The sequence below is a fragment of the Phyllobates terribilis genome, unplaced genomic scaffold (genome assembly GCF_046119375.1).
Source record: "Phyllobates terribilis strain yellow unplaced genomic scaffold, ASM4611937v1 Scaffold_2286__1_contigs__length_146259, whole genome shotgun sequence".
Classification (NCBI taxonomy): domain Eukaryota; kingdom Metazoa; phylum Chordata; class Amphibia; order Anura; family Dendrobatidae; genus Phyllobates; species Phyllobates terribilis.
The window spans coordinates 32,557-97,500 of NW_027365044.1; the positions used below are offsets into that span (position 1 = coordinate 32,557).

The 64,944-nt window shown below is 49.0% G+C and overlaps 1 protein-coding gene across 1 annotated transcript; it reads right to left on the reverse strand.

Moving 5' to 3' along the window:
• Positions 1 to 22,274: 22,274 nt before the first annotated feature.
• LOC141245902 (sideroflexin-4-like) lies at positions 22,275 to 56,677 on the reverse strand (the record flags this gene model as incomplete). Its single annotated transcript, XM_073669096.1, has 8 exons — positions 22,275 to 22,790; positions 26,727 to 26,817; positions 26,898 to 26,957; positions 28,329 to 28,388; positions 28,463 to 28,516; positions 28,592 to 28,617; positions 56,422 to 56,476; positions 56,651 to 56,677. Coding segments are annotated over 8 exons (696 nt in total), but the record flags the coding sequence as incomplete, so codon positions are not given.
• Between the last annotated feature and the right edge of the window lie 8,267 nt (positions 56,678 to 64,944).

Here is a 64,944-nt window from a genome sequence, read left to right on the forward strand (position 1 = left end):
TGTGCCCCCCACATCCACCTCCGGGGGCTTCTCTGGCCTCATCTACATCCATAGACATTAATATGGAGGAAAGTATGTGCCCCCCACATCCACCTCCAGGGGCTTCTCTGTCCTCATCTACATCCATAGACATTAATATGGAGGAAAGTATGTGCCCCCCACATCCACCTCCAGGGGCTTCTCTGTCCTCATCTACATCCATAGACATTAATATGGAGGAAAGTATGTGCTCCCCACATCCACCTCCAGGGGCTTCTCTGTCCTCATCTACATCCATAGACATTAATATGGAGAAAGTATGTGCCCCCCACATCCACCTCCGGGGGCTTCTCTGGCCTCATCTACATCCATAGACATTAATATAGAGAAAAGTATGTGCCCCCCACATCCACCTCCGGGGGCTTCTCTGTCCTCATCTACATCCATAGATATTAATATGGAGGAAAGTATGTGCCCCCCACATCCACCTCCAGGGGCTTCTCTGTCCTCATCTACATCCATAGACATTAATATGGAGGAAAGTATGTGCCCCCCACATCCACCTCCAGGGGCTTCTCTGTCCTCATCTACATCCATAGACATTAATATGGAGGAAAGTATGTGCCCCCCACATCCACCTCCGGGGGCTTCTCTGTCCTCATCTACATCCATAGACATTAATATGGAGAAAAGTATGTGCCCCCCCACATCCACCTCCAGGGGCTTCTCTGTCCTCATCTACATCCATAGACATTAATATGGAGGAAAGTATGTGCCCCCCACATCCACCTCCAGGGGCTTCTCTGTCCTCATCTACATCCATAGACATTAATATGGAGGAAAGTATGTGCCCCCCACATCCACCTCCGGGGGCTTCTCTGTCCTCATCTACATCCATAGACATTAATATGGAGGAAAGTATGTGCCCCCCACATCCACCTCCAGGGGCTTCTCTGGCCTCATCTACATCCATAGACATTAATATGGAGGAAAGTATGTGCCCCCCACATCCACCTCCGGGGGCTTCTCTGTCCTCATCTACATCCATAGACATTAATATGGAGAAAAGTATGTGCCCCCCACATCCACCTCCAGGGGCTTCTCTGGCCTCATCTACATCCATAGACATTAATATGGAGGAAAGTATGTGCCCCCCACATCCACCTCCAGGGGCTTCTCTGTCCTCATCTACATCCATAGACATTAATATGGAGGAAAGTATGTGCCCCCCACATCCACCTCCAGGGGCTTCTCTGTCCTCATCTACATCCATAGACATTAATATGGAGAAAAGTATGTGCCCCCCACATCTACCTCCAGGGGCTTCTCTGTCCTCATCTACATCCATAGACATTAATATGGAGGAAAGTATGTGCCCCCCACATCCACCTCCGGGGGCTTCTCAGTCCTCATCTACATCCATAGACATTAATATGGAGAAAGTATGTGCCCCCCCCCCCCCCCTATCCACCTCCAGGGGCTTCTCTGTCCTCATCTACATCCATAGACATTAATATGGAGAAAAGTATGTGCCCCCCACATCCACCTCCAGGGGCTTCTCTGTCCTCATCTACATCCATAGACATTAATATGGAGAAAGTATGTGTCCCCCACATCCACCTCCGGGGGCTTCTCTGTCCTCATCTACATCCATAGACATTAATATGGAGAAAGTATGTGCCCCCCACATCCACCTCCGGGGGCTTCTCTGTCCTCATCTACATCCATAGACATTAATATGGAGAAAAGTATGTGCCCCCCACATCCACCTCCGGGGGCTTCTCTGTCCTCATCTACATCCATAGATATTAATATGGAGAAAGTATGTGCCCCCCACATCCACTTCCGGGGGCTTCTCTGTCCTCATCTACATCCATAGACATTAATATGGAGAAAAGTATGTGCCCCCCACATCCACCTCCGGGGGCTTCTCTGTCCTCATCTACATCCATAGACATTAATATGGAGAAAAGTATGTGACCCCCACATCCACCTCCAGGGGCTTCTCTGTCCTCATCTACATCCATAGACATTAATATGGAGAAAAGTATGTGCCCCCCACATCCAACTCCAGGGGCTTCTTTGTCCTCATCTACATCCATAGACATTAATATGGAGAAAGTATGTGCCCCCCACATCCACCTCCGGGGGCTTCTCTGTCCTCATCTACATCCATAGACATTAATATGGAGGAAAGAATGTGCCCCCCACATCCACCTCCGGGGGCTTCTCTGTCCTCATCTACATCCAAAGACATTAATATGGAGGAAAGAATGTGCCCCCACATCCACCTCCGGGGGCTTCTCTGTCCTCATCTACATCCATAGACATTAATATGGAGAAAAGTATGTGCCCCCCACATCCACCTCCGGGGGCTTCTCTGTCCTCATCTACATCCATAGACATTAATATGGAGAAAAGTATGTGCCCCCCACATCTACCTCCAGGGGCTTCTCTGTCCTCATCTACATCCATAGACATTAATATGGAGGAAAGTATGTGCCCCCCACATCCACCTCCGGGGGCTTCTCAGTCCTCATCTACATCCATAGACATTAATATGGAGAAAGTATGTGCCCCCCCCCCCCCTATCCACCTCCAGGGGCTTCTCTGTCCTCATCTACATCCATAGACATTAATATGGAGAAAAGTATGTGCCCCCCACATCCACCTCCAGGGGCTTCTCTGTCCTCATCTACATCCATAGACATTAATATGGAGAAAGTATGTGTCCCCCACATCCACCTCCGGGGGCTTCTCTGTCCTCATCTACATCCATAGACATTAATATGGAGAAAGTATGTGCCCCCCACATCCACCTCCGGGGGCTTCTCTGTCCTCATCTACATCCATAGACATTAATATGGAGAAAGTATGTGCCCCCCACATCCACCTCCGGGGGCTTCTCTGTCCTCATCTACATCCATAGACATTAATATGGAGAAAAGTATGTGCCCCCCACATCCACCTCCAGGGGCTTCTCTGTCCTCATCTACATCCATAGACATTAATATGGAGAAAGTATGTGCCCCCCACATCCACCTCCGGGGGCTTCTCTGTCCTCATCTACATCCATAGACATTAATATGGAGAAAAGTATGTGCCCCCCACATCCACCTCCGGGGGCTTCTCTGTCCTCATCTACATCCATAGATATTAATATGGAGAAAGTATGTGCCCCCCACATCCACTTCCGGGGGCTTCTCTGTCCTCATCTACATCCATAGACATTAATATGGAGAAAAGTATGTGCCCCCCACATCCACCTCCGGGGGCTTCTCTGTCCTCATCTACATCCATAGACATTAATATGGAGAAAAGTATGTGACCCCCACATCCACCTCCAGGGGCTTCTCTGTCCTCATCTACATCCATAGACATTAATATGGAGAAAAGTATGTGCCCCCCACATCCAACTCCAGGGGCTTCTTTGTCCTCATCTACATCCATAGACATTAATATGGAGAAAGTATGTGCCCCCCACATCCACCTCCGGGGGCTTCTCTGTCCTCATCTACATCCATAGACATTAATATGGAGGAAAGAATGTGCCCCCCACATCCACCTCCGGGGGCTTCTCTGTCCTCATCTACATCCAAAGACATTAATATGGAGGAAAGAATGTGCCCCCACATCCACCTCCGGGGGCTTCTCTGTCCTCATCTACATCCATAGACATTAATATGGAGAAAAGTATGTGCCCCCCACATCCACCTCCGGGGGCTTCTCTGTCCTCATCTACATCCATAGACATTAATATGGAGAAAAGTATGTGCCCCCTACATCCACCTCCAGGGGCTTCTCTGTTCTCATCTACATCCATAGACATTAATATGGAGAAAAGTATGTGCCCCCACATCCACCTCCGGGGGCTTCTCTGTCCTCATCTACATCCATAGACATTAATATGGGGAAAGTATGTGCCCCCCACATCCACCTCCGGGGGCTTCTCTGTCCTCATCTACATCCATAGACATTAATATGGGGAAAGTATGTGCCCCCCAAATCCACCTCCGGGGGCTTCTCTGTCCTCATCTACATCCATAGACATTAATATGGAGAAAAGTATGTGCCCCCCCACATCCACCTCCGGGGGCTTCTCTGTCCTCATCTACATCCATAGACATTAATATGGGGAAAGTATGTGCCCACCACATCCACCACCAGGGGCTTCTCTGCCCTCATCTACATCCATAGACATTAATATGGAGGAAAGAATGTGCCCCCACAACCACCTCCGGGGGCTTGTCTGTCCTCATCTACATCCATAGACATTAATATGAAGAAAAGTATGTGCCCACCACATCCACCTCCAGGGGCTTCTTTGTCCTCATCTACATCCATAGACATTAATATGGAGGAAAGTATGTGCCCCCCACATCCACCTCCGGGGGCTTCTCTGGCCTCATCTACATCCATAGACATTAATATGGAGAAAAGTATGTGCCCCCCACATCCACCTCCAGGGGCTTCTCTGTTCTCATCTACATCCATAGACATTAATATGGAGTAAAGTATGTGCCCCCACATCCACCTCCGGGGGCTTCTCTGTCCTCATCTACATCCATAGACATTAATATGGAGAAAAGTATGTGCCCCCCACATCCACCTCCAGGGGCTTCTTTGTCCTCATCTACATCCATAGACATTAATATGGAGGAAAGTATGTGCCCCCCACATCCACCTCCGGGGGCTTCTCTGTCCCCATCTACATCCGTAGACATTAATATGGAGAAAAGTATGTGCCCCCCACATCCATCTCCAGGGGCTTCTTTGTCCTCATCTACATCCATAGACATTAATATGGAAAAAAGTATGTGCCCCCCACATCCACCTCCGGGGGCTTCTCTGGCCTCATCTACATCCATAGACATTAATATGGAGAAAAGTATGTGCCCCCCACATCCACCTCCGGGGGCTTCTCTGTCCTCATCTACATCCATAGACATTAATATGGAGAAAAGTATGTGTCCCCCACATCCACCTCCGGAGGCTTCTTTGTCCTCATCTACATCCATAGACATTAATATGGGGAAAGTAAGTGCCCCCCACATCCACCTCCGGGGGCTTCTTTGTCCTCATCTACATCCATAGACATTAATATGGAGAAAGTATGTGCCCCCTACATCCACCTCCGGGGGCTTCTCTGGCCTCATCTACATCCATAGACATTAATATGGAGAAAAGTATGTGCCCCCCACATCCACCTCCGGGGGCTTCTCTGTCCTCATCTACATCCATAGACATTAATATGGAGGAAAGTATGAGCCCCCCACATCCACCTCCGGGGGCTTCTCTGTCCTCATCTACATCCATAGACATTAATATGGAGAAAAGTATGTGCCCCCCACATCCACCTCCAGGGGCTTCTCTGTTCTCATCTACATCCATAGACATTAATATGGAGGAAAGTATGAGCCCCCCACATCCACCTCCGGGGGCTTCTCTGTCCTCATCTACATCCATAGACATTAATATGGAGAAAAGTATGTGCCCCCCACATCCACCTCCGGGGGCTTCTCTGTCCTCATCTACATCCATAGACATTAATATGGAGGAAAGTATGTGCCCCCCACATCCACCTCAGGGGGCTTCTCTGGCCTCATCTACATCCATAGACATTAATATGGAGGAAAGTATGTGCCCCCCACATCCACCTCCAGGGGCTTCTCTGTTCTCATCTACATCCATAGACATTAATATGGGGAAAGTATGTGCCCCCCACATCCACCTCCGGGGGCTTCTCTGTCCTCATCTACATCCATAGACATTAATATGGGGAAAGTATGTGCCCCCCACATCCACCTCCGGGGGCTTCTCTGTCCTCATCTACATCCATAGACATTAATATGGAGAAAAGTATGTGCCCCCCACATCCACCTCCAGGGGCTTCTCTGTTCTCATCTACATCCATAGACATTAATATGGAGAAAAGTATGTGCCCCCCACATCCACCTCAGGGGGCTTCTCTGGCCTCATCTACATCCATAGACATTAATATGGAGAAAAGTATGTGCCCCCCACATCCACCTCCGGGGGCTTCTCTGTCCTCATCTACATCCATAGACATTAATATGGGGAAAGTATGTGCCCCCCACATCCACCTCCAGGGGCTTCTCTGTCCTCATCTACATCCATAGACATTAATATGGAGAAAAGTATGTGCCCCCCACATCCACCTCCGGGGGCTTCTCTGTCCTCATCTACATCCATAGACATTAATATGGAGAAAAGTATGTGCCCCCCACATCCACCTCCGGGGGCTTCTCTGTCCTCATCTACATCCATAGACATTAATATGGGGAAAGTATGTGCCCCCCACATCCACCGCCAGGGGCTTCTCTGCCCTCATCTACATCCATACACATTAATATGGAGGAAAGTATGTGCCCCCCACATCCACCTCCGGGGGCTTCTTTGTCCTCATCTACATCCATAGACATTAATATAGAGAAAGTATGTGCCCCCCACATCCACCTCCAGGGGCTTCTCGGTCCTCATCTACATCCATAGACATTAATATGGAGAAAAGTATGTGCCCCCCACATCCACCTCCGGGGGCTTCTCTGTCCTCATCTACATCCATAGACATTAATATGGAGAAAAGTATGTGCCCCCCACATCCACCTCCGGGGGCTTCTCTGTCCTCATCTACATCCATAGACATTAATATGGATAAAGTATGTGCCCCCCACATCCACCTCCGGGGGCTTCTCTGTCCTCATCTACATCCATAGACATTAATATGGAGAAAAGTATGTGCCCCCCACATCCAACTCCAGGGGCTTCTTTGTCCTCATCTACATTCATAGACATTAATATGGATAAAGTATGTGCCCCCCACATCCACCTCCGGGGGCTTCTCTGTCCTCATCTACATCCATAGACATTAATATGGAGGAAAGAATGTGCCCCCACAACCACCTCCGGGGGCTTCTCTGTCCTCATCTACATCCATAGACATTAATATGGAGAAAAGTATGTGCCCCCCACATCCACCTCCAGGGGCTTCTTTGTCCTCATCTACATCCATAGACATTAATATGGAGGAAAGTATGTGCCCCCCACATCCACCTCCGGGGGCTTCTCTGTCCTCATCTACATCCATAGACATTAATATGAAGGAAAGTATGTGCCCCCCACATCCACCTCCAGGGGCTTCTTTGTCCTCATCTACATCCATAGACATTAATATGGAGGAAAGTATGTGCCCCCCACATCCACCTCCAGGGGCTTCTTTGTCCTCATCTACATCCATAGACATTAATATGGAGGAAAGTATGTGCCCCCCACATCCACCTCCAGGGGCTTCTTTGTCTTCATCTACATCCATAGACATTAATATGGAGAAAGTATGTGCCCCCCACATCCACCTCCGGGGGCTTCTTTGTCCTCATCTACATCCATAGACATTAATATGGAGAAAGTATGTGCCCCCCACATCCACCTCCGGGGGCTTCTTTGTCCTCATCTACATCCATAGACATTAATATGGAGAAAGTATGTGCCCCCCACATCCACCTCCGGGGGCTTCTCTGGCCTCATCTACATCCATAGACATTAATATGGAGGAAAGAATGTTCCCCCACATCCACCTCCGGGGGCTTCTCTGGCCTCATCTACATCCATAGACATTAATATGGAGAAAAGTATGTGCCCCCCACATCCACCTCCGGGGGCTTCTCTGGCCTCATCTACATCCATAGACATTAATATGGAGAAAAGTATGTGCCCCCCACATCCACCTCCGGGGGCTTCTCTGTCCTCATCTACATCCATAGACATTAATATGGAGGAAAGAATGTGCCCCCACATCCACCTCCGGGGGCTTCTTTGTCCTCATCTACATCCATAGACATTAATATGGAGGAAAGTATGTGCCCCCCACATCCACCTCCGGGGGCTTCTTTGTCCTCATCTACATCCATAGACATTAATATGGGGAAAGTATGTGCCCCCCATATCCACCTCCGGGGGCTTCTTTGTTCTCATCTACATCCATAGACATTAATATGGAGAAAAGTATGTGCCCCCCACATCCACCTCCAGGGGCTTCTTTGTCCTCATCTACATCCATAGACATTAATATGGGGAAAGTATGTGCCCCCCATATCCACCTCCGGGGGCTTCTTTGTTCTCATCTACATCCATAGACATTAATATGGAGAAAAGTATGTGCCCCCCACATCCACCTCCGGGGGCTTCTCTGTCCTCATCTACATCCATAGACATTAATATGGAGAAAAGTATGTGCCCCCCACATCCACCTCCGGGGGCTTCTCTGGCCTCATCTACATCCATAGACATTAATATGGAGAAAAGTATGTGCCCCCCACATCCACCTCCGGGGGCTTCTCTGTCCTCATCTACATCCATAGACATTAATATGGAGGAAAGTATGTGCCCCCCACATCCACCTCCGGGGGCTTCTCTGGCCTCATCTACATCCATAGACATTAATATGGAGAAAGTATGTGCCCCCCACATCCACCTCCGGGGGCTTCTTTGTCCTCATCTACATCCATAGACATTAATATGGAGGAAAGTATGTGCCCCCCACATCCACCTCCGGGGGCTTCTTTGTCCTCATCTACATCCATAGACATTAATATGGAGAAAGTATGTGCCCCCCACATCCACCTCCGGGGGCTTCTCTGGCCTCATCTACATCCATAGACATTAATATGGAGAAAAGTATGTGCCCCCCACATCCACCTCCAGGGGCTTCTTTGTCCTCATCTACATCCATAGACATTAATATGGGGAAAGTATGTGCCCCCCACATCCACCTCCAGGGGCTTCTCTGTTCTCATCTACATCCATAGACATTAATATGGAGAAAAGTATGTGCCCCCCACATCCACCTCCGGGGGCTTCTTTGTTCTCATCTACATCCATACACATTAATATAGAGAAAAGTATGTGCCCCCCACATCCACCTCCAGGGGCTTCTCTGTCCTCATCTACATCCATAGACATTAATATGGAGAAAAGTATGTGCCCCCCACATCCACCTCCGGGGGCTTCTCTGGCCTCATCTACATCCACAGACATTAATATAGAGAAAAGTATGTGCCCCCCACATCCACCTCCGGGGGCTTCTCTGGCCTCATCTACATCCATAGACATTAATATGGAGGAAAGTATGTGCCCCCCACATCCACCTCCAGGGGCTTCTCTATCCTCATCTACATCCATAGACATTAATATGGAGAAAGTATGTGCCCCCCACATCCACCTCCGGGGGCTTCTTTGGCCTCATCTACATCCATAGACATTAATATGGAGAAAGTATGTGCCCCCCACATCCACCTCCGGGGGCTTCTCTGGCCTCATCTACATCCACAGACATTAATATAGAGAAAAGTATGTGCCCCCCACATCCACCTCCGGGGGCTTCTCTGTCCTCATCTACATCCATAGACATTAATATGGAGAAAGTATGTGCCCCCCACATCCACCTCCGGGGGCTTCTCTGGCCTTATCTACATCCATAGACATTAATATGGAGAAAGTATGTGCCCCCCACATCCACCTCCGGGGGCTTCTCTGGCCTCATCTACATCCACAGACATTAATATAGAGAAAAGTATGTGCCCCCCACATCCACCTCCGGGGGCTTCTCTGGCCTCATCTACATCCATAGACATTAATATGGAGGAAAGTATGTGCCCCCCACATCCACCTCCAGGGGCTTCTCTATCCTCATCTACATCCATAGACATTAATATGGAGAAAGTATGTGCCCCCCACATCCACCTCCGGGGGCTTCTTTGGCCTCATCTACATCCATAGACATTAATATGGAGAAAGTATGTGCCCCCCACATCCACCTCCGGGGGCTTCTCTGGCCTCATCTACATCCATAGACATTAATATGGAGAAAAGTATGTGCCCCCCACATCCACCTCCGGGGGCTTCTCTGTCCTCATCTACATCCATAGACATTAATATGGAGAAAGTATGTGCCCCCCACATCCACCTCCGGGGGCTTCTCTGGCCTCATCTACATCCATAGACATTAATATGGAGAAAAGTATGTGCCCCCCACATCCACCTCCGGGGGCTTCTCTGTCCTCATCTACATCCATAGACATTAATATGGAGGAAAGTATGTGCCCCCCACATCCACCTCCGGGGGCTTCTTTGTCCTCATCTACATCCATAGACATTAATATGGAGAAAGTATGTGCCCCCCACATCCACCTCCAGGGGCTTCTTTGTCCTCATCTACATCCATAGACATTAATATGGAGAAAGTATGTGCCCCCCACATCCACCTCCGGGGGCTTCTCTGGCCTCATCTACATCCATAGACATTAATATGGAGAAAAGTATGTGCCCCCCACATCCACCTCCAGGGGCTTCTCTGTCCTCATCTACATCGATAGACATTAATATGGAGAAAGTATGTGCCCCCCACATCCACCTCCGGGGGCTTCTCTGTCCTCATCTACATCCATAGACATTAATATGGAGGAAAGTATGTGCCCCCCACATCCACCTCCAGGGGCTTCTCTGTCCTCATCTACATCCTTAGACATTAATATGGAGGAAAGTATGTGCCCCCCACATCCACCTCCAGGGGCTTCTCTGTCCTCATCTACATCCTTAGACATTAATATGGAGTAAAGTATGTGCCCCCCACATCAACCTTCGGGGGCTTCTCTGTCCTCATCTACATCCATAGACATTAATATGGAGGAAAGTATGTGCCCCCCACATCCACCTCCGGGGGCTTCTCTGTCCATCTACATCCATAGACATTAATATGGAGAAAAGTATGTGCCCCCCACATCCACCTCCGGGGGCTTCTCTGTCCTCATCTACATCCATAGACATTAATATGGAGAAAAGTATGTGCCCCCCACATCCACCTCCGGGGGCTTCTCTGTCCTCATCTACATCCATAGACATTAATATGGATAAAGTATGTGCCCCCCACATCCACCTCCGGGGGCTTCTCTGTCCTCATCTACATCCATAGACATTAATATGGAGAAAAGTATGTGCCCCCCACATCCACCTCCGGGGGCTTCTCTGTCCTCATCTACATCCATAGACATTAATATGGATAAAGTATGTGCCCCCCACATCCACCTCCGGGGGCTTCTCTGTCCTCATCTACATCCATAGACATTAATATGGAGGAAAGAATGTGCCCCCACAACCACCTCCGGGGGCTTCTCTGTCCTCATCTACATCCATAGACATTAATATGGAGAAAAGTATGTGCCCCCCACATCCACCTCCAGGGGCTTCTTTGTCCTCATCTACATCCATAGACATTAATATGGAGTAAAGTATGTGCCCCCCACATCCACCTCCGGGGGCTTCTCTGGCCTCATCTACATCCATAGACATTAATATGGAGAAAAGTATGTGCCCCCCACATCCACCTCCAGGGGCTTCTTTGTCCTCATCTACATCCATAGACATTAATATGGAGGAAAGTATGTGCCCCCTACATCCACCTCCGGGGGCTTCTCTGGCCTCATCTACATCCATAGACATTAATATGGAGAAAAGTATGTGCCCCCCACATCCACCTCCAGGGGCTTCTTTGTCCTCATCTACATCCATAGACATTAATATGGAGAAAGTATGTGCCCCCCACATCCACCTCCGGGGGCTTCTTTGTCCTCATCTACATCCATAGACATTAATATGGAGAAAGTATGTGCCCCCCACATCCACCTCCGGGGGCTTCTCTGGCCTCATCTACATCCATAGACATTAATATGGAGAAAAGTATGTGCCCCCCACATCCACCTCCGGGGGCTTCTCTGGCCTCATCTACATCCATAGACATTAATATGGAGAAAAGTATGTGCCCCCCACATCCACCTCCGGGGGCTTCTCTGTCCTCATCTACATCCATAGACATTAATATGGAGAAAGTATGTGCCCCCCACATCCACCTCCAGGGGCTTCTCTGTCCTCATCTACATCCATAGACATTAATATGGAGAAAAGTATGTGCCCCCCACATCCACCTCCAGGGGCTTCTTTGTCCTCATCTACATCCATAGACATTAATATGGAGAAAGTATGTGCCCCCACATCCACCTCCGGGGGCTTCTTTGTCCTCATCTACATCCATAGACATTAATATGGAGGAAAGTATGTGCCCCCCACATCCACCTCCGGGGGCTTCTCTGGCCTCATCTACATCCATAGACATTAATATGGAGAAAAGTATGTGCCCCCCACATCCACCTCCGGGGGCTTCTCTGGCCTCATCTACATCCATAGACATTAATATGGAGAAAGTATGTGCCCCCCACATCCACCTCCGGGGGCTTCTCTGGCCTCATCTACATCCATAGACATTAATATGGAGAAAAGTATGTGCCCCCCACATCCACCTCCGGGGGCTTCTCTGTCCTCATCTACATCCATAGACATTAATATGGAGAAAGTATGTGCCCCCCACATCCACCTCCAGGGGCTTCTCTGTCCTCATCTACATCCATAGACATTAATATGGAGAAAAGTATGTGCCCCCCACATCCACCTCCAGGGGCTTCTTTGTCCTCATCTACATCCATAGACATTAATATGGAGAAAGTATCTGCCCCCCACATCCACCTCCGGGGGCTTCTTTGTCCTCATCTACATCCATAGACATTAATATGGAGGAAAGTATGTGCCCCCCACATCCACCTCCGGGGGCTTCTCTGGCCTCATCTACATCCATAGACATTAATATGGAGAAAAGTATGTGCCCCCCACATCCACCTCCAGGGGCTTCTTTGTCCTCATCTACATCCATAGACATTAATATGGGGAAAGTATGTGCCCCCCATATCCACCTCCGGGGGCTTCTTTGTTCTCATCTACATCCATAGACATTAATATGGAGGAAAGTATGTGCCCCCCACATCCACCTCCAGGGGCTTCTCTGTCCTCATCTACATCCATAGACATTAATATGGAGAAAGTATGTGCCCCCCACATCCACCTCCGGGGGCTTCTCTGGCCTCATCTACATCCATAGACATTAATATGGAGAAAAGTATGTGCCCCCCACATCCACCTCCGGGGGCTTCTCTGTCCTCATCTACATCCATAGACATTAATATGGAGAAAGTATGTGCCCCCCACATCCACCTCCGGGGGCTTCTCTGGCCTCATCTACATCCATAGACATTAATATGGAGAAAAGTATGTGCCCCTCACATCCACCTCCGGGGGCTTCTCTGTCCTCATCTACATCCATAGACATTAATATGGAGGAAAGTATGTGCCCCCACATCCACCTCCAGGGGCTTCTCTGTCCTCATCTACATCGATAGACATTAATATGGAGAAAGTATGTGCCCCCCACATCTACCTCCGGGGGCTTCTCTGTCCTCATCTACATCCATAGACATTAATATGGAGAAAAGTATGTGCCCCCCACATCCACCTCCAGGGGCTTCTCTGTCCTCATCTACATCCATAGACATTTATATGGAAGAAAGTATGTGCCCCCCACATCCACCTCCGGGGGCTTCTCTGTCCTCATCTACATCCATAGACATTAATATGGGGAAAAGTATGTGCCCCCCACATCCACCTCCGGGGGCTTCACTGTCCTCATCTACATCCATAGACATTAATATGGAGGAAAGTATGTGCCCCCCACATCCACCTCCAGGGGCTTCTCTGTCCTCATCTACATCCATAGACATTAATATGGGGAAAAGTATGTGCCCCCCACATCCACCTCCGGGGGCTTCACTGTCCTCATCTACATCCATAGACATTAATATGGAGGAAAGTATGTGCCCCCCACATCCACCTCCGGGGGCTTCTCTGTCCTCATCTACATCGATAGACATTAATATGGAGAAAGTATGTGCCCCCCACATCCACCTCCGGGGGCTTCTCTGTCCTCATCTACATCTATAGACATTAATATGGAGGAAAGTATGTGCCCCCCACATCCACCTCCAGGGGCTTCTCTGTCCTCATCTACATCCATAGACATTAATATGGAGAAAGTATGTGCCCCCCACATCCATCTCCAGGGGCTTCTCTGTCCTCATCTACATCCTTAGACATTAATATGGAGGAAAGTATGTGCCCCCCACATCCACCTCCAGGGGCTTCTCTGTCCTCATCTACATCCTTAGACATTAATATGGAGTAAAGTATGTGCCCCCCACATCAACCTTCGGGGGCTTCTCTGTCCTCATCTACATCCATAGACATTAATATGGAGAAAGTATGTGCCCCCCACATCCACCTCCGGGGGCTTCTTTGTCCTCATCTACATTCATAGACATTAATATGGAGAAAGTATGTGCCCCCCACATCCACCTCCGGGGGCTTCTCTGTCCTCATCTACATCCATAGACATTAATATGGAGAAAAGTATGTGCCCCCCACATCCACCTCCGGGGGCTTCTCTGTCCTCATCTACATCCATAGACATTAATATGGATAAAGTATGTGCCCCCCACATCCACCTCCGGGGGCTTCTTTGTCCTCATCTACATCCATAGACATTAATATGGATAAAGTATGTGCCCCCCACATCCAACTCCAGGGGCTTCTTTGTCCTCATCTACATCCATAGACATTAATATGGATAAAGTATGTGCCCCCCACATCCAACTCCGGGGGCTTCTTTGTCCTCATCTACATCCATAGACATTAATATAGAGAAAGTATGTGCCCCCCACATCCACCTCCAGGGGCTTCTCTGTCCTCATCTACATCCATAGACATTAATATGGGGAAAGTATGTGCCCCCCACATCCACCGCCAGGGGCTTCTCTGCCCTCATCTACATCCATAGACATTAATATGGAGAAAAGTATGTGCCCCCCACATCCACCTCCGGGGGCTTCTCTGTCCTCATCTACATCCATAGACATTAATATGGAGAAAAGTATGTGCCCCCCACATCCACCTCCGGGGGCTTCTCTGTCCTCATCTACATCCATAGACATTAATATGGATAAAGTATGTGCCCCCCACATCCACCTCCGGGGGCTTCTTTGTCCTCATCTACATCCATAGACATTAATATGGATAAAGTATGTGCCCCCCACATCCAACTCCAGGGGCTTCTTTGTCCTCATCTACATCCATAGACATTAATATGGATAAAGTATGTGCCCCCCACATCCACCTCCGGGGGCTTCTCTGTCCTCATCTACATCCATAGACATTAATATGGAGGAAAGTATGTGCCCCCGACATCCACCTCCGGGGGCTTCTCTGTCCTCATCTACATCCATAGACATTAATATGGAGGAAAGAATGTGCCCCCACAACCACCTCCGGGGGCTTCTCTGTCCTCATCTACATCCATAGACATTAATATGGAGAAAAGTATGTGCCCCCCACATCCACCTCCAGGGGCTTCTTTGTCCTCATCTACATCCATAGACATTAATATGGAGGAAAGTATGTGCCCCCCACATCCACCTCCGGGGGCTTCTTTGTCCTCATCTACATCCATAGACATTAATATGGAGAAAGTATGTGCCCCCTACATCCACCTCCGGGGGCTTCTCTGGCCTCCTCTACATCCATAGACATTAATATGGAGAAAAGTATGTGCCCCCCACATCCACCTCCGGGGGCTTCTCTGTCCTCATCTACATCCATAGACATTAATATGGAGAAAAGTATGTGCCCCCCACATCCACCTCCAGGGGCTTCTTTGTCCTCATCTACATCCATAGACATTAATATGGAGAAAGTATGTGCCCCCCACATCCACCTCCGGGGGCTTCTTTGTCCTCATCTACATCCATAGACATTAATATGGAGAAAGTATGTGCCCCCCACATCCACCTCCAGGGGCTTCTCTGTCCTCATCTACATCCATAGACATTAATATGGGGAAAAGTATGTGCCCCCCACATCCACCTCCGGGGGCTTCACTGTCCTCATCTACATCCATAGACATTAATATGGAGGAAAGTATGTGCCCCCCACATCCACCTCCGGGGGCTTCACTGTCCTCATCTACATCCATAGACATTAATATGGAGGAAAGTATGTGCCCCCCACATCCACCTCCGGGGGCTTCTCTGTCCTCATCTACATCGATAGACATTAATATGGAGAAAGTATGTGCCCCCCACATCCACCTCCGGGGGCTTCTCTGTCCTCATCTACATCTATAGACATTAATATGGAGGAAAGTATGTGCCCCCCACATCCACCTCCAGGGGCTTCTCTGTCCTCATCTACATCCATAGACATTAATATGGAGAAAGTATGTGCCCCCCACATCCATCTCCAGGGGCTTCTCTGTCCTCATCTACATCCTTAGACATTAATATGGAGGAAAGTATGTGCCCCCCACATCCACCTCCAGGGGCTTCTCTGTCCTCATCTACATCCTTAGACATTAATATGGAGTAAAGTATGTGCCCCCCACATCAACCTTCGGGGGCTTCTCTGTCCTCATCTACATCCATAGACATTAATATGGAGGAAAGTATGTGCCCCCCACATCCACCTCCAGGGGCTTCTCTGTCCTCATCTACATCCATAGACATTAATATGGAGAAAGTATGTGCCCCCCACATCCACCTCCGGGGGCTTCTTTGTCCTCATCTACATTCATAGACATTAATATGGAGAAAGTATGTGCCCCCCACATCCACCTCCGGGGGCTTCTCTGTCCTCATCTACATCCATAGACATTAATATGGAGAAAAGTATGTGCCCCCCACATCCACCTCCGGGGGCTTCTCTGTCCTCATCTACATCCATAGACATTAATATGGATAAAGTATGTGCCCCCCACATCCACCTCCGGGGGCTTCTTTGTCCTCATCTACATCCATAGACATTAATATGGATAAAGTATGTGCCCCCCACATCCAACTCCAGGGGCTTCTTTGTCCTCATCTACATCCATAGACATTAATATGGATAAAGTATGTGCCCCCCACATCCAACTCCGGGGGCTTCTTTGTCCTCATCTACATCCATAGACATTAATATAGAGAAAGTATGTGCCCCCCACATCCACCTCCAGGGGCTTCTCTGTCCTCATCTACATCCATAGACATTAATATGGGGAAAGTATGTGCCCCCCACATCCACCGCCAGGGGCTTCTCTGCCCTCATCTACATCCATAGACATTAATATGGAGAAAAGTATGTGCCCCCCACATCCACCTCCGGGGGCTTCTCTGTCCTCATCTACATCCATAGACATTAATATGGAGAAAAGTATGTGCCCCCCACATCCACCTCCGGGGGCTTCTCTGTCCTCATCTACATCCATAGACATTAATATGGATAAAGTATGTGCCCCCCACATCCACCTCCGGGGGCTTCTTTGTCCTCATCTACATCCATAGACATTAATATGGATAAAGTATGTGCCCCCCACATCCAACTCCAGGGGCTTCTTTGTCCTCATCTACATCCATAGACATTAATATGGATAAAGTATGTGCCCCCCACATCCACCTCCGGGGGCTTCTCTGTCCTCATCTACATCCATAGACATTAATATGGAGGAAAGTATGTGCCCCCGACATCCACCTCCGGGGGCTTCTCTGTCCTCATCTACATCCATAGACATTAATATGGAGGAAAGAATGTGCCCCCACAACCACCTCCGGGGGCTTCTCTGTCCTCATCTACATCCATAGACATTAATATGGAGAAAAGTATGTGCCCCCCACATCCACCTCCAGGGGCTTCTTTGTCCTCATCTACATCCATAGACATTAATATGGAGGAAAGTATGTGCCCCCCACATCCACCTCCGGGGGCTTCTTTGTCCTCATCTACATCCATAGACATTAATATGGAGAAAGTATGTGCCCCCTACATCCACCTCCGGGGGCTTCTCTGGCCTCCTCTACATCCATAGACATTAATATGGAGAAAAGTATGTGCCCCCCACATCCACCTCCGGGGGCTTCTCTGTCCTCATCTACATCCATAGACATTAATATGGAGAAAAGTATGTGCCCCCCACATCCACCTCCAGGGGCTTCTTTGTCCTCATCTACATCCATAGACATTAATATGGAGAAAGTATGTGCCCCCCACATCCACCTCCGGGGGCTTCTTTGTCCTCATCTACATCCATAGACATTAATATGGAGAAAGTATGTGCCCCCCACATCCACCTCCGGGGGCTTCTCTGGCCTCATCTACATCCATAGACATTAATATGGAGAAAAGTATGTGCCCCCGACATCCACCTCCGGGGGCTTCTCTGTCCTCATCTACATCCATAGACATTAATATGGAGGAAAGAATGTGCCCCCACATCCACCTCCGGGGGCTTCTTTGTCCTCATCTACATCCATAGACATTAATATGGAGAAAGTATGTGCCCCCCACATCCACCTCCGGGGGCTTCTTTGTCCTCATCTACATCCATAGACATTAATATGGAGGAAAGTATGTGCCCCCCACATCCACCTCCGGGGGCTTCTTTGTCCTCCTCTACATCCATAGACATTAATATAGAGAAAGTATGTGCCCCCCACATCCACCTCCGGGGGCTTCTCTGGCCTCATCTACATCCATAGACATTAATATGGAGAAAAGTATGTGCCCCCCACATCCACCTCCGGGGGCTTCTCTGGCCTCATCTACATCCATAGACATTAATATGGAGAAAAGTATGTGCCCCCCACATCCACCTCCAGGGGCTTCTTTGTCCTCATCTACATCCATAGACATTAATATGGAGGAAAGTATGTGCCCCCCACATCCACCTCCAGGGGCTTCTCTGTCCTCATCTACATCCATAGACATTAATATGGAGAAAGTATGTGCCCCCCACATCCACCTCCGGGGGCTTCTCTGGCCTCATCTACATCCACAGACATTAATATAGAGAAAAGTATGTGCCCCCCACATCCACCTCCGGGGGCTTCTCTATCCTCATCTACATCCATAGACATTAATATGGAGAAAGTATGTGCCCCCCACATCCACCTCCGGGGACTTCTCTGGCCTCATCTACATCCATAGACATTAATATGGAGGAAAGTATGTGCCCCCCACATCCACCTCCGGGGCTTCTCTGTCCTCATCTACATCCATAGACATTAATATGGAGGAAAGTATGTGCCCCCCACATCCACCTCCAGGGGCTTCTCTGTCCTCATCTACATCCATAGACATTAATATGGAGAAAGTATGTGCCCCCCACATCCACCTCCGGGGGCTTCTCTGTCCTCATCTACATCTATAGACATTAATATGGAGGAAAGTATGTGCCCCCCACATCCACCTCCAGGGGCTTCTCTGTCCTCATCTACATCCTTAGACATTAATATGGAGTAAAGTATGTGCCCCCCACATCAACCTTCGGGGGCTTCTCTGTCCTCATCTACATCCATAGACATTAATATGGAGGAAAGTATGTGCCCCCCACATCCACCTCCGGGGGCTTCTCTGTCCATCTACATCCATAGACATTAATATGGAGGAAAGTATGTGCCCCCCACATCCACCTCCAGGGGCTTCTTTGTCCTCATCTACATCCATAGACATTAATATGGAGAAAGTATGTGCCCCCCACATCCACCTCCGGGGGCTTCTTTGTCCTCATCTACATCCATAGACATTAATATGGAGAAAGTATGTGCCCCCCACATCCACCTCCGGGGGCTTCTTTGTCCTCATCTACATCCATAGACATTAATATGGAGAAAGTATGTGCCCCCCACATCCACCTCCAGGGGCTTCTCTGTCCTCATCTACATCCATAGACATTAATATGGAGAAAAGTATGTGCCCCCCACATCCACCTCCAGGGGCTTCTCTGTCCTCATCTACATCCATAGACATTAATATGGAGGAAAGAATGTGCCCCCCACATCCACCTCCAGGGGGCTTCTTTGTCCTCATCTACATCCATAGACATTAATATGGAGAAAAGTATGTGCTCCCCACATCCACCTCCAGGGGGCTTCTTTGTCCTCATCTACATCCATAGACATTAATATGGAGGAAAGAATGTGCCCCCCACATCCACCTCCAGGGGCTTCTCTGTCCTCATCTACATCCATAGACATTAATATGGAGAAAGTATGTGCCCCCCACATCCACCTTCGGGGGATTCTCAGTCCTCATCTACATCCATAGACATTAATATGGAGAAAAGTATGTGCCCCCCACATCCACCTCCAGGGGGCTTCTTTGTCCTCATCTACATCCATAGACATTAATATGGAGAAAAGTATGTGCCCCCCACATCCACCTCCAGGGGGCTTCTTTGTCCTCATCTACATCCATAGACATTAATATGGGGAAAGTATGTGCCCCCCATATCCACCTCCGGGGGCTTCTTTGTCCTCATCTACATCCATAGACATTAATATGGAGAAAGTATGTGCCCCCCACATCCACCTCCGGGGCTTCTCTGTCCTCATCTACATCCATAGACATTAATATGGAGGAAAGTATGTGCCCCCCACATCCACCTCCAGGGGCTTCTCTGGCCTCATCTACATCCATAGACATTAATATGGAGAAAGTATGTGCCCCCCACATCCACCTCCGGGGGCTTCTCTGTCCTCATCTACATCTATAGACATTAATATGGAGGAAAGTATGTGCCCCCCACATCCACCTCCAGGGGCTTCTCTGTCCTCATCTACATCCTTAGACATTAATATGGAGGAAAGTATGTGCCCCCCACATCCACCTCCAGGGGCTTCTCTGTCCTCATCTACATCCTTAGACATTAATATGGAGTAAAGTATGTGCCCCCCACATCAACCTTCGGGGGCTTCTCTGTCCTCATCTACATCCATAGACATTAATATGGAGGAAAGTATGTGCCCCCCACATCCACCTCCGGGGGCTTCTCTGTCCATCTACATCCATAGACATTAATATGGAGGAAAGTATGTGCCCCCCACATCCACCTCCAGGGGCTTCTTTGTCCTCATCTACATCCATAGACATTAATATGGAGAAAGTATGTGCCCCCCACATCCACCTCCGGGGGCTTCTTTGTCCTCATCTACATCCATAGACATTAATATGGAGAAAGTATGTGCCCCCCACATCCACCTCCGGGGGCTTCTTTGTCCTCATCTACATCCATAGACATTAATATGGAGAAAGTATGTGCCCCCCACATCCACCTCCAGGGGCTTCTCTGTCCTCATCTACATCCATAGACATTAATATGGAGAAAAGTATGTGCCCCCCACATCCACCTCCAGGGGCTTCTCTGTCCTCATCTACATCCATAGACATTAATATGGAGGAAAGAATGTGCCCCCCACATCCACCTCCAGGGGGCTTCTTTGTCCTCATCTACATCCATAGACATTAATATGGAGAAAAGTATGTGCCCCCCACATCCACCTCCAGGGGGCTTCTTTGTCCTCATCTACATCCATAGACATTAATATGGAGGAAAGAATGTGCCCCCCACATCCACCTCCAGGGGCTTCTCTGTCCTCATCTACATCCATAGACATTAATATGGAGAAAAGTATGTGCCCCCCACATCCAGCTCCAGGGGCTTCTCTGTCCTCATCTACATCCATAGACATTAATATGGAGGAAAGTATGTGCCCCCCACATCCACCTCCGGGGGATTCTCAGTCCTCATCTACATCCATAGACATTAATATGGAGAAAAGTATGTGCCCCCCACATCCACCTCCAGGGGGCTTCTTTGTCCTCATCTACATCCATAGACATTAATATGGAGAAAAGTATGTGCCCCCCACATCCACCTCCAGGGGGCTTCTTTGTCCTCATCTACATCCATAGACATTAATATGGGGAAAGTATGTGCCCCCCACATCCAACTCCAGGGGCTTCTCTGGCCTCATCTACATCCATAGACATTAATATGGAGAAAAGTATGTGCCCCCCACATCCACCTCCGGGGGCTTCTCTGTCCTCATCTACATCCATAGACATTAATATGGAGGAAAGAATGTGCCCCCCACATCCACCTCCGGGGGCTTCTCTGTCCTCATCTACATCCATAGACATTAATATGGAGAAAGTATGTGCCCCCCACATCCACCTCCGGGGGCTTCTCTGCCCTCATCTACATCCATAGTCATTAATATGGAGGAAAGAATGTGCCCCCCACATCCACCTCCGGGGGCTTCTCTGTCCTCATCTACATCCATAGACATTAATATGGAGAAAGTATGTGCCCCCCACATCCACCTCCGGGGGCTTCTCTGGCCTCATCTACATCCATAGACATTAATATGGAGAAAAGTATGTGCCCCCCACATCCATCTCCGGGGGCTTCTCTGTTCTCATCTACATCCATAGACATTAATATGGAGAAAAGTATGTGCCCCCCACATCCACCTCCAGGGGGCTTCTCTGTCTACATCTACATCCATAGACATTAATATGGAGAAAAGTATGTGCCCCCCACATCCACCTCCGGGGGCTTCTCTGTCCTCATCTACATCCATAGACATTAATATGGAGAAAAGTATGTGCCCCCCACATCCACCTTCGTGGGCTTCTCTGTCCGCATCTACATGCATTGTGAGGGGCCGGAGCTTATACACCGGGGGAGGGGTTGAAGGTTATACAGCAGGGGGGGGCTAGGAGCTTATACACAAGGGGGCAATGAGACATGGAGCCCATGTAGTTGCTCTCGCTCGCCCCCCGCGCCTCGCAGCCTCTCGTGAGCTCCTTCCATGCCTCGTCGTGTCCCATCATTCCTGCCATCACTTTCGGGGGCTGCCGGTGAGGAGCGGGACTTGCCTTCTCCGCTGCTCGGTATGAAGTGCCGACCACGTCTCCATCTCTATCCATGATCTGGACACCACGTTCCACCTCTGAAAACCTCATCAGCGCAACACTCAGTCCACCAAGCAAAGCTGCAGGACACACAGAGGCCATATAGACGGGCCGCACTTCCCTTACAGTCAGTATGGGGGAGGGGAGCGTGGACCCGCACTTCCCTTACAGTCAGTATGGGGGAGGGGAGCGTGGACCCGCACTTCCCTTACAGTCATCATGGGGGAGGGGAGCGTGGACCCGCACTTCCCTTACAGTCAGCATGGGGGAGGGGAGGGTGGACCCGCACTTCCCTTACAGTCAGTATGGGGGAGGGGAGGATGGACCTGCACTTCCCTTACAGTCAGTATGGGGGAGGGGAGGATGGACCCGCACTTCCCTTACATTCAGTATAGGGGAGGGGAGGATGGACCCGCACTTCCCTTACATTCAGTATAGGGGAGGGAAGGGGAGCATGGACCCGCACTTCCCTTACATTCAGTATAGGGGAGGGGAGGGGAGCATGGACCCGCACTTCCCTTACATTCAGTACGGGGGAGGGGAGCGTGGACCCGCACTTCCCTTACAGTCAGTATGGGGGAGGGGAGCGTGGACCCGCACTTCCCTTACAGTCAGTATGGGGGAGGGGAGCGTGGACCCGCACTTCCCTTACAGTCAGTACGGGGGAGGGGAGCGTGGACCCGCACTTCCCTTACATTCAGTACGGGGGAGGGGAGCGTGGACCCGCACTTCCCTTACAGTCAGTACGGGGGAGGGGAGCGTGGACCCGCACTTCCCTTACAGTCAGTACGGGGGAGGGGAGCGTGGACCCGCACTTCCCTTACAGTCAGTACGGGGGAGGGGAGCATGGACCCGCACTTCCCTTACAGTCAGTACGGGGGAGGGGAGCGTGGACCCGCACTTCCCTTACATTCAGTATGGGGGAGGGGAGCGTGGACCCGCACTTCCCTTACAGTCAGTACGGGGGAGGGGAGCGTGGACCCGCACTTCCCTTACAGTCAGTACGGGGGAGGGGAGCGTGGACCCGCACTTCCCTTACATTCATTACGGGGGAGGGGAGCGTGGACCCGCACTTCCCTTACAGTCAGTATGGGGGAGGGGAGCGTGGACCCGCACTTCCCTTACAGTCAGTATGGGGGAGGGGAGCATGGACCCGCACTTCCCTTACAGTCAGTATGGGGGAGGGGAGGATGGACCCGCACTTCCCTTACATTCAGTATAGGGGAAGGGAGGATGGACCCGCACTTCCCTTACATTCAGTATAGGGGAGGGAAGGGGAGCATGGACCCGCACTTCCCTTACATTCAGTATAGGGGAGGGAAGGGGAGCGTGGACCCGCACTTCCCTTACATTCAGTATAGGGGAGGGAAGGGGAGCGTGGACCCGCACTTCCCTTACAGTCAGTATGGGGGAGGGGAGCGTGGACCCGCACTTCCCTTACAGTCAGTATGGGGGAGGGGAGCGTGGACCCGCACTTCCCTTACAGTCAGTATGGGGGAGGGGAGCGTGGACCCGCACTTCCCTTACAGTCAGTATGGGGGAGGGGAGCGTGGACCCGCACTTCCCTTACAGTCAGTATGGGGGAGGGGAGCGTGGACCCGCACTTCCCTTACAGTCAGTATGGGGGAGGGGAGCGTGGACCCGCACTTCCCTTACAGTCAGTATGGGGGAGGGGAGCGTGGACCCGCACTTCCCTTACAGTCAGTATGGGGGAGGGGAGCGTGGACCCGCACTTCCCTTACAGTCAGCATGGGGGAGGGGAGGGTGGACCCGCACTTCCCTTACAGTCAGTATGGGGGAGGGGAGCGTGGACCCGCACTTCCCTTACAGTCAGTATGGGGGAGGGGAGCATGGACCCGCACTTCCCTTACAGTCAGTATGGGGGAGGGGAGCGTGGACCCGCACTTCCCTTACAGTCAGTTTGGGGGAGGGGAGCGTGGACCCGCACTTCCCTTACAGTCAGTATGGGGGAGGGGAGGATGGACCCGCACTTCCCTTACAGTCAGTATGGGGGAGGGGAGCGTGGACCCGCACTTCCCTTACAGTCAGTATGGGGGAGGGGAGCGTGGACCCGCACTTCCCTTACAGTCAGTATGGGGGAGGGGAGGATGGACCCGCACTTCCCTTACAGTCAGTATGGGGGAGGGGAGGATGGACCCGCACTTCCCTTACAGTCAGTATGGGGGAGGGGAGCGTGGACCCGCACTTCCCTTACAGTCAGTATGGGGGAGGGGAGCGTGGACCCGCACTTCCCTTACAGTCAGTATGGGGGAGGGGAGCGTGGACCCGCACTTCCCTTACAGTCAGTATGGGGGAGGGGAGCGTGGACCCGCACTTCCCTTACAGTCAGTATGGGGGAGGGGAGCGTGGACCCGCACTTCCCTTACAGTCAGTATGGGGGAGGGGAGCGTGGACCCGCACTTCCCTTACAGTCAGTATGGGGGAGGGGAGCGTGGACCCGCACTTCCCTTACAGTCAGTACGGGGGAGGGGAGCGTGGACCCGCACTTCCCTTATAGTCAGTACGGGGGAGGGGAGCGTGGACCCGCACTTCCCTTACAGTCAGTACGGGGGAGGGGAGCGTGGACCCGCACTTCCCTTACAGTCAGTACGGGGGAGGGGAGCGTGGACCCGCACTTCCCTTACAGTCAGTACGGGAGAGGGGAGCGTGGACCCGCACTTCCCTTACAGTCAGTACGGGGAAGGGGAGCGTGGACCCGCACTTCCCTTACAGTCAGTATGGGGGAGGGGAGCGTGGACCCGCACTTCCCTTACAGTCAGTATGGGGGAGGGGAGCGTGGACCCGCACTTCCCTTACAGTCAGTATGGGGGAGGGGAGCGTGGACCCGCACTTCCCTTACAGTCAGTATGGGGGAGGGGAGCGTGGACCCGCACTTCCCTTACAGTCAGTATGGGGGAGGGGAGCGTGGACCCGCACTTCCCTTACAGTCAGTATGGGGGAGGGGAGCGTGGACCCGCACTTCCCTTACAGTCAGTATGGGGGAGGGGAGCGTGGACCCGCACTTCCCTTACAGTCAGTATGGGGGAGGGGAGCGTGGACCCGCACTTCCCTTACAGTCAGTATGGGGGAGGGGAGCGTGGACCCGCACTTCCCTTACAGTCAGTATGGGGGAGGGGAGCGTGGACCCGCACTTCCCTTACAGTCAGTATGGGGGAGGGGAGCATGGACCCGCACTTCCCTTACAGTCAGTATGGGGGAGGGGAGCGTGGACCCGCACTTCCCTTACAGTCAGTATGGGGGAGGGGAGCATGGACCCGCACTTCCCTTACAGTCAGTATGGGGGAGGGGAGCATGGACCCGCACTTCCCTTACAGTCAGTATGGGGGAGGGGAGCATGGACCCGCACTTCCCTTACAGTCAGTATGGGGGAGGGGAGCATGGACCCGCACTTCCCTTACAGTCAGTATGGGGGAGGGGAGCGTGGACCCGCACTTCCCTTACAGTCAGTATGGGGAAGGGGAGCGTGGACCCGCACTTCCCTTACAGTCAGTACGGGGGAGGGGAGCGTGGACCCGCACTTCCCTTACAGTCAGTATGGGGGAGGGGAGCGTGGACCCGCACTTCCCTTACAGTCAGTATGGGGGAGGGGAGCGTGGACCCGCACTTCCCTTACAGTCAGTATGGGGGAGGGGAGCGTGGACCCGCACTTCCCTTACAGTCAGTATGGGGGAGGGGAGGATGGACCCGCACTTCCCTTACAGTCAGTACGGGGGAGGGGAGCGTGGACCCGCACTTCCCTTACAGTCAGTATGGGGGAGGGGAGCATGGACCCGCACTTCCCTTACAGTCAGTATGGGGGAGGGGAGCGTGGACCCGCACTTCCCTTACAGTCAGTATGGGGGAGGGGAGCGTGGACCCGCACTTCCCTTACAGTCAGTATGGGGGAGGGGAGCATGGACCCGCACTTCCCTTACAGTCAGTATGGGGGAGGGGAGCGTGGACCCGCACTTCCCTTACAGTCAGTATGGGGGAGGGGAGCGTGGACCCGCACTTACCATAGAGTGGAGCTGGGAGTATTTTACCAAAGAAGCTGTGGACAGCCGGACTGCGGACCCCAAGCCTCTTCATAGCGAGTGCTGGAGCTGCCTGCCGAAGAAGGCGACAAGGAGAAGACTGATGACACCCAGGACAGGTGCACGTCATGTGACCTCTCACCGGATACGTACCCCCATACAGGTGAGGTAGAGAATGGAAGCAGAAAGGTAGAGTGGATGCTGGGACTTCTCCTGAAAAAATACTTTAATTTACTGCATCTCCATTACACACCAGTCCCTCCCCGACACTCCCCTGCCGAGCACTATGCACTAGCCCCTCCCATGCCGAGCACTATGTACTAGCCCCTCCCCCTGCTGAGCACTATGCACTAGCCCCTCCCCTGCCGAGCACTATGCACTAGCCCCTCCCATGCCGAGCACTATGCACTAGCCCCTCCCATGCTGAGCACTATGCACTAGCCCCTCCCATGCCGAGCACTATGCACTAGCCCCTCCCCTGCCGAGCACTATGCACTAGCCCCTTCCCTGCCGAGCACTATGCACTAGCCCCTCCCCTGCCGAGCACTATGCACTAGCCCCTCCCCTGCCGAGCACTATGCACTAGCCCCTCCCCTGCCGAGCACTATGCACTAGCCCCTCCCCTGCCGAGCACTATGCACTAGCCCCTCCCCTGCCGAGCACTATGCACTAGCCCCTCCCCTGCCGAGCACTATGCACTAGCCCCTCCCCTGCCGAGCACTATGCACTAGCCCCTCCCCTGCCGAGCACTATGCACTAGCCCCTCCCCTGCCGAGCACTATGCACTAGCCCCTCCCCTGCCGAGCACTATGCACTAGCCCCTCCCCTGCCGAGCACTATGCACTAGCCCCTCTCCTGCCGAGCACTATGCACTAGCCCCTCTCCTGCCGAGCACTATGCACTAGCCCCTCCCCTGCCAAGCACTATGCACTAGTCCCTCCCCTTCCAAGCACTATGCACTAGCCCCTCCCCTGCCAAGCACTATGCACTAGCCCCTCCCCTGCCGAGCACTATGCACTAGCCCCTCCCCTGCCGAGCACTAAACACTAGCTCCTCCCATGCCAAGCACTAAACACTAGCTCCTCCCATGCTGAGCACTAAACACTAGCTCCTCCCATGCTGAGCACTAAACACTAGCCCCTCCCCTGCCGAGCCCTATGCACTAGCCCCTCCCCTGCCGAGCACTGAACACTAGCTCCTCCCATGCCGAGTACTATGCACTAGCTCCTCCCCTGCCGAGCACTAAACACTAGCCCCTCCCCTGCCAAGCACTAAACACTAGCACCTCCCGTCCCGAGAACTAAACACTAGCCCCTCCCCTGCCAAGCACTAAACACTAGCCCCTCCCCTGCCAAGCACTAAACACTAGCCCCTCCCCTCCCGAGAACTATACACTAGCCCCTCCCCTAAAACTTCTTGGCAGAGTACTAGCTTCCCCTTCTGCTGCTGACACTCACCGGCAAAGTGCTAGAGCCTCTGCCCCGACGAGTGCTAGCTCCTCCATCCCTGACACTCACCGGCAAAGTGCTAGAGCCTCCACCCCGACGCTCGCCGAGCGCTAGCTCCTCCATCCCTGACACTCACCAGCACAGAGCGGTTCCCGTTCATTATAGTGAATCCGGCATTGTACGTCTGGAAGGGAAGCTGAGAGAAAAGAACATGGGGTCATAGAATGTAGCCGTGACGAGCGCTGCAGCTTGAAGTCAAGACTGACTGACCTGGAAGAGGAAGGCGGTTGTGACAGCCGGGTGCGGAACCAGTGTCGCCACCACCTGATAAACATACAAGACTGATCAGAGCGTGCGGTCTCCCCCACGCCAGGACGGACCACAAGCAGAAATACTCACCAGAGGGGCGCCCAGCAATACGTACACTGCAAGGGAGAGAAGCCTCATTACAATCCATGCCGGCGGACAGTCTCAAGCCAGAAAGGACAGGGTTAATCAGTACCCACCGAAGATCAGCAGCGCCTACTCCACTGCCCCTGATCTCCCTCCACAGAGTGCACAGCTTCCCCGCTGTATACAGGGAGCCGCTCAGTAAACGGCTTTACCCCCGGCCACTCTCACCATATCAATGAATGGGAACGTTCCAGTCCAGACCATCGCATATCGCTGAACGTATAACAATGGCATCGGCCGTCCGCAGAGGTATAAGGAGCCAGGACAGTCGCCCATATACTGAGCTAGTGCTTCTCGTGCTGCTGAGGGTTTGGTACAGTCTACTCATTAATGGCCCAAATTCCATTGTCTGCAGTTTGTTATAATTACTGACAATTCAAATCCATTTTTCTCTTGTGCTCATTGGAGGCAAAATGGCAGCTTATATTAAAGGGAACCTGCGGTGAAAAAAAATGCTATTATCCTGCAGACCCAGAGTCAATCTACAGCGAATGGCGTTCTGAAGCTGTGCGGCCACTGCATGAGCGCCCAACTGCCGGGAGAGAATGTCCTGTAATCCGGCCCTCTGCCATAGGGGTGCACCTGGTGCTGACTGACAGCCAGCTCTGTACTGATGTACTGGTGAGCCGGCTGTCAGTCAGTGCCGGGCGAGGTTACAGTTACCACTCACTATGTACTGATGTACTGCTGAGCCAGCTGTCAGTCAGTGCCGGGCTAGGTTACAGCCACACCCACCATGTACTGATGTACTGCTGAGCCGGCTGTCAGTCAGTGCCGGGCGAGGTCACAGTTACCACTCACTATGTACTGATGTACTGCTGAGCCGGCTGTCAGTCAGTGCCGGGCTAGGTTACAGCCACACCCACCATGTACTGATGTACTGCTGAGCCGGCTGTCAGTCAGTGCCGGGCGAGGTTACAGCCACACCCACCATGTACTGATGTACTGGTGAGCCGGCTGTCAGTCAGTGCCGGGCGAGGTTACAGCCACACCCACCATGTACTGATGTACTGCTGAGCCAGCTGTGAGTCAGTGCCGGGCGAGGTTACAGCCACACCCACCATGTACTGATGTACTGGTGAGCCGGCTGTCAGTCAGTGCCGGGCGAGGTTACAGTTACCACTCACTATGTACTGATGTACTGGTGAGCCGGCTGTCAGTCAGTGCCGGGCGAGGTTACAGTTACCACTCACTATGTACTGATGTACTGCTGAGCCAGCTGTGAGTCAGTGCCGGGCGAGGTTACAGCCACACCCACCATGTACTGATGTACTGCTGAGCCGGCTGTCAGTCAGTGCCGGGCGAGGTTACAGTTACCACTCACTATGTACTGATGTACTGCTGAGCCAGCTGTCAGTCAGTGCCGGGCAAGGTTACAGCCACACCCACCATGTACTGATGTACTGGTGAGCCGGCTGTCAGTCAGTGCCGGGCGAGGTTACAGTTACCACTCACTATGTACTGATGTACTGCTGAGCCAGCTGTCAGTCAGTGCCGGGCGAGGTTACAGCCACACCCACCATGTACTGATGTACTGGTGAGCCGGCTGTCAGTCAGTGCCGGGCGAGGTTACAGTTACCACTCACTATGTACTGATGTACTGCTGAGCCGGCTGTCAGTCAGTGCCGGGCGAGGTTACAGCCACACCCACCATGTACTGATGTACTGCTGAGCCGGCTGTCAGTCAGTGCCGGGCGAGGTTACAGTTACCACTCACTATGTACTGATGTACTGGTGAGCCGGCTGTCAGTCAGTGCCGGGCGAGGTTACAGCCACACCCACCATGTACTGATGTACTGCTGAGCTGGCTGTCAGTCAGTGCCGGGCGAGGTTACAGCTACCACTCACTATGTACTGATGTACTGGCTGTCAGTCAGTGCCGGGCGAGGTTACAGCCACACCCACCATGTACTGATGTACTGCTGAGCTGGCTGTCAGTCAGTGCCGGGCGAGGTCACAGTTACCACTCACTATGTACTGGTGAGCTGGCTGTCAGTCAGTGCCGGGCGAGGTTACAGCCACACTCACTATTTACTGATGTACTGGTGAGCCGGCTGTCAGTCAGTGCCGGGCGAGGTTACAAGCGCTGCTCACTATGTACCGATGTACTGGTGAGCCGGCTGTCAGTCAGTGCCGGGCGAGGTTACAGCCACACCCACCATGTACTGATGTACTGCTGAGCTGGCTGTCAGTCAGTGCCGGGCGAGGTTACAGTTACCACTCACTATGTACTGATGTACTGGCTGTCAGTCAGTGCCGGGCGAGGTTACAGCCACACCCACCATGTACTGATGTACTGCTGAGCTGGCTGTCAGTCAGTGCCGGGCGAGGTCACAGTTACCACTCACTATGTACTGGTGAGCTGGCTGTCAGTCAGTGCCGGGCGAGGTTACAGCCACACTCACTATTTACTGATGTACTGGTAAGCCGGCTGTCAGTCAGTGCCGGGCGAGGTTACAAGCGCTGCTCACTATGTACCGATGTACTGCTGAGCCGTCTGTCAGTCAGTGCTGGGCGAGGTTACAGCCACACTCACTATTTACTGATGTACTGGTGAGCCGGCTGTCAGTCAGTGCTGGGCGAGGTTACAGCCACACCCACTATGTACTGATGTACTGGTGAGCCGGCTGTCAGTCAGTGCCGGGCGAGGTTACAAGCGCTGCTCACTATGTACCGATGTACTGCTGAGCCGGCTGTCAGTCAGTGCTGGGCGAGGTTACAGCCACACTCACTATTTACTGATGTACTGGTGAGCCGGCTGTCAGTCAGTGCCGGGCGAGGTTACAGCCACACTCACTATTTACTGATGTACTGGTGAGCCGGCTGTCAGTCAGTGCTGGGCGAGGTTACAGTTACCACTCACTATGTACTGATGTACTGCTGAGCCAGCTGTCAGTCAGTGCCGGGCTAGGTTACAGCCACACCCACCATGTACTGATGTACTGGTGAGCCGGCTGTCAGTCAGTGCCGGGCGAGGTTACAGTTACCACTCACTATGTACTGATGTACTGCTGAGCCGGCTGTCAGTCAGTGCCGGGCTAGGTTACAGCCACACCCACCATGTACTGATGTACTGCTGAGCCGGCTGTCAGTCAGTGCCGGGCGAGGTCACAGTTACCACTCACTATGTACTGATGTACTGGTGAGCCGGCTGTCAGTCAGTGCCGGGCGAGGTTACAGCCACACCCACCATGTACTGATGTACTGGTGAGCCGGCTGTCAGTCAGTGCCGGGCGAGGTTACAGCCACACCCACCATGTACTGATGTACTGGTGAGCCGGCTGTCAGTCAGTGCCGGGCGAGGTTACAGTTACCACTCACTATGTACTGATGTACTGCTGAGCCAGCTGTGAGTCAGTGCCGGGCGAGGTTACAGCCACACCCACCATGTACTGATGTACTGGTGAGCCGGCTGTCAGTCAGTGCCGGGCGAGGTTACAGTTACCACTCACTATGTACTGATGTACTGGTGAGCCGGCTGTCAGTCAGTGCCGGGCGAGGTTACAGTTACCACTCACTATGTACTGATGTACTGCTGAGCCAGCTGTGAGTCAGTGCCGGGCGAGGTTACAGCCACACCCACCATGTACTGATGTACTGCTGAGCCGGCTGTCAGTCAGTGCCGGGCGAGGTTACAGTTACCACTCACTATGTACTGATGTACTGGTGAGCCGGCTGTCAGTCAGTGCCGGGCGAGGTTACAGCCACACCCACCATGTACTGATGTACTGCTGAGCTGGCTGTCAGTCAGTGCCGGGCGAGGTTACAGTTACCACTCACTATGTACTGATGTACTGGCTGTCAGTCAGTGCCGGGCGAGGTTACAGCCACACCCACCATGTACTGATGTACTGCTGAGCTGGCTGTCAGTCAGTGCCGGGCGAGGTCACAGTTACCACTCACTATGTACTGGTGAGCTGGCTGTCAGTCAGTGCCGGGCGAGGTTACAGCCACACTCACTATTTACTGATGTACTGGTGAGCCGGCTGTCAGTCAGTGCCGGGCGAGGTTACAAGCGCTGCTCACTATGTACCGATGTACTGGTGAGCCGGCTGTCAGTCAGTGCCGGGCGAGGTTACAGCCACACCCACCATGTACTGATGTACTGCTGAGCTGGCTGTCAGTCAGTGCCGGGCGAGGTTACAGTTACCACTCACTATGTACTGATGTACTGGCTGTCAGTCAGTGCCGGGCGAGGTTACAGCCACACCCACCATGTACTGATGTACTGCTGAGCTGGCTGTCAGTCAGTGCCGGGCGAGGTCACAGTTACCACTCACTATGTACTGGTGAGCTGGCTGTCAGTCAGTGCCGGGCGAGGTTACAGCCACACTCACTATTTACTGATGTACTGGTAAGCCGGCTGTCAGTCAGTGCCGGGCGAGGTTACAAGCGCTGCTCACTATGTACCGATGTACTGCTGAGCCGTCTGTCAGTCAGTGCTGGGCGAGGTTACAGCCACACTCACTATTTACTGATGTACTGGTGAGCCGGCTGTCAGTCAGTGCTGGGCGAGGTTACAGCCACACCCACTATGTACTGATGTACTGGTGAGCCGGCTGTCAGTCAGTGCCGGGCGAGGTTACAAGCGCTGCTCACTATGTACCGATGTACTGCTGAGCCGGCTGTCAGTCAGTGCTGGGCGAGGTTACAGCCACACTCACTATTTACTGATGTACTGGTGAGCCGGCTGTCAGTCAGTGCCGGGCGAGGTTACAGCCACACTCACTATTTACTGATGTACTGGTGAGCCGGCTGTCAGTCAGTGCTGGGCGAGGTTACAGCCACACCCACTATGTACTGATGTACTGGTGAGCTGGCTGTCAGTCAGTGCCGGGCGAGGTCACAGTTACCACTCACTATGTACTGGTGAGCTGGCTGTCAGTCAGTGCCGGGCGAGGTTACAGCCACACTCACTATTTACTGATGTACTGGTGAGCCGGCTGTCAGTCAGTGCCGGGCGAGGTTACAAGCGCTGCTCACTATGTACCGATGTACTGCTGAGCCGTCTGTCAGTCAGTGCTGGGCGAGGTTACAGCCACACTCACTATTTACTGATGTACTGGTGAGCCGGCTTTCAGTCAGTGCTTGGCGAGGTTACAGCCACACCCACTATGTACTGATGTACTGGTGAGCCGGCTGTCAGTCAGTGCCGGGCGAGGTTACAAGCGCTGCTCACTATGTACTGGTGTACTGCTGAGCCGGCTGTCAGTCAGTGCTGGGCGAGGTTACAGCCACACTCACTATTTACTGATGTACTGGTGAGCCGGCTGTCAGTCAGTGGCGGGCGAGGTTACAGCCACACCCACTAGGTACTGATGCACTGGTGAGCCGGCTGTCAGTCAGTGCCGGGCCAGGTTACAGCCACACTCACTATGTACTGATGTACTGGTGAGCCGGCTGTCAGTCAGTGCCGGCGAGGTTACAGCCACACTCACTATGTACTGATGTACTGGTGAGCCGGCTGTCAGTCAGTGCTGGGCGAGGTTACAGCCACACCCACTATGTACTGATGTACTGCTGAGCCGGCTGTCAGTCAGTCCAAGGAGAGGTTACAATCGCTGCTCACAATCTACTGATGCACTACTGAGCCGTCTGTCAGGTCACTTCAAGGCGAGGTTACAAGCGCTGCTCACTATGTACTTTAGTACTGGTGAGCCGTCTGTCAGTCAGTGCCTGGCGAGGTTACAACCACCACTCACCATGTACTGATGCACTGCTGAGTCGGCTGTCAGTCAGTGCCAGGTGGTTTTCGGTGCTGCTCACTACTGACGGGGGCTGAGCCGGCTGTCAAATCAGTGCCGGATGTGGTTACAGATGCTGCTACTATGTACTGATGCAGGGGCGAGCTGGCTGTCAGTCAGGGTCAGGTGAGGTTACAGCCACCGCTACTATGTACTGATGCAGGGCCGAGCCGGTTGTCAGTCAGTGCCGGGCATCATTATAGCCGATGCTCACTATGTACTGATGCACTGCAGAGCCAGCTGTCAGTCAGTGCCAGGCGAGGTTACAGCAGCTGCTCACTATGTACTGATGCAGGGCCGAGCCGGTTGTCAGTCAGTGCCGGGCATCATTATAGCCGATGCTCACTATGTACTGATGCACTGCAGAGCCAGCTGTCAGTCAGTGCCAGGCGAGGTTACAGCTGCTGCTCACTATGTACTGATTCAAGGCTGAGCCGGCTATCCATCAGTGCCGGGTGAGGCTACAGCCAACGATCACTATGTACTGATTCAAGGCTGAGCCGGCTATCCGTCAGTGCCGGGTGAGGTTACAGCCGACGATCACTATGTACTGATGCCCTGCAGAGCTGGCTGTCAGTCAAGTGCTGGGTGTGGTTACAGCCACCGCTCACTATGTACTGATGCAGTCCATGGCATGAAAGGGCTTCATTTTTTTCCAGCCTTTTGTTCTTTACTGCTTGGATTATGGCCAGCCGGACTGAAGATTTAATCAGGGCACAGTCTGCACTATATATAGGAGCCTGGAGCAGGAGATCTAGTGTGAACACTGCTGTGTCTGATGTCACAGGTCCCCACCTAAATGCAGCAATGAGGGCGGCTGATAGTCCTGAGAGGAGCAAAGTGCTCACTCCGGAGATTACTAGTGCGGCCGACGTTGAGGGTGGAGATGTGGGTCAGGAAAAGCAGGCAAGGATCTGGGTTATGTAGTAAGGGGCAGTGGAAACGGGCCTGAGAAAAGCAAGGGGCAGCTTCTGTACTTCCAAGAAAAACTGCCACAGTGGATGATCATGTAGGAGGAGAGTCAGTCTCAAATAGCCATACTGCTCTCACTAGCTCCTGGGGAACAACAAGTAGCCGGGGGTGGAGGGTAACGTAGACAGGGTTAGACAGCTGCTGCTTATAGGGGATTCTATCATCAAGAAGATGGATACAACAATTTGTCGCCAAGACCACCTCAACCTAATGGATGCTGGTGTCTCCACCACATGCTGAACCCTAATATTACATTGCGAGGGCTGGGGCTGATCCAGCAGCCGTTGTCCACATAGCAACTAATTACAGAATTACTGTCACTGGAGGATGCTTGGAATAATGGTGATCAATTACTCTGTAGGCTGAAGGGAAGGTGTCTGCGGAGCGCGGCAGCAGGAGTACCAGGGGGCAAACGCCTGGTGGAAGCCTCGATACACAGCAGAGTTTTTGGGTTTCTATAGATTCAGCCTGACTTTTCTTGCGTTACATTTTATGGAGAAAAGTAAAAGGCTTACAGAGATGAGCGAGAGAAGAGCTTGCACTCTCCTCTGTGTGTCTGACCCCCTCCTCCATTGGAATTAGCTAACCATAGATACGCCAATGGTTAAACAGATGTGAGGCCCTGCTTTAGGAATGTGGATTAGATTTAACACCGAGAAGAGTTTTTAAATATTTAGGATTTTCTTTGTCTGCTTACCAAAAAAGTAAGGGAGGTTTGCATGAACTGTGTCGCTCCAATATATAGGAAAATAATTTTTTTGTAAACGAGATGAAGTGACGAATGCAAAGCATGGTTTCAAGTCACTGAGCGATGACCAGAACCCTGTCAATTGAATACAGACCTGATAGACAAGGCTACACCTGGCGTATTTGGTCTGTATGCAAAGATAAAATCATGACACAAAATATGACGTCGATATCGAGCACATGTGAATCTCTGAAGCAAAGATATAGTCAATTTAGGGAATGTCATTTCTGAACAGCCAATCACAGCGTTTCTCAGTGTTTCAGGTAATCAGATGTCCAGCCTAGGATCGGTGCTATAAGAACACCAATCATAGGCTGGACCTTAACAATGCCAGCGGCACTAGGGCCAGCTCTGATTGGTGCGATTGGACGATGACTTTCCTAATCCACCCCAATCCCCCTCTCACCCCTTTTCCCAAATCACTGCTCGCTATTTTCCAGCACTTTTTGTTAGTCCCTGTCTATTCCCCCCACCTGTGCACCACTCCGCGCGTGCATCCTCAGCCACAGAGCCGCTGATCAGACTCACACCACTGATTAGCACCCATGCTCGTTTTTGGCAAGGACTTTTTGTTTTATCCCCTTTTTTGCACCACATCCGTGCTTGCGCACTACAGTAGTCGAGCACTGATCACTGACGCACATCAGTGATCGTCCTCTGCTTGTTTTTTTTTGTTTAAAAATAATCGAAAGAAATAATTTACCGTATTTTTCGGACTATAAGACGCACCTAGGTTTTAGAGGAGGTAAAAAAAAAAAATGTAAGCAAAAAATGTGTTCATGATGCACTTTTAAGGGGGAGGGGGTCTTCTGCTGACACTGGTATAGGGGTAATGTCCCCCAATTCAGACAATATCACCCATCCTGGTATATATGCCCCCCCTTCCTTTTATACATGAAACTTTACGTGACATCAGCGGATGCCAGAGCCGACTGCAGCCGTGGGTCACGTGATGCCTGTGAGCGGCCAGCGATAACGCCGCTCACAGGCAAAAAGAACAACACAAGGTGTTTACAAAACAACTTATTTACACCATTTAAATACATTGGGGGCATTATCTATAGTAGTGGACAACTCTTAATTAATTTCCATAGTTGGTATCCCCATGCTCTTGTAAATCAACAACTAGCTGGCTTAGTACAATATGCAATTAGCATACTAACAAACATCATTGTTCCTAAACACTGAGTCACTGTCCTTCTTGACCAGCCAACGAAACACATACATTCAAAAGGTCAACACAAAGATAATAAGGTATTTCTCCTGGCTTAACAGATCTAAAAGTCTGAATTTAGATCAGAAGCTGAGTCATCACAGCCCTTTTTTAGGTTGTGTGTGAAATTATGTCAAATTTGCCTTTTTTTTCTTGGTTTCTTTGTGTTGTTCCAATGCAAACTGTCACAGAAAACATTAAGATCCATAACACAGCTCTCTAGAGCCAGCATTCACCCCCCTCTCTCACATAGAATTCCCAATAGGAGAAAGAGCTTACATTCTAAACCTCTTTTCGTAGTACAACCGCATGTTTAACCTGTGAGGAAAGTATGTATAGCAAAGAAGTGACAAAACTAATTAAAATTTCCTTTGAAGCTGGGACTGCCTGGGGTGACCCAAATGAGTAGGGCAGGATATCTATTGTGGGAATTAACATGAAGTCTAGGATATGTAGATTTAAGAGGCAGAGAAGCAGGATATCTAACACTGTTAGAGGTAACTTTTTTCCCCTTCAGAGGAAATGGGACATCTGCTACTAGACACTGGGGCACCGGTGGAAAGTTATGAATATTGGGGTTAGTATATTGATGGAACATACATTTTCAACTTCATGACTAATTGGGGAAGAGTATGCATATTTTTTCAGTCACCCATGACGGCACCAACGAGAGAGGGGATCCGCCCTTCAAGGACAGGAAACCTTCAAGATAAAAAGGGCGGCGCCTCTCTCCGCATCAGTGGTTTCGTGTCCTTGATGGGGGGACCTTCTAGGTTGTCGGCGGCAAGAAGAAAGAAGATGGAGCTTACCCAGGCCGGGGTCTGTTGATCGTGGCAGGGCACAGTGTTTGATGCAGCTGGCCCCGTGTGAGCAGGAAGCGCCGCGGAGGGGGCCCAATGAGGTCTCCTCGCGTGCGGGCGGAGGCTTCCGGTGCCTACACCGTTCGGTTGCTGGCATGCCCACATCCCGGAGGTGATGTCACGGAGCGAGACGGGAAGTGACGAATCCGGAAGTCGCGCCCCCAATGACGCGCACCGGGACCTCCGACCCCAGAATGTAAATTCCAGGGGAGGTAAGAAACAGCAGATAAATATTACACTGTTAATCTCCTTAAAATTCAGATTATGTGAAAGCCAAAAGTAGAGATTTATATTAAAATTACGATTTTTATTTAAATCCTATTAAAAATTATACAGTACAGACCAAAAGTTTGGACACACCTTCTCATTTAAAGATTTTTCTGTATTTTCTTGACTATGAAAATTGTACATTCACACTGAAGGCATCAAAACTATGAATTATCACATGTGGAATTATATACTTAACAAAAAAGTGTGAAACAACTGAAAATATGTCTTATATTCTAGGGTCTTCACAGTAGCCACCTTTTGCTTTGATGACTGCTTTGCACACTCTTGGCATTCTCTTGATGAACTTCAAGAGGTAGTCACCGGAAAAGGTCTTCCAACAATCTTGAAGGAGTTCCCAGAGATGCTTAGCACTTGTTGGCCCTTTTGCCTTCACTCTGCGGTCCAGCTCACCCCAAACCATCTCGATTGGGTTCAGGTCTGGTGACTGTGGAGGCCAGGTCATCTGGCGTAGCCCCCCATCACTCTCCCTCTTGGTCAAATAGCCCTTACACAGCCTGGAGGTGTGTTTGGGGTCATTGTCCTGTTGAAAAATAAATGATGGTCCAACTAAACACAAACTGGATGGAATAGCATGCCGCTGCAAGATGCTGTGGTAGCCATGCTGGTTCAGTGTGCCTTCAATTTTGAATAAATCCCCAACAGTGTCACCAGCACAGCCCCCCACACCATCACACCTCTTCCTCCATGCTTCACGGTGGGAACCAGGCATGTAGAGTCCATCCGTTCACCTTTCCTGCGTCGCACAAAGACACGGTGGTTGGAACCAAACATCTCAAATTTGGACTCATCAGACCAAAGCACAGATTTCCACTGGTCTAATGCCCATTCCTTGTGTTCTTTAGGCCAAACAAGTCTCTTCTGCTTGTTGCCTGTCCTTAGCAGTGGTTTCCTCCTAGTAGCTATTTTACCATGAAGGTCTGCTGCACAAAGTCTCCTCTTAACAGTTGTTGTAGAGATGTGTCTGCTGCTAGATCTCTGTGTGGCATTGACCTGGTCTCTAATCTGAGCTGCTGTTAACCTGCGATTTCTGAGGCTGGTGACTCAGATAAACTTATCCTCAGAAGCAGAGGTGACTCTTGGTCTTCCTTTCCTGGGGCGGTCCTCATGTGAGCCAGTTTCTTTGTAGCACTTGATGGTTTTTGCAACTGTACTTGGGGACACTTTCAAAGTTTGCCCAATTTTTCGCACTGACTGACCTTCATTTCTTAAAGTAATGATGGCCACTTGTTTTTCTTTACTTAGCTGCTTTTTTCTTGCCATAATACAAATTCTAACAGACTATTCAGTAGGACTATCAGCTGTGTATCCACCAGACTTCTGCACAACACAACTGATGGTCCCAACCCCATTTATAAGGCAAGAAATCCCACTTATTAAACCTGACAGGGCACACCTGTGAAGTGAAGACCATTTCCAGTGACTACCTCTTGAAGCTCATCAAGAGAATGCCAAGAGTGTGCAAAGCAGTCATCAAAGCAAAAGGTGGCTACTGTGAAGACCCTAGAATATAAGACATATTTTCAGTTGTTTCACACTTTTTTGTTAAGTATATAATTCCACATGTGTTAATTCATAGTTTTGATGCCTTCAGTGTGAATGTACAATTTTCATAGTCATGAAAATACAGAAAAATCTTTACATGAGAAGGTGTGTCCAAACTTTTGGTCTGTACTGTATATTATAGGAATGTAAAGTAATCTTTCTGATCACAGGAGGTCTTAAATACCATAGCTTGGATGTGTGCCTTATGCTGTAGATCTGTGGATAGAGTTGGATAATATATGATTATTGGTGTGTCCAATCCTGTCCATAAATAGTTTTTAACTTAGAGTGGTTGTTCCCGTCTTTTGTATTGATTTTTTAATTTAAATAAAAATAGTAATTTTAATATAAATCTCTACTTTTGGCTTTGACATAATTCCGGGGGAGGTATAAGAAGCTGTGGGGTAACGCCGTCCGGTGATCTCCGAGGCACAATGGTACTTAAGGGTAGATCACCAGCCAGGCACGGGCGCAGTGTCCTTAATGGTGGCTTCAAAGCAGCCCTCCCCACCGCATCAGCAGCAAGAGCAGCAGACCATGCTGCAGCAGCACGAGGAGACGGAGCAGCCGCAGCGTGTGCAGCCTTGGCGCCAGAAGCGCACCCAGGAGCAGCGTCTACCACAGGATAGGAGTGGTGCGCGGTCTGGGACACACAGCACCAGGGATTCAAGATCAAGCCGGCATAGCTCCAGCAGGATCGATGATTCCACGGTCTCCCGAGGAGAGATACCATCCTGCCTCCCGTTCCGGTATCCCTTTTATCTGCTGAGTGGTGAGTGAGCTATGTGACAGTCGACTTATTAATGTAGACTTGTTTTAATCTCTCTCCCCTTCTCCCTCTTTCTCTCTCCTTCCTCTGCATCAGGAGGCCACTAGAAAGAGTACAGGGAAGTCCAAACACAGAGTGTGTGCCCTGTGTGAACAAGGTCTGGCCAAAAATGTTATGTCACCAGTGTATTGAGGAGACAATTTCGGAGGGAACTCCAAACTTTTCCTTAAATTTAAAATCCCCTATTAAGACGGAGGTTGAGAGATCGCGAAAATCCTTTTTCACACACAAAGGAGAGTTCCCAGAGCCGTAAATCCAAAACCCCACCCACCCTCTCAGATTCAGATTCTGATGAAGAAATGTTGGATGATTCTACTGACTCCTCCTCATGGGATAGTGATTTAGGCACGGGTCACTGTTTTCCCTTAGAAAGTGTTGATAATTTGGTTAAAGCCGTCAGGTCCACAATGGGACTGGTTAACCAGAAGGCAAAAAAATCAGTTCAAGACAATGTTTGGGACTCTGGATCGGAAAAAAATGAATTTTTCCAATCAATGATAAGGTACAAGGACTCATCAAGGAGGAGTAGGATAGACCTGAAAAGAAGGGTCCCCTTCCATCTTCCTTCAAAAGGAAATATCCTTTTGATGAGGAGGCCACTGCATCCTGGAGGCCCCGAAGCTGGATGTTGAGGTATCCAAAGCTTCAAAAAGATCTTCCCTCCCTTTTAAAGATGAAAGGTTACTGAAGGACCCAATGGACTGAAAGGTTGATACCTTCCTTAAAAGGCACTTGGGAGTCATCTGAAGGGGTGTTAAAACCAGCCACAGCTGCAACCTGTACTGCCAGATCTCTCATGATTTGGCTAGACAGCTTAGAAGACCAGGTTTAAAAGCAATGCATCACAGGATTCCATTCTGGCCACTCTTCTGGTTTTGAAAGGGGCAGCGGCCTTCCTGTCTGATGCCTCTGCAGATTCCGCCAGGTTGGCAGCTATATCTACTGCCGGCCGTAGAGAGGTTTAGTTAAAATGTTGCCTGGGGGATATGCAAACAAAAGGAAAACTATATTCGCTTCTGTGTGAAGGAGACTTCCTATTTGGCACAACTCTGGACACAATTCTTGAGAAGGCAGGGGACAACAAGAAGGGATTCCCCAAAACCTTCTTCCCATCGTTTAAGTAGTCCTTTCGGAGGAAGAAATTTAACAGCAGAAGAACATCCACGGAACAACCTAGATGGGAGGCTTGTCCCAGGAAGGGAAAAGGTTTTCTATTTGGCTGGGCCCTCCCAAGAAAGTCGAAAACACCCAAAGTGACTCTTTATCCCAGGTGGGAGGGAGACTCTCTCTCTTCCTTCCAGCCTGGGAAAGGATTTCTTCCAACAATTAAATCCTCAGGTTGATAAGATTGGGATTGAAGCTGGAATTCCTGAGGAACCCACCAGAGAGATTCATCTTAACTGCCATAAGATCCTCTCCGCCAGAACAACAGGCGTTGGAGGAAGAGGTGTTAAACCTCCTAAGAAAGAACGTGTTACGGGAAGAGACACCAGAAGAAAAAAAGGGAAGGATTTTATGCCCCCTTGTTTCTTGTGAAAAAAAACAGACGACACATACAGGGTAATAATCAACCTGAAAGGCCTGAACAAATGTTTGAACATTCCATCATTCAAGATGGAGACAATAAGATCAAGGATAAGTTTACTATTTCCCGGTTGCTACACGGCAGTACTAGACCTGAGAGATGTATATTATTATGTGCCGATCCATCAGAGCTTTCAGAAATACCTCAGAGCGGCCGTAAAAGTACGGGGGATCATCAGGAACTTTGAATACAGAGCCCTTCAGTTTGGCCTGGCAGCGGCGCCCCATATATTTACAGAACTTATAGCGGAAGTTACATCCCATACTTAAGACGATTTCCTAATAGTTGGAAGAACTTACGATCATTGCCTGGCTCAAGTGGAACATGTATGTGCCATCTTAAAAAGCTTAGGATGGTGATTAAACCTGGAAAAAATCCAAATTGGCTCCACAGACAACTCAGATCTTTTCAGGCCTTACACTGGACTCAGTTCGGCAAAAGTGCCACCTGCCCGATCAGAAAAAATAAAAAACCTGGTTTCAGCGGTCATAACAAATCCAGTAATGACTCTCAGAGGGGCCATGTCTCTGCTGGGGTCTCTCACCTCCTGCATTCCAGCAGTATGCTGGGCCCAATTTCACTCAAGAGAGTTACAATGGGACGTCCTAAAAAACAAAGTCGTCCTCCAGGGATATCTGGAGGGCAAATTGACACTCCCTCGCAATGTAATACACTCACTCCATTGGTGGTTGATGGTGGACATGGTCCAGATGGGCGTCCCCTGGGTTCTCCTTTTTGCCAGAGTAATAACCAAAGACGCCAGCCCCAGGGGGTGGGGGGCGCATCTAGGCAACCACCTGATACAAGGAACTTGGTCAGAGATGGAGAGACTGGAGTCCTCAAACATGTGGAAGCTCCGTGCGGTAGAGAACGCACTAGTCAGCCTATTACCCCTCTTACAAGGTCACCACGTAAAAGTACTGTACGAGACCCATGTCACTCGCTCGAAATTCCGTACGCAGCTAGCAGGGAGGATTTTTTCTCAAGTGGAGGGGAAGATCCTGTTAAAAGCTCTTCACAGCAGAGGGAATGACAACACGAAGGCAGATTTTCTGAGTCGCAGGTCACTGTTGCAGGGTGAATGGGCACTAAGTTCTGTTCAATGTATCCCACGGAAAATCCTCTGGTAGTGGACGCCTTCCAGTTCAGATGCGACTTCAGACTGGAATACGCCTTTCCTCTGACATGTCTAATTCCAGCAGTATTGAGGAAGATCAGGGAGGATCGGGCACGGGGGATTCTTATAGCCCCTTCTGGCCCAAGAGAAACATGTCGGTCACAGACCCCTGGATCCTTCCAGAGATCCCCGACCTTCTTGCTCAAGGTCCTATATTCCATCCTCAGGTGTAAAAACTACACTTAGCAGCCCCGAACTTGAGAGGTCATTACTAGAAGGCCGGGGATTCTCTTTGAAACTGGTTACTACTCTACTAGGAAGTAGAAAACCGATCACTACAAAGATTTACGGTAGAACCTGGAAGAAATTCTTATCATCTACAGGGTCCTCCCTGGGGAAAGGGAAGTCCCCGTAAAAGCCATCTTAGAGTTTCTACAGAAAGGGCTGAAAAAAGGCCTGGTGGCTAGCACCTTAAACGTTCAAATTTCTGCCCTGGGGGCCTTGTATAAATATAATCTAGCAGGTAACAGATGGGTGGCTAGATTTGTGAAGGCATGCAGTAGAGCCAGATCAGCCCCTATAATAAAGATCCCGCCTTGGGATTTAAATCTAGTGCTGAATGAGTTAACAAACTCACCTTTTGAGCCCCTTAGCTCAGGGTCCATAAAGTTACTTACCCTTAAAACAATACTTCTCGTGGCCCTGAAATCAGCATGGAGGGTTAGTTATTTACAGGCCCAGCCTGCGGATCCACCTAATACCTTAATTCTGGAAGGTAGAGTAGTTTTGAGACCGGACCCTGCTTTCTTATCTAGTTTCACATGTCTCAGGAGATAGCCCTACCATCCTTCTGTCCCAAACCTAAAAATAGCAAGGAGGAGAAATTCCACACCTTGGATGTCAGGAGATGCCTCATACACTATTTAGAATCCACAAGCTCATGGAGGAAGGATAGGGCTCTATTTGTCTCCTTTCAGGGCTCCTGGAAAGGAACAAAGGTCTCAAAAGGCACTCTATCAAGGTGGATCCGAGAAGCCATCAGGATGGCCTATGCGGGATCAGGCAGAGATCCTCCTGACAATCTGAAGGCCCACTCTACATGGGGCATGGCAGCATCCTGGGCAGAAAAAGAGGATGTGTCCATTGAACAAATATGTAAGGCGGCCACATGGTAATTTCCGTCCACCTTCTATAATAGACTTGACCTTTCGGCCTCCTCTGATCTCACGTTTGGGAGAAGGGTTCTGCAGGCTGTGGTCCCTCCCTAATATACTTAATTCTCTGTAATTCTCTCGTTGATGCCGTCGTGGGTGACAGAAAAACACATATAATACTTACCGGTAATGTGTTTTTTCGGAACCCATGATGGCATCCTTATATTCACTCCCTGTTATTAAGATGGTCACCTTACGGTAGGTGGGTGTTAAATTATTCACGTGGGTGAAAGTTGGTATATAGTTATAAAATTGATGTGCTCTAACTGGGATGTCCGCTCATGCTCTGTAATCCACTGATGCGGACAGAGGTGCCGCCCTTTTTATCTTGAAGGTTTCCTGTCCTTGAAGGGCGGATCCCCTCACTCGTTGGTGCCATCATGAGTTCCGAAAAAACACATTACCGGTAAGTAATATACGTGTTTTTCACGACATATGCCTATAAGCCCCAAATCAATAGTGCCCAGATCACTGACAACAGCCATGCCATGTTTCCCATCTATGGAAAGGTAAAATCCCGATAAAAAATATGATGGCGATATCGACTGCTGTGATCGTCAGGAGTTAAGATATTGTGAATATTATAATTTTCTGAAACTGAAGCCACATCCCATGACCAGCCCTGTTATGAGTCATCAAGGGGAGGTGTGTGGGTGTAACTTAGGTGCTGATAAAATAAGGAGAATTATGATCTGTGTTCCATGTAGAGAGATACATATCAGTGTAGGCATGATCCACGTTCACTGGACGTTTCCAGTCTAAGTGCTCGCCTTCGCTAATCTCTGAGCCATCTCTGTGACCAGCGTTTAGTAAGTTTCTTTTGTTAATCCCATTTATTTTATGTATTTGTATATGCTTGTATATGCTTAATTGTTTTGTGAATGAAGCTGCTTTATCAATTTTACCACACGCGGAACGGCATAAAAAAAATCCCCCAAAAAACAATTCATGAAATGTTGGTTTTTGTTTATTCTGCCTCCCAAAAATCAGAATAGAAAGCGATAAAAGAATATCACATGCCCAAAAATGGCACCAATAAAAAATTGTCGTCCCGCAAACAACAAGCCTTCACCTGATTCTGTCGGCCAAAATATGTAAAAATTATAGCTCTCAAAATATGGCGATGCAGAAACTAGTCTTTAGAAAAAAAAAGCATCTTTTAGTGTGACACAGCTGCCAAACATAAAAACCCGATATAAATCTGGTATAGCTGTAATTGCACCGACCCGAAAGTATAAAGTCGCCTAATCACTTTTACCACACGTAAAAAAGAAATAAAACCAATTCTTCACCTGCTGCTGATTTGTTCATTCTGCCTCCCAAAGATCGCAATAAGGTTCGACTCACATTTATCCTGCACTCTGCGCTGAGTGCTTACACAGAGGTCTCTGTGTAAATCTCTGAAATACATGATTCAGACGGAACCCTCGGCGGAAGATTCCCTATAATGAGGCAGATGGAGGCACCGTGACCTGTGATCCGACGGTGTCCGTCTTTTTAGGTATGCATAAAACTGCTGTCGCCCACAGTTTTGTGCATCTCTCAAAAGGACAACGCTGAACAGAGGCCAGACAGAGTACAGAGTAACTCTTCTGCCTCATTATAGTGAATGGATCCCTCGGGGTTCATCTGAATCACATCACTCGCAGATTTAGATGGAAACCTTGATATAAGTGCTCTGAGTAGAGCGCAGGATAAATGTGATCTCGATAAATGTTATGTAAAATGTTCCTAACAAAAGCTTCAAATCAATCCACAAAAAAAGCAAGTCCCCACTATAGGGGGCTTCCACATTGCTGGTAGCACAAAGGCTCGGGAAAAGCGCCATGGCTCTTCGCCCACTAAAGAAATTGAGCAAATTCTGTGCTTCCAAATCCAAATGCTCCACTTCCTTCCCAGCTCCTTGAGTTGAAACAGGCGGAGTGATTGAGATAAGGGACTTTACGTGAAAGAAGAAGAAAAAGAAATCGCCGTGAAGTAGATCCTGAATGAGCACGCATGAAAGCATCATTATTTGTCATTTTTGTACTTCTGTGATGTTATTCTGTGATTCTGGGTATAATATATCAGGCTGATTCCTACAGGAGTTTCATGTGGAATTCTTGGAGTTTTCTGTGTTATGTTGAACAAATAATAAGCTTATCTCATAAATGGTGTGACATTTGGAATGGTTCCTGTATATTATGCATGATCAATCTGTTCAATTTATCCTAGAGAGTCACTGATCTGTGCCTATAGTGAACAATCTTGGTTTTATTACCCTAACTCCTGAGAATGAAGGTTTTGAAGACTGTATATTAATTATTCATTTTTAACAAAAGTTAGAAACTGTCATATTTGCTGCATTCCTCAAGTCTTGTTCTAATCTTCTCTCCGTGCGTGCTGTGTACTGACGGGAAGGGCTGCTCGGCTCCTGTGTGTGAGAGAAAGGGGTGAAGCCGCTGCAGACGTGTATTGTCGTACTGTACCGCCCGCTGAGAGGAAGATTGTAAGTTGGATGCTGAAAGTAAATATTGTGCCTATTTTAGGAAAATTTGAAAGTGATTATTTGGTCATCAGTGTATGATTGTACTCGCTTCCAGTTGTGTGCTGTGTGGCTGCTGTACAGCAGGTTAAGGATCAGCAGAGGTGGGTAGCCAGCTGCATGGCTGATCTAGTAGGTGAGAGGCTGGGCTTTCCCACTTTAGTCAGCAGGTTTTTAGGAGTGAGAGGCCGCGTGAGCCTTCCCACTGTCCATGGAGCTGGTCTGGTAGGTGAGAGGCCGCGTGAGCCTTCCCACTATCCATGGAGCTGGTCTGGTAGGTGAGAGGCCACGTGAGCCTTCCCACTGTCCATGGAGCTGGTCTGGTAGGTGAGAGGCCGCGTGAGCCTTCCCACTGTCCATGGAGCTGGTCTGGTAGGTGAGAGGCCACGTGAGCCTTCCCACTGTCCATGGAGCTGGTCTGGTAGGTGAGAGGCCGCGTGAGCCTTCCCACTGTCCATGGAGCTGGTCTGGTAGGTGAGAGGCCACGTGAGCCTTCCCACTGTCCATGGAGCTGGTCTGGTAGGTGAGAGGCCGCGTGAGCCTTCCCACTATCCATGGAGCTGGTCTGGTAGGTGAGAGGCCACGTGAGCCTTCCCACTGTCCATGGAGCTGGTCTGGTAGGTGAGAGGCCGCGTGAGCCTTCCCACTGTCCATGGAGCTGGTCTGGTAGGTGAGAGGCCACGTGAGCCTTCCCACTGTCCATGGAGCTGGTCTGGTAGGTGAGAGGCCGCGTGAGCCTTCCCACTGTCCATGGAGCTGGTCTGGTAGGTGAGAGGCCACGTGAGCCTTCCCACTGTCCATGGAGCTGGTCTGGTAGGTGAGAGGCCGCGTGAGCCTTCCCACTATCCATGGAGCTGGTCTGGTAGGTGAGAGGCCACGTGAGCCTTCCCACTGTCCATGGAGCTGGTCTGGTAGGTGAGAGGCCGCGTGAGCCTTCCCACTGTCCATGGAGCTGGTCTGGTAGGTGAGAGGCCGCGTGAGCCTTCCCACTGTCCATGGAGCTGGTCTGGTAGGTGAGAGGCCACGTGAGCCTTCCCACTATCCATGGAGCTGGTCTGGTAGGTGAGAGGCCGCGTGAGCCTTCCCACTGTCCATGGAGCTGGTCTGGTAGGTGAGAGGCCACGTGAGCCTTCCCACTGTCTATGGAGCTGGTCTGGTAGGTGAGAGGCCACGTGAGCCTTCCCACTGACCATGGAGCTGGTCTGGTAGGTGAGAGGCCGCGTGAGCCTTCCCACTGTCCATGGAGCTGGTCTGGTAGGTGACAGGCCATGTGAGCCTTCCTACTGTCCATGGAGCTGGTCTGGTAGGTGAGAGGCAACGTGAGCCTTCCCACTGTCCATGGAGCTGATCTGGTAGGTGAGAGGCCATGTGAGCCTTCCCACTGTCCATGGAGCTGGTCTGGTAGGTGAGAGGCCATGTGAGCCTTCCCACTGTCCATGGAGCTGGTCTGGTAGGTGAGAGGCCATGTGAGCCTTCCCACTGTCCATGGAGCTGATCTGGTAGGTGAGAGGCCGCGTGAGCCTTCCCACTGTCCATGGAGCTGGTCTGGTAGGTGAGAGGCCGCGTGAGCCTTCCCACTGTCCATGGAGCTGGTCTGGTAGGTGAGAGGCCAAGTGAGCCTTCCCACTGTCCATGGAGCTGGTCTGGTAGGTGAGAGGCCACGTGAGCCTTCCCACTGTCCATGGAGCTGGTCTGGTAGGTGAGAGGCCACGTGAGCCTTCCCACTGTCCATGGAGCTGGTCTGGTAGGTGAGAGACCACGTGAGCCTTCCCACTGTCCATGGAGCTGGTCTGGTAGGTGAGAGGCCACGTGAGCCTTTCCACTGTCCATGGAGCTGGTCTGGTAGGTGAGAGGCCTATCACATCTGGGCTTTCCTATTACAGTCAGCTGGTCTAACGAGTGAGAGAGCTACGAGAGCCTTCCCGTAGACAAGGTCCAGGAACACTGAGAGGGCATTTGCAGGAAGGTTAGCTGTGTGTAGAATAAGTTGAAGCCATGGGCAATTTGTTCTGGGTGCAGTCAGGGCCCCCAATGGGATCCGAAACAGCTGTACAGATAGAAAAAGATAGATATGGAGAGGAAGCAGTGAAGAGTGTGGGACCAACACTGAAAAAGGCAGACATGCCAGAGTGTGGATGCTTGGATGTGTAAGGGGGTGGCCGGAATGGTCATGTGTCTCTTCCCTCCTTGTGCACATCGTAATATACTCTGTGTCAGGATTTGTCAGGGATTCGTGCGCACATGATCCCGATTACTCACTACGTAGCTATCAGCAAGCGACCGGTGAGCGTATGACATACACACCTTCGGATTAAAACGCATGGAATATGTGCATATGTCTCTGTACGGTCACTGCCAGCTTCACGATAGCCCGATTACGATTATTCGCTGCCACCACCGATCAATTTTAAAATATAATACAAGCCTAATCGGACGCCTGCGTTCTGGTAGCGTGTATGGCTTCGGGGGAGGAACAATTACAGGACAAAAGAAACAGAACTATTACATGTTATATTTAATCCAAAAGGGAGGCAGTGTTTAGGAAAAATATACAAAAGGTTTTACAAAGGGGGACATTACAGTACAGAATATACAGTTACACAAATAAAATGGGATTAAAGAAGAACTTACTAAAAAGATCGCAGAGACGATTCCGTTTAGCTGGAGGGGAGACGCTCCAATTGATCGCTATCGAAAGTGACCCGTTCTATATGAAATATAGACTCCCAGCATGAGTACTGACCCATCTTCGGCTGGGTCTTTTATGCCGAGGGGGGGACCAGCCCACACATCCCCTGTGATGACATCACGTGGGTGGGGCTCCACCCTTCATGTTTTTATTAAAATATCTAACTTCTGCAATAACTTCTCGCTGGTTGATCGCAGAAGCTCGCAAGTGACGCCATATTCTTTATTACGAATTTACATTTCCTTCTTAGAGACTACACATGGCACAGCTGCAATCTGTTATTTTGATACTTTTGTGCCACAGTTCACCGGAGGGGCTCACAGCTACGGAAAACTATGCGTATTGTTCCTTAGCTGATCCTGCCGCTAAAATTATGTGTCCCATTATTATCGGAAGTATAGAACTTCTGATGTTCCATATTTTGCGTCGGCGAGACTGCAGATTTCTGTTGCGCAAATGAAGAATGCCCTGGGGGTGAGAGAGAATTTTTTTGAAGCCAGGGACTGCATCCTTCTCACCTAGGTGTATATTTGTCACAGGCTGGTGTCACTAGAAAATACACTCTTATGTTAATTGGGTTAGTAGCTCCCTTTGTAGTAGCATTTGCCTATTAGCCACTTCTCCGGTGCATGGTAATGTGGTAATTTGCATAGACAGCTCTTTAGATTGCTAGCTTTTCTACTCTGACAGATGGTTGATAAGGGAGGGAGGAAGAGTGGTTTGGGAGAAATTCTTAATATTTCAATGACAGTCTGTGTATTATATGTATGTGAACATGCATGTGACAGTTGTCGGACGTGTTAACTGCAGGGTTAGTGTAGGTTTAGGTAGGTAGATTGGGGGAGTGCAGAGGCGGGCACTTTAAGAGAGGAGATAGTTAAGCTAGGAAATAGTTAAGGAATTGGGAGCTGCTCAGTGTGGGATTAGCAGGACAGTTTAGAGAAGGGGAAGTTTACAGGCCAGCAGAGAACCGTCGGCCTGTAAATCTGACACAGGCTGTCCCATAGAATTTGGGTCCTACGGTCCACAAGAGGTAGCAGTGAGGCTTCCTCCAAAACCTCCCAGAGCGGAGGCTCAGACAGATGGAGATTAGTTCAGAGAAGGCTGTGCGGGACTCACAAGGCTGCAAGTGTCTTCAGCATCTCAAGGGCCAAAGTGGCCAGCAAAGAAAGGGAAAGAGTGAGACAGCCAGGCGGTAAATTAAGAACATGCGCTGTGTAAAGAACTGCAGCCCTGATAACGCGACTGTCCATCCTTGTATGCTCTGCTATGTCGAATTGAAAACTGAAAGTAAAGTTGTTTTTACAAAAAGGAGTGGAAGTCCTTCAGTGTGCAGGTGGCGGTCCCTGAAGGAAAAGGACCACGGATGTAGGAGACCTGCAACCAAAATGTAAGTGCCATGCATCACAAGCACAACACGGGAACACAGATCTAGGACGAGTTATTTGAGTTGTTCCCTTTATTTTTTTGAGCAGTGTACCCTCCATAGTGTATCATAAAGTGCAGACAATCACTACTGACGGGGGGTCCACAATGAGGGCGGATGAGCGAAGCAGGTAGGAAGCCCTCTTATGAGACAGTAGCTCCTTTGTGGACATCAGCTGACCCCATAGTAGAGGATAGAGATATAGATATATATACACATATATACATACACACAGTGGGTATGGAAAGTATTCAGACCCCTTTACATTTTTCACTCTTTGTTTCATTGCAGCCGTTTGGTAAATTCTAAAAAGTTCATTTTTGTTCTCAGTAAAGTCCACTCTGCCCCATCTTCACTGAAAAAAACAGAAATGTAGAAATTTTTGCAAATTTCTTAAAAAAGAAAAACTGAAATTCCTTGAGGGGTCTAGTTTCCAAAATGGGGTCACTTGTGGGGGGTTTCCACTGTTTAGGCACATCAGGGGCTCTCCAAACGCAACATGGTGTCCACTAATTATTCAAGCAAATTTTAAAATCAAAAAGTCAAATGGCGCTCCTTCCCTTCCGGACACTGCCGTGAGCCCAAACAGTGGTCTTCCCCCACATATGGGGTATTGGCGTGCTCAGGAGAAATCGTACAACAAATTTTGAGGTCCAGATTTTTTCTGTAATCCTTGCAAAAATAAAAAAATTTGGGTCTTGTCATAAAAAATATTAAGAACCCCCCCCCCACACCAAACCCCTCTTCCCACCTCCCTTATGTACCATCTATCAGAGTAAAAGAAGCTCAATAGGCCATTCAAATTAACATACGAATCCATTTCCTAGTAGCACCAGCCTGTGATAAATATACGCCTAGGTGAGAAGGATGCAGTTCCTGGCTTCAAAAGCATTCTCTCTTACCCCCAGGGCATCTCCATTTGCACAACAGAAATCCGCAGTCTCATCGGCGCCGACGCGAAATATGGAATATCGGAAGTTCTATACTTCCAATAATAATAGGAAACATTTTTAGTGGCAGGGTCAGCTAAGGAACAATATGCGTAATTTTCCAAATCTGTACGCCCTTCCGGTGAGGTGTAATGCAAAAGTATCAAAATAACAGACCGCAGCTATGCCATGTGTAGTAATGGAAAATATGGTATCACTCGCGCACTTCTACGATCAACCCGCGAGGAGTTATCGCGGAAGTTAGATATTTTAATAAAAACATGAAGGGTGGAGCCCCGCACACGTGGTGTCATCAGAGGGGAGTGTGTGGGCAGGTGGTGGCAGCGAATAATCTTAAGTGTGTTATCGTGAGGCTATCAGTGATAGTACAAGGACATATACACATATTCCATGCGTTGGAAGGTGGTGTGTACGCCGTGCGCTCACTGCTAGCTGATAACTACTCAGAACAGCCTGCAGCCTCCTATATTGATCACAGTGGGTGGTCTCTGTGAGTAATCGGGATCCTGTGAATCCCTGACAGGTCTAAAGTAAAATTTTTGTGAAAAAAGTTAAATGTTCATTTTTTCCTTCCACATTCTATTAATTCCTGTGAAGCACCTGAAGGGTTAATAAAGTTCTTGAATGTGGTTTTGAGCACCTTGAGGGGTGCAGTTTTTAGAATGGTGTCACTTTTGGGTATTTTCTGTCATAAAGACCCCTCAAAGTCACTTCAAATGTGATGTGGTCCCTAAAAAAATTTTTTTGTAAATTTTGTTGGAAAACTGAGAAATCGCTGGTCAACTTTTAACCCTTTTAGCTCCCTAACAAAGAAAAATTTGGTTCTAAAATTGTGCTGATGTAAAGTAGACATGGGGGAAATGTCATCTATTAACTATTCTGTGTGACATATCGCTCTGATTTAAGTGCATAAAAATTGTGAAATTTTCACCAAATTTCTGATTTTTTCACAAATAAACACCGGTGATATTTATTTATTTCACTCACTTTATAGCGCCATTAATTCCACAGCGCTGTACAGACGAGATCATATCAAATAAAGGTCACCATCATGAAGTGCAAGAATCAGGGGGGTCCGCTGAAGCTCAAAGCGACAGCGGTCATTAACGTGCAAACCGCCCTCGGAGATAAAGGGGTTAAATAGTGTAATTCACATAAAGGCAGCCCAGACTGTAAGCTCTTGTGTGACAGGAAAAAGGACGGGGGTGGAGAACGTCCCTCTCTGGTGGGGCTCGGAGATGGGAATATGTGCTATGAAACTATTACTGCGACTTCATCTGGAAAATAAACTTTAGCTTTGGGCACCAGATTACAGTAAGGAGGCGCTGGAGCCGAAAGAGAAAGACGCCTAAAGAGAAATCTTCATGGGCGCTGCAGAACATGTACAGGCGGCCCAGCGGAGAGGAGAGGCGGGACAGCGGAGAGGAGAGGCGGCCCAGCAGAGAGGAGAGGCGGCCCAGCGGAGAGGAGAGGCGGCCCAGCGGAGAGGAGAGGCGGCCCAGCGGAGAGGAGAGGCGGCCCAGCGGAGAGGAGAGGCGGCCCAGCGGAGAGGAGAGGCGGCCCAGCGGAGAGGAGAGGCGGCCCAGCGGAGAGGAGAGGCGGCCCAGCGGAGAGGAGAGGCGGCCCAGCGGAGAGGAGAGGCGGGACAGCGGAGAGGAGAGGCGGGACAGCGGAGAGGAGAGGCGGGACAGCGGAGAGGAGAGGCGGCCCAGCAGAGAGGAGAGGCGGCCCAGCGGAGAGGAGAGGCGGCCCAGCGGAGAGGAGAGGCGGCCCAGCGGAGAGGAGAGGCGGCCCAGCGGAGAGGAGAGGCGGCCCAGCGGAGAGGAGAGGCGGCCCAGCGGAGAGGAGAGGCGGCCCAGCGGAGAGGAGAGGCGGCCCAGCGGAGAGGAGAGGCGGCCCAGCGGAGAGGAGAGGCGGCCCAGCGGAGAGGAGAGGCGGGACAGCGGAGAGGAGAGGCGGGACAGCGGAGAGGAGAGGCGGGACAGCGGAGAGGAGAGGCGGGACAGCGGAGAGGAGAGGCGGCCCAGCGGAGAGGAGAGGCGGCCCAGCGGAGAGGAGAGGCGGGACAGCGGAGAGGAGAGGCGGCCCAGCGGAGAGGAGAGGCGGCCCAGCGGAGAGGAGAGGCGGCCCAGCGGAGAGGAGAGGCGGCCCAGCGGAGAGGAGAGGCGGCCCAGCGGAGAGGAGAGGCGGCCCAGCGGAGAGGAGAGGCGGCCCAGCGGAGAGGAGAGGCGGCCCAGCGGAGAGGAGAGGCGGCCCAGCGGAGAGGAGAGGCGGCCCAGCGGAGAGGAGAGGCGGCCCAGCGGAGAGGAGAGGCGGGACAGCGGAGAGGAGAGGCGGGACAGCGGAGAGGAGAGGCGGGACAGCGGAGAGGAGAGGCGGGACAGCGGAGAGGAGAGGCGGGACAGCGGAGAGGAGAGGCGGGACAGCGGAGAGGAGAGGCGGCCCAGCGGAGAGGAGAGGCGGCCCAGCGGAGAGGAGAGGCGGGACAGCGGAGAGGAGAGGCGGCCCAGCGGAGAGGAGAGGCGGCCCAGCGGAGAGGAGAGGCGGCCCAGCGGAGAGGAGAGGCGGGACAGCGGAGAGGAGAGGCGGCCCAGCGGAGAGGAGAGGCGGCCCAGCGGAGAGGAGAGGCGGCCCAGCGGAGAGGAGAGGCGGCCCAGCGGAGAGGAGAGGCGGCCCAGCGGAGAGGAGAGGCGGCCCAGCGGAGAGGAGAGGCGGCCCAGCGGAGAGGAGAGGCGGCGCACCGGAGAAGCGATAAACGCGAGAGGAGGCACACCGGAAAGGAGAGATGGCGCACGCAAGAGGCGGCACACCGGAGAGGAGAGGTGGTGCATGCGAGAGTCGGCACATCGGAGAGGAGAGGCGGCGCAGGCGAGAGGCGGTACACCGGAGAGGAGAGGCGGCACACGCGGGAGAGGCGGTGCATGCGAGAGGCGGCACACTGGAGAGGTGGAGCACAGCGGAGAGGAGAGCCAGCGCAAACGAGAGGCGGCACAGCGGAGAAGCGATAAACGCGAGAGGAGGCACACCGAAGAGGAGAGGCGGCAAACGCGAGAGGCAGCACACCGGAGAGGAGAGGCGGCGCACACAAGAGGCGGCACACCGGAGAGGAGAGGCGGTGCATGCGAGATGCAGAACACCGGAGAGGCGGCGCACGCGAGAGGAGAGGCGGTGCATGCGAGAGGCGGCACACGTGAGAGGAGAGGCGGCATATGTACAGCTTTCTGGGGTCAAAGTGGCGGCGCACAGGAGAGGCGGCGCACCGGAGAGGAGAGGCGGCCCAGCGGAGAGGCGATAAACGCGAGAGGAGGCACACCGGAAAGGAGAGATGGCACACACCGGAGAGGAAAGGCGTCGCACCGGAGAGGAAAAGCGGCGCACGCGAGAGGCAACACATGCGAGAGAGGTGGCACACTGGAGAGGCGGAGCACACCGGAGAGGAGAGGCGGCGCAAACGAGAGGCGGCACAGCGGAGAGGAGAGGCGGCACACCGGAGAAGCGATAAACGTGAGAGGAGGCACACCGAAGAGGGGAGGCGGCAAATGCGAGAGGCAGCACACCGGAGAGGAGAGGCGGCGCACGCGAGAGGCAGCACACCGGAGAGGAGAGGCGGCGCATGCGAGAGGCGGTACACTGGAGAGGAGAGGTGGTGTACGCAAGAGGAGAGGCGGCACATGTACAGCTTTCTGGGGTCAAGGTGGCGGCACACGCGAGAGGCGGTGTACCGGAGAGGAGAGGTGGCACAAGCGAGAGGCGGCACACTGAAGAGTAGAGGTGGCACAAGCGAGAGGTGGCACACTGGAGAGGAGAGACGGTACACCGGAAAGGAGAGGCAGAGCACTCGAGAGAGGCAGCACACCGGAGAGGCGGCACAACGGAGAGGAGAGGCGGCACAGCGGAGAGGCGGCACAGCGGAGAGGAGAGGCGGCACAGCGGAGAGGAGAGGCGGCACAGCGGAGAGGAGAGGTAGGACAGCGGAGAGGAGAGGCGGGACAGCGGAGAGGAGAGGAGGGACAGCGGAGAGGAGAGGCACTGTCCCTACATCTACTCATGCATAATACTAAGTTATGCTCACCTGGTGGTCTGAAGATTAGGGGGAGGACGTGGCCAGAATCTGGGTGAAGAGAGGCCTTAAAAGAAAGAGATAAGTAGGAAAATTAAATCATATTACATGTGAAATTCATGCAAGAATAAATTTACACCACAGAAAACCCCAAAACCCCAGGAAAAAGCAGTGGACCTGCCCTGCCGAGCTGATCCACCGAACAGGACCTGTGACCCCCGAGAAGGAAGACGTCACTCACCGCACAAAGCTTAGTGGCCTCCGTCACCTACAAGGAAACAACAATAAGCACCAATTAACACTGCTATCATCCTGTGTATATATACAGGGGGATATATATATATATACACTGTACAGGAACACTGCTATCATCCTGTGTATATATACAGGGGGATATATATATATATACACTGTACAGAAACACTGCTATCATCCTGTGTATATATACAGGGGGGGATATATATATATATATATACACTGTACAGGAACACTGCTATCATCCTGTGTATATATACAGGGGGGATATATATATATATACACTGTACAGGAACACTGCTATCATCCTGTGTATATATACAGGGGGGGATATATATATATACACTGTACAGGAACACTGCTATCATCCTGTGTATATATACAGGGGGATATATATATATACACTGTACAGGAACACTGCTATCATCCTGTGTATATATACAGGGGGGATATATATATATACACTGTACAGGAACACTGCTATCATCCTGTGTATATATACAGGGGGGATATATATATATACACTGTACAGGAACACTGCTATCATCCTGTGTATATATACAGGGGGGGATATATATATATATACACTGTACAGGAACACTGCTATCATCCTGTGTATATATACAGGGGGATATATATATATATACACTGTACAGAAACACTGCTATCATCCTGTGTATATATACAGGGGGGGATATATATATATATACACTGTACAGGAACACTGCTATCATCCTGTGTATATATACAGGGGGGGATATATATATATACACTGTACAGGAACACTGCTATCATCCTGTGTATATATACAGGGGGGATATATATATATACACTGTACAGGAACACTGCTATCATCCTGTGTATATATACAGGGGGGGATATATATATATACACTGTATAGGAACACTGCTATCATCCTGTGTATATATACAGGGGGGATATATATATATATACTGTACGGGAACACTGCTATCATCCTGTGTATATATACAGGGGGGATATATATATATATACACTGTACAGGAACACTGCTATCATCCTGTGTATATATACAGGGGGATATATATATATATACACTGTACAGAAACACTGCTATCATCCTGTGTATATATACAGGGGGGGATATATATATATATACACTGTACAGGAACACTGCTATCATCCTGTGTATATATACAGGGGGGGATATATATATATATATACACTGTACAGGAACACTGCTATCATCCTGTGTATATATACAGGGGGGATATATATATATATATATATATATACTGTACGGGAACACTGCTATCATCCTGTGTATATATACAGGGGGGGATATATATATATATATATATATATATATATACTGTACAGGAACACTGCTATCATCCTGTGTATATATACAGGGGGGATATATATATATATATATACACTGTACAGGAACACTGCTATCATCCTGTGTATATATACAGGGGGGATATATATATATATATATACACTGTACAGGAACACTGCTATCATCCTGTGTATATATACAGGGGGGATATATATATATACACTGTACAGGAACACTGCTATCATCCTGTGTATATATACAGGGGGGGATATATATATATATATACACTGTACAGGAACACTGCTATCATCCTGTGTATATATACAGGGGGATATATATATATACACTGTACAGGAACACTGCTATCATCCTGTGTATATATACAGGGGGATATATATATATATATACACTGTACAGGAACACTGCTATCATCCTGTGTATATATACAGGGGGATATATATATATATACACACTGTACAGGAACACTGCTATCATCCTGTGTATATATACAGGGGGGGATATATATATATACACTGTACAGGAACACTGCTATCATCCTGTGTATATATACAGGGGGATATATATATATACACTGTACAGGAACACTGCTATCATCCTGTGTATATATACAGGGGGGATATATATATATATATATACAATGTACAGGAACACTGCTATCATCCTGTGTATATATACAGGGGGGATATATATATATATACACACTGTACAGGAACACTGCTATCATCCTGTGTATATATACAGGGGGATATATATATATATATATATATATACACTGTACAGGAACACTGCTATCATCCTGTGTATATATACAGGGGGATATATATATATACACTGTACAGGAACACTGCTATCATCCTGTGTATATATACAGGGGGGGATATATATATACACTGTACAGGAACACTGCTATCATCCTGTGTATATATACAGGGTGGGGATATATATATATATATATATACACTGTACAGGAACACTGCTATCATCCTGTGTATATATACAGGGTGGGGATATATATATATATATATATACACTGTACAGGAACACTGCTATCATCCTGTGTATATATACAGGGGGATATATATATATATATACACACTGTACAGGAACACTGCTATCATCCTGTGTATATATACAGGGGGGGATATATATATACACTGTACAGGAACACTGCTATCATCCTGTGTATATATACAGGGGGGGGGATATATATATATATACACTGTACAGGAACACTGCTATCATCCTGTGTATATATACAGGGGGGATATATATATATACACTGTACAGGAACACTGCTATCATCCTGTGTATATATACAGGGGGGATATATATATATATATATATACACTGTACAGGAACACTGCTATCATCCTGTGTATATATACAGGGGGGATATATATATATATATATATACACTGTACAGGAACACTGCTATCATCCTGTGTATATATACAGGGGGGATATATATATATATATATATACACTGTACAGGAACACTGCTATCATCCTGTGTATATATACAGGGGGGGGATATATATATACACTGTACAGGAACACTGCTATCATCCTGTGTATATATACAGGGGGGGATATATATATATATACACTGTACAGGAACACTGCTATCATCCTGTGTATATATACAGGGGGGGATATATATCTATATACACTGTACAGGAACACTGCTATCATCCTGTGTATATATACAGGGGGGATATATATATATACACTGTACAGGAACACTGCTATCATCCTGTGTATATATACAGGGGGGGATATATATATATATATATATATATACACTGTACAGGAACACTGCTATCATCCTGTGCATATATACAGGGGGGATATATATATATTACACTGTACAGGAACACTGCTATCATCCTGTGCATATATACAGGGGGGATATATATATATATATATATACACTGTACAGGAACACTGCTATCATCCTGTGTATATATACAGGGGGGATATATATATATATATATATATATATATACACTGTACAGGAACACTGCTATCATCCTGTGTATATATACAGGGGGGATATATATATATATATACACTGTACAGGAACACGGCTATCATCCTGTGTATATATACAGGGGGGATATATATATATATATACACTGTACAGGAACACTGCTATCATCCTGTGTATATATACAGGGGGGATATATATATATACACTGTACAAGAACACTGCTATCATCCTGTGCATATATACAGGGGGGATATATATATATATACTGTACAGGAACACTGCTATCATCCTGTGTATATATACAGGGGGGGATATATATATATATATACACTGTACAGGAACACTGCTATCATCCTGTGTATATATACAGGGGGGGATATATATATATATATACACTGTACAGGAACACGGCTATCATCCTGTGTATATATACAGGGGGGGGATATATATATATATATATATATATATATATATATATATATATATATATATATATATATATATACACTGTACAGGAACACTGCTATCATCCTGTGTATATATACAGGGGGGATATATATATATATACACTGTACAGGAACACTGCTATCATCCTGTGCATATATACAGGGGGGATATATATATATATATACACTGTACAGGAACACTGCTATCATCCTGTGTATATATACAGGGGGGGATATATATATATATATATATATACACTGTACAGGAACACTGCTATCATCCTGTGCATATATACAGGGGGGATATATATATATATACACTGTACAGGAACACTGCTATCATCCTGTGCATATATACAGGGGGGATATATATATATACACACTGTACAGGAACACTGCTATCATCCTGTGTATATATACAGGGGGATATATATATATATACACTGTACAGGAACACTGCTATCATCCTGTGTATATATACAGGGGGGATATATATATATACACTGTACAGGAACACTGCTATCATCCTGTGTATATATACAGGGGGATATATATATATATACACTGTACAGGAACACTGCTATCATCCTGTGTATATATACAGGGGGGATATATATATATATATATACTGTACAGGAACACGGCCATCATCCTGTGCATATATACAGGGGGGATATATATATATATATATACAAACTGTACAGGAACACTGCTATCATCCTGTGTATATATACAGGGGGGATATATATATATACACTGTACAGGAACACTGCTATCATCCTGAGTATATATACAGGGGGGGATATATATATACACTGTACAGGAACACTGCTATCATCCTGTGTATATATACAGGGGGGATATATATATATATATATATATATATATATATACACTGTACAGGAACACTGCTATCATCCTGTGTATATATACAGGGGGATATATATATATACACTGTACAGGAACACTACTATCATCCTGTGTATATATACAGGGGGGATATATATATATATATATACACTGTACAGGAACACTGCTATCATCCTGTGTATATATACAGGGGGGGGATATATATATATACACTGTACAGGAACACTGCTATCATCCTGTGTATATATACAGGGGGGGATATATATATATATACACTGTACAGGAACACTACTATCATCCTGTGTATATATACAGGGGGGGATATATATATATATACACTGTACAGGAACACTGCTATCATCCTGTGTATATATACAGGGGGGGATATATATATATACACTGTACAGGAACACTGCTATCATCCTGTGTATATATACAGGGGGGGATATATATATATACACTGTACAGGAACACTGCTATCATCCTGTGTATATATACAGGGGGGGATATATATATATATACACTGTACAGGAACACTGCTATCATCCTGTGTATATATACAGGGGGGGATATATATATATACACTGTACAGGAACACTGCTATCATCCTGTGCATATATACAGGGGGGATATATATATATATTACACTGTACAGGAACACTGCTATCATCCTGTGCATATATACAGGGGGGATATATATATATATATACACTGTACAGGAACACTGCTATCATCCTGTGTATATATACAGGGGGGATATATATATATATATATATATACACTGTACAGGAACACTGCTATCATCCTGTGTATATATACAGTGGGGATATATATATATATATATACACTGTACAGGAACACGGCTATCATCCTGTGTATATATACAGGGGGGATATATATATATATATATACACTGTACAGGAACACTGCTATCATCCTGTGTATATATACAGGGGGGATATATATATATACACTGTACAGGAACACTGCTATCATCCTGTGCATATATACAGGGGGGATATATATATATATACACTGTACAGGAACACTGCTATCATCCTGTGTATATATACAGGGGGGGATATATATATATATACACTGTACAGGAACACTGCTATCATCCTGTGTATATATACAGGGGGGGATATATATATATATACACTGTACAGGAACACGGCTATCATCCTGTGTATATATACAGGGGGGGGATATATATATATATATATATATATATATATATATACACTGTACAGGAACACTGCTATCATCCTGTGTATATATACAGGGGGGATATATATATATACACTGTACAGGAACACTGCTATCATCCTGTGCATATATACAGGGGGGGATATATATATATATACACTGTACAGGAACACTGCTATCATCCTGTGCATATATACAGGGGGGATATATATATATACACTGTACAGGAACACTGCTATCATCCTGTGTATATATACAGGGGGGATATATATATATATATATATACACTGTACAGGAACACTGCTATCATCCTGTGTACATATACAGGGGGGGATATATATATATACACTGTACAGGAACACTGCTATCATCCTGTGTATATATACAGGTGGGATATATATCTATATACACTGTACAGGAACACTGCTATCATCCTGTGTATATATACAGGGGGGATATATATATATATATATATACATACACTGTACAGGAACACTGCTATCATCCTGTGTATATATACAGGGGGGATATATATATATATATACACTGTACAGGAACACTGCTATCATCCTGTGTATATATACAGGGGGGATATATATATATATATATATATACACTGTACAGGAACACTGCTATCATCCTGTGTATATATACAGGGGGGATATATATATATACACTGTACAGGAACACTGCTATCATCCTGTGTATATATACAGGGGGGGATATATATATATATATATATATATACACTGTACAGGAACACTGCTATCATCCTGTGCATATATACAGGGGGGATATATATATATTACACTGTACAGGAACACTGCTATCATCCTGTGCATATATACAGGGGGGATATATATATATATATATACACTGTACAGGAACACTGCTATCATCCTGTGTATATATACAGGGGGGATATATATATATATATATATACACTGTACAGGAACACTGCTATCATCCTGTGTATATATACAGGGGGGATATATATATATATATACACTGTACAGGAACACGGCTATCATCCTGTGTATATATACAGGGGGGATATATATATATATATATATACACTGTACAGGAACACTGCTATCATCCTGTGTATATATACAGGGGGGATATATATATATACACTGTACAAGAACACTGCTATCATCCTGTGCATATATACAGGGGGGATATATATATATATACTGTACAGGAACACTGCTATCATCCTGTGTATATATACAGGGGGGGATATATATATATATACACTGTACAGGAACACTGCTATCATCCTGTGTATATATACAGGGGGGGATATATATATATATATATACACTGTACAGGAACACGGCTATCATCCTGTGTATATATACAGGGGGGGGATATATATATATATATATATATATATATATATATATATATATATACACTGTACAGGAACACTGCTATCATCCTGTGTATATATACAGGGGGGATATATATATATATACACTGTACAGGAACACTGCTATCATCCTGTGCATATATACAGGGGGGATATATATATATATATATACACTGTACAGGAACACTGCTATCATCCTGTGTATATATACAGGGGGGGATATATATATATATATATACACTGTACAGGAACACTGCTATCATCCTGTGCATATATACAGGGGGGATATATATATATATACACTGTACAGGAACACTGCTATCATCCTGTGCATATATACAGGGGGGATATATATATATACACACTGTACAGGAACACTGCTATCATCCTGTGTATATATACAGGGGGATATATATATATACACACTGTACAGGAACACTGCTATCATCCTGTGTATATATACAGGGGGGATATATATATATACACTGTACAGGAACACTGCTATCATCCTGTGTATATATACAGGGGGATATATATATATATATACACTGTACAGGAACACTGCTATCATCCTGTGTATATATACAGGGGGGATATATATATATATATATACTGTACAGGAACACGGCCATCATCCTGTGCATATATACAGGGGGGATATATATATATATATATATACAAACTGTACAGGAACACTGCTATCATCCTGTGTATATATACAGGGGGGATATATATATATACACTGTACAGGAACACTGCTATCATCCTGAGTATATATACAGGGGGGGATATATATATACACTGTACAGGAACACTGCTATCATCCTGTGTATATATACAGGGGGGATATATATATATATATATATATATATATATATATATATATATATATATATATATATACACTGTACAGGAACACTGCTATCATCCTGTGTATATATACAGGGGGATATATATATATACACTGTACAGGAACACTACTATCATCCTGTGTATATATACAGGGGGGATATATATATATATATATACACTGTACAGGAACACTGCT